The 60,120-nt window shown below is 33.9% G+C and overlaps 3 protein-coding genes across 4 annotated transcripts; all 3 read right to left on the bottom strand.

Moving 5' to 3' along the window:
- LOC109337686 (1-phosphatidylinositol-3-phosphate 5-kinase FAB1B-like) lies at positions 16,010-20,231 on the bottom strand. The gene is made up of 5 exons (XM_019574714.1): positions 19,934-20,231; positions 19,692-19,862; positions 17,926-19,464; positions 17,131-17,397; positions 16,010-16,582 (listed from the first exon to the last, which is right to left on the bottom strand). Exons 1-5 carry the CDS (start codon positions 20,045-20,047, stop codon positions 16,253-16,255), a joined length of 2,421 nt encoding a protein of 806 aa, XP_019430259.1. The 5' UTR covers positions 20,048-20,231; the 3' UTR covers positions 16,010-16,252.
- LOC109337677 (1-phosphatidylinositol-3-phosphate 5-kinase FAB1B-like) lies at positions 23,409-34,774 on the bottom strand. The gene is made up of 11 exons (XM_019574702.1): positions 32,938-34,774; positions 31,837-32,526; positions 29,908-30,061; positions 29,453-29,797; positions 28,295-29,164; positions 27,876-28,207; positions 27,333-27,456; positions 27,091-27,261; positions 25,325-26,863; positions 24,530-24,796; positions 23,409-23,981 (listed from the first exon to the last, which is right to left on the bottom strand). Exons 1-11 carry the CDS (start codon positions 33,549-33,551, stop codon positions 23,652-23,654), a joined length of 5,436 nt encoding a protein of 1,811 aa, XP_019430247.1. The 5' UTR covers positions 33,552-34,774; the 3' UTR covers positions 23,409-23,651.
- Positions 36,329-48,974, bottom strand: LOC109337663 (AT-rich interactive domain-containing protein 4-like). Of its 2 annotated transcripts, XM_019574694.1 has the most exons (16): positions 48,674-48,974; positions 48,361-48,546; positions 47,432-47,620; positions 46,721-46,774; positions 46,505-46,593; positions 45,804-46,077; positions 42,560-42,616; positions 41,786-41,817; positions 41,477-41,612; positions 40,898-41,071; positions 39,393-40,031; positions 38,309-38,446; positions 38,125-38,223; positions 37,085-37,185; positions 36,777-36,867; positions 36,329-36,647 (listed from the first exon to the last, which is right to left on the bottom strand). In XM_019574694.1, exons 2-16 carry the CDS (start codon positions 48,505-48,507, stop codon positions 36,528-36,530), a joined length of 2,340 nt encoding a protein of 779 aa, XP_019430239.1. In that variant the 5' UTR covers positions 48,508-48,546; positions 48,674-48,974; the 3' UTR covers positions 36,329-36,527. The 2 variants fall into 2 exon arrangements, with proteins under 2 accessions (XP_019430239.1, XP_019430232.1); XM_019574687.1 differs by lacking the exons at positions 45,804-46,077; positions 46,505-46,593; positions 46,721-46,774; ... (1 more) ...; positions 48,361-48,546; positions 48,674-48,974 and adding exons at positions 42,831-43,104; positions 43,532-43,620; positions 43,748-43,801; positions 44,459-44,647; positions 45,388-45,582.

Here is a 60,120-nt window from a genome sequence, read left to right as displayed (position 1 = left end):
GGAGCTCACATTTTTCTTCAATTTGTAGCTTGATAAACATGTATAATGAAACTTGTGTAGTCCTTCTCAAAATTATAAATAATGGATCAAGTTCTCTTAAACGTATAGATATAGATGTTAATTATAATACTATGACTTCATTTGAGTTTACATTGATTTTACACATAATGGTAGAGATTATGGGGATCACAGATTGCCTTTGTTAAGCCTTGCAACTAAAGTCCCAAGATATAGTTAATGCCATGCAGCTAGTTCGTGCTACAAAAGAACTGATTCAGAAGTTGAGAGATGGTGGGTGGCAAAATTTATTGAAAACTGTTACATTATTTTGTGAGCAATGTGACATTTATATTCCTGATTAATAACGCTTATATAGCACGTGAAGAGTGTGCTCTTCATCAAAAGGATCACATCACATTTGAGCATCATTATAGAGTGAACATATTTCTAACTACAATTGACAAGCAATTACAAGAGTTGAATCGCATGTTCAGTGAGCAAACAATGGAGCTTTTAACTCTGAGCACTAGTTTGGATCTTAAGGATATTTATAAAACATTTAATGTTGATAATATATATCCTATGGATTTCAGTGAACAGGAAAAGATTAACATGAGATATCAACTTCAACATTTTATTCTTGATGTTGTTAGTCATTTAGATTTGAAGAACCTTTCAACCATCTCTAAATTAAGTGTAACTATGACAAAAACAGGGAATGTGAATGCATATTACTTACTTGATCAAGTTATCCGTCTTATTTTAACTCTTCTAGTTTCTATAGCTACTACAGAAAGATCATTTTCGTCAATGAAAATAATCAAAACAAGATTATGTAGTAAGGTGAAAGATGAATTTCTTGAGGACAACATGGTATACATTGAAAAAAATAGTTGAAACATTTACCTCTAATTCAATCATTGATGAGTTTAAGACTTTAAAAGAATGAAGAGCAGCACTTTAAATGAATGTATATCTTTCTTTAACATTTTTAGTTGTTATTTAATGTTATAGATAATTAATATGTTATTTTGAAACTTCAAAATAATTATATATGTTTTTCATATTTTATTATTATTACTAAATTAATTTTAATCGTAAATTATAATTAAATATTATTGTCCCCTCTAAATTTTTAATCAAGATTCGCCACTAAGTATATCATCACCTATTATTTGTTCGTTTGCACAACTTTTGTTTAAGAGTAAATTATATTTAATATAAAAAATAGTAAATGATATATTGACATTGTAAAAACACATACATTATTAGTGCATCCATATTAATTTCATTAAATAAATACATTATTGAATTATATTTGAAATAAAAAATAATACTTTCTTATACAAAACACAGTCTTCTATGGGTGATCATGATTTACTTGGATGGGATAAGGCTTGTTTATTGTCCAATCCTAAACAATCCAATTATTTTTTAACTTGAACCATAGATCTAAATAAATATAATATAGTTTTTTTATTTTTAAATATTTTTCTCAAAATTACTTATTCTTATGGGTATATTACTTAACATGTAAAATATATACATAGAGATATTTTGTGAATTATTTACATAAGTATATATATGGTGAAATGAGTGGGGAACGATTATAAGATGATATACGTATTATAAAACTAAATCATTTGTAAAAGAATGTTACGAATAACTACAAAAATAATTTAAAAATACTCTAAAAAATGGAATTATACCTATGGATATTATCTACTCTTAATCAAAGAAATGTAATTATTATACAACATTTGAACAAAAACATATAAACATAGTTGCATAAAAGAGAAGTCATCAAATACATTTGAAAAAACATGTATGAGCAGAAGTTGAGAGTGCGTATGAGTCTAAATGGTCTAGGGAAGAGTTGTCGGTTAACTTAACTATTGGTTGTAGTTAACGTTTTTAATCCGAACATAATTGCATAATCAATAAATATTGACCATGTACAAATTCAATTAAGATCGAGTGAAACTAGAGAAGCAAATAAAGCCACGTGTCATGTTGGCACTCCCTCCTATCTCTTAGGGGTGGATTTCATGGGAAAATGACTAAAGAGTTCATTAATGGTTTGTTTGATTAGTGAGAAGAAAATGAGAATATATATATATATATATAACCATGTAATATATATATATATATATATATATATATATATGTATGTGTGTGTGAGCAAGAGACTGAAACAACAAGAGATGTGAGAATTAATTAGAGTAAAATTTGATTTTGTTTGGTATAACAAAAAAAAATGAAGATAAATAAAAGATAAATAATGATTTTCTTTTGACCGTAATTTGTTTGGTTAAACAGAAAGTGAAAAATAAAACATATTATGTATAAAATAACAAAAATGTCTAAAATATAAAAATATATCTAATTATTAAATAATAACTTTAAATTTATTATATACTATATATTATTAATAAACTTAAGTTTTAATTTATAGTTAACTCTTTATACACCTTTTTAATAATTCTAACTTTTTATCATATACTAAATCAAGTGTACGTCACATGGAGTAATCCAATTAATATAATTTTACGTAAGTTTTTACAGATTATAAATTTCTGAAGGTCGGGTGATATGTACACTTCTTTTTAGCCGCTGACATGGGATTTCATGTGAATCAATATATTAATTTTTTCCTATCTGCTCTAATTTTCTCCTTAACTAAAAGAGATAAAGCAAGAATCTCATTCCAATTTCTCTCTTCTTTCTTTCTTCTCAAACTCATGTATACCGAAGGCTGTGTAAAAGAAGAGGGAGCTTTGGACCTGCATAGGAAATGAGTTAAGAAAGATCCTCAAAATGCATGAGTGGCTCTCATAGACTAATAGCCCTAACACTCACACTAACTGTGGCTAAGGACATTAAAAATGAAAGGAGAAAATTAGGAATTAGGAATAAGATACACTCTTGTATTTCTAAAACTTTTGTTGTTTTTGATTTCTTTTCTTGATATTTTAGAAATTTAATATATATTTATACTTTACTTTCAGATATAACCTTATTAATTACTTTTATTGTTGACCTATAGTGTTTCTTTATTTTTTTCAATTCACTTTACAATATATATGAGATTATTTTAGTCAAATTATATTCAACTTTACATCATTTGTTGATTTTTAAACTGTTGTGTAACATTTACCATCAAAAAATTTCAAATGAGTAACTATTTTAGTTTTACACTGGATGCTGTTTTAGAGTATTATTATTTGTACTCAACTGTGATCATATTTAACCTAATATATACCTGTCTTTTTTGATTTTCTTTAATATAACTAGTTTTTGTACTTGTTCATCCTCTATCCCCTACATCTTTCTCTTCTCTTTTTTTTCTAAAGTTGAAGAAGGCTTAACTTATTGAGCAAAAATTTCTCGTGATGGCCTTCTGTATCCCATTTATTTTTGTTTGACGATAATCTTTGCGGAGGAGAACATGATTATTCTATCAATTATTGATAAGGATTTAATATGTATATATCAATATTGTAAGTGTTTTTTTTATATTATCAGTATAGTATCCATTGTTCATATATTAATTGATGGTAAGCCTCTGGATGGCTTATTAATTTGGATAAGTCTTCAATCATGTTCAGTCTTAATTGAGTTGATTTTTTGGAAAGTAATATATGCTACAAAAAGATTTAAGAGTCATACACATACTCCATGAAAGTGTATTTTTAGCCTTTTCTTCTCTCTCTTTCTCTCGAAATAAACTCACAAACAAACCATGGTGAATCCTATTTGTGCTTGCCTACCCTTATAGGACAAAAAAGCCATGCTTACCACTAAATCAGTGATAGTGATAGTATTTTAGAAATGGAAGTTATAGTAGTGAAAATAGAAGTGGAGAAGCTTTGGAGCTACACAACTTAGAATAATTTGCTTCTTATTTGGATGCTTTACAAATGAAGGGTGAGTGCCTATTTATAGGCTTTCTACAACACTTATGAATTTCTAGATGGTTCCATAAGTATCTAGTATACATTTTTCTCAAGATTTCTAGATACTTCTTTAATTATAATACTAAATGCCTATAATAGAATATACTAGAAGCTTAGGATAATTCTAGATATTATGGTACAATCATCACTACTTGTTTCTACACAAGTGTGGAAGCTTCTAGAAAGTGTGCATCAATATTTTATCACTCCTCCTTGATGCACATCTTTGTAACTCCTAGCATCGATCGTAGTTGCTCGAACTTTGGCCTTGGTAATGCCTTAGTGAATATGTCAGCAATTTGATCTTCGGTCTTGCAATACTCGAGCTTTATTTCTTTATTCTCACTTGCTTCTCTGACAACATGATATTTAATTGCGATATGTTTTGTCCTGTTGTGATGGACTGGATTCTTTGCTATCGCTATCGCCGATTTGTTGTCACAATAGATTGTCATAGGCTCCATCTCTTGATCTCCCATATCATTGAGTATTCGTCTAAGCCATATAGCTTGGTTAGTCGTCTCTGCAGCTGCTACGTACTCAGCTTCTGCTGTTGATTGTGCAATGATTGCTTGCTTCTTTGACGCCCAAGAGAACACTCCTGATCCAAGTGAGAAGGCATAACCAGATGTGCTCTTCATGTCATCCATCGAACCTGCCCAATCACTGTCAGTGTAGCCGTGTAATGTTGAGTTGGTGTTGGTCTGATACCATATACCGAACTCTTTTGTTCCTTGTAAGTATCTAAGAATTCTTTTTCCAACTCCAAAGTGGATTTGACTCGGGCTTTGCATGAATCTTGATAGAAGACTTGTAGCATACATGATATCTGGTCGAGTGGCAGTGAGATATAGAAGACTCCCGATCAAACTCCTGTAGAGAGATGCATCTGCCTGTGGAGATCCATCGTCCTTCTGTAGCTTCTCATTAGTCACGAGCGGAGTAGCAACTGGTTTGCACTCACACATCTTGAACTTCTTTAGTAGTTCTTCTATGTATTTCTTCTGTGAGATGAATATACCTTCTTTTCTTTGATTTACCTCAATTCCAAGGAAGTAGTGCATTAAGCCTAGGTCTGTCATCTCGAATGTCTTCATCATGTCTTCTTTGAACTCTGTTATCATCTTTATATTGTTTCCAGTGTATATAAGATCATCTACGTACAAGGAAACTATTAAAGTATCATACTGACCTTGGGACTTAATGTATAGTGTAGGCTCACTCTTACTCCTCCTAAATCCTTTATCGACGAAGTACTGGTCAATTCTACTATACCATGCTCGAGGAGCTTGCTTCAAGCCATATAGAGCCTTCTTCAATCGTAGCACTTTGTTTTCGTTGCCCTTGCTCATGAACCCTTCTGGCTGCTCCACATAGATCTCTTCTTGAAGTACTCCATTGAGGAATGCAGACTTGACATCTAGCTGGTAAATGCTCCATCCTCTTTTTGCTGCAAGAGCTATTAGAGCTCTTATAGTATCTAGACGAGCAACTGGAGCAAATGTCTCATTATAGTCGATTCCTGGTTGTTGGGAGTAGCCCTTGGCTACTAATCTCGCCTTGTGCTTATGTATAGTGCCATCAGGATTGAGCTTTATTTTATACACCCATTTTACTCCGATGATGTCTTTATCTTTTGGACAATCTACTAGCTCCCACGTGTTGTTTTTCTCGATCATCTTTATCTCTTCTTCCATTGCCTTGACCCATACTTCTTGCCTTGATGCTTCTTCAAAGCTTCCAGGTTCAACTATGGCCAAGTTGCATGTCTCATATATATCTACTAAGGATCTTACTCGTCTCGGAGAAGATTCCGGTGAAGATTGTTCATGTGGGAGTGTAGTTGGCGTACCTGGATCTTCTGTTGCTTCTTCTACTTCCCCAGTTACTTGTGGTTGTTGTGTTGGTATGGAGATGTTGTGTCTCTCAATCTTGCCTTCATTCCAGTTCCAAGCGGCACTTTCATCAACTTCAACATCTCGACTGATGATAAGTTTCTTCGTTTCTAGATTGTATATGCGATAGCCTTTTGACTGTGTGCTATATCCCAAGAAGATGCCTCTTATCGTCTTGTCTTCTAGTTTGTGTCTCTTTTCTTTTGGGACATGTATATAACAGATAGATCCAAAAACTCTTAGATGTTTAGCTGATGGCTTCCTACCGCTCCAAGCTTCTATAGGAGTTTTACCTTCGACTGCCTTTGTTGGACATCTATTCATTATGTAGACAGCTGTGTAAACTGCTTCGGCCCAAAAGGTGTTTGGCAAACCTTTCTCCTTGAGCATCGATCTAGCCATCTCCATGACCGTGCGATTTTTCCTTTCAGACACCCCATTTTGTTGTGGAGTGTAAGCAACTGTGAGTTGACGCTCTATGCCTTCATCCTCACAAAATTTATCAAATTCGTGAGAGTTGTACTCTTTGCCACGATCGCTTCTGAGTACTTTTATATGTTTCCCGCTTTGCTTCTCGACAAAGGCCTTGAACTTCTTGAATATTCCAAAGACTTCTGATTTTTCTTTTATAAAATAGACCCATGTCATTCTAGAAAAGTCATCAATGAAGAGGATGAAATACCTGTTATTAGTGAGGGATGGCGTCCTCATTGGTCCACATACGTCAGTATGGATGAGCTCCAACAAGCGTTTTGCTCTCCAAGATTTCCCACTTGAAAAAGGTAGTCTATGTTGCTTCCCAAGTAGACATCCTTCACAAGCTCCTTCATTCTCTTGGATGCATGGAAGATCCTTCATCATTCTTTTATGATATAATAGCTTTAAGGCTTGGTTATTAAGATGACCAAATCTTCGATGCCATAGCCATGATTCATCAACTTGAACCTTCATAGCGATGTTAGTAGCATATTTCCAAGTTATTGGAAAACTTCTATTTCTTTTCTCCATTTTAACTTGGGCTATTTCAAACTTTCTATTATTGTCATATATATTGCATGTATCTCCCTCAAAGTGGAGAGAGTAACCTTTTTCCATCATTTGGCCAATACTCAAGAGATTTTCTTTAAGGTTAGGAACTAGTAAGACATCTTTGATAAGTCGCGTACCTGATTGTGTCTCCACCATGACAGTGCCTTTGCCTTTAGACTCAACCATGGTGCCATTACCTAATCGAACTTGCACTCTGACAGACTCATCAATATCTTTGAAAATGCTCCCGTCCTTAGCCATGTGGTTACTACAACCACTATCCAAGTACCAGTTTTCTTCTTTATCACGACTACAGACTTGGTTGGCATAGAATAGTTGTTGGTCATGTTTGCATTCTTCAGTGAAATTGGCCTGATGATTATTTTTGTTGCGACAATTTTGCTCTGAGTGCCCAAATCTTTTGCAATATTGGCATTGTATCTTTCCTCGATATCGACAATATTTTTCTGAATGGCCTGACTTCTGGCATATGCCGCAAGGAAGATATTTTGCTTGATTGTTTCTAGAGAAATCTTTAGAAATCTCTTTGTTTCTAGAATGTTCCGCACCAATATTATTTCTTCTTTGATATTCTTTATTCTGAGACCTTAGTCTGAGCTTTGATTGAAAGGCATTTTCTAGTGAACCTTCATCATGCCTACTCAATCTTTGCTCATAAGCTTCTAGAGAGCCCATTAGTTCTGTTACTGATAGAGTAGACAAATCTTTGGTTTGCTCAATCGTAGTAACTATTGAGTCATATTTTTGGGGAATTGAAATCAGAATTTTCTCAACAATTCTTTTGTCAAGAATATTTTCCCCATAGGCTTTCATTTGATTGACTATTTCTTTTATTTTAGAATAATAGTCTTTTATGGTCTCAGACTCTTTCATCTTAAGTAATTCAAACTCACGCCTAAGAGTTTGAAGTTTAATGGTGCGTACCTTATCACTGCCATGAAACTCCTCCTTTAGTGTATCCCATGCTTCTTTGGCACTTGTAGCTCCCATTATTCTTGGAAAGATAGTCTCCGCCAAGGCTTGTTGTAGAATAAATAACGCTTTTGCATCCTTTTGCACATTCTCTTTCAACTCCTTTTTCTGAGCCACGGTAAGAGTTGAAGTATTCTCTGGAGTAGTGAATCCTTCTTCTACAATATCCCACAAATCTTGGGACCGGAAGAAAGTAGTCATTTTTGTATTCCAAAAATCATAGTTTTCTCCAGTGAAAATTGGGATAGGAATTGATGATGATTGAATAGTGCTAGCCATAGCTCAAAGTGTATAAATATGGTTTAGTTTGGATGTGAGATTCTTGGAGATAGTTGGAAATGGATAGAGTAATATTCTACGCCCAGTGTATGACCAAACGTAGCTCTGATGCCACTGATAGTATTTTAGAAATGGAAGTTATAATAGTGAAAATAGAAGTGGAGAAGCTTTGGAGCTACACAACTTAGAATAATTTGCTTCTTATTTGGATGCTTTACAAATGAAGGGTGAGTGCCTATTTATAGGCTTTCTACAACACTTATGAATTTCTAGATGGTTCCATAAGTATCTAGTATACATTTTTCTCAAGATTTCTAGATACTTCTTTAATTATAATACTAAATGCCTATAATAGAATATACTAGAAGCTTAGGATAATTCTAGATATTATGGTACAATCATCACTACTTGTTTCTACACAAGTGTGGAAGCTTCTAGAAAGTGTGCATCAATATTTTATCACTCCGAGTCAGGAAGCATATTCAGGTTGGAAAGAAAAGTTGAGCAAGGAGGTATTAATAAAAGCTGCTCCGGATATTCTAGCTTATGCTATGACACTCTTTAAGTTGAATCAAGATCTCATGTCTCAAACTATCATACACTAATGACAATAAAAAAAAATATAAAAAATAATAAATCTTTAATTTTTCTAATTGACATGATATGTTTTAATTGGTGTAGGACAGACTTTGAGACAACATGATTTAGGACAACAAATCATTTTCTTATCTCAACACTCATTGCTTGTTTATATTCACATTAGTTATTCTCTCCATTAGAATTATCTTTAGCTGAATCATGAATGATTGCTTTTACATGTGGATTATCGAATGATATCATGTGATATATGGAATTCGATGTGATTTCTCCAATGATTCTTATGTTGCAAGAAGGTAGTGAATTGTATATTGATTATCATGAATTTATAGTGCATAATGTATTGAGCACACATTTGGCATATTGGGCATGCATTGACATGTAACTATGTGATGAAAGTTTTGTATTGCTGAGTAATGGGATAGCAATAATAAGAAAGTAAGACATATTTTCTGTTACCATATAATACTTTATCTTGTTGAAAGAGTATTGAGAATTTGTTTAATTTTTCTGATAAGCAAATCTATTAAAAAGGGATATAAGGGGTGCCAACCCACTTACAACTTATAAGTGTTGGACTTATTCAAGTGTGAAGTCTCACATTGGATATATGGGGAGAAGTGAAAGAGTTTATAAGAAGAAAATGCACATGGAATTAATGCCTTAAGATTTTGGTTCAATACGTGATGTGTTACTCGTGACTCTTCACTTTTCCCATACTCATGTAACAATAGAACTCCCCAGTGGTTGGAGGCACCCCAATCGCAATCTGGTCCAACAAGCATTATTAGAGCCGATGGTTCAGCTGAGACATGGTAGACTCAAGGGGGAGCGGACCGGAAAGTGTGTGGTACCCACACTTGAGGGGGATATTCTTGGGTTTATTCAAGTGTGAAGTCTCACATTTAATATGCGGGGAGGAGTGAAAGAGTTTATAAGAAGGAAAGACCCATGAAACTAATGTCTTAAGGGTTTGGTTCAAGACGTGATGTCTCACTTGTGACTCTTCACTCTTCTCATACCCATGTAACAATGGAACTCTCCGGTGGTTGGAGGCTCCCCGATCGCAGTCTGGTCCAACAATAAGAAGTTCAATACAAGTATAAGGATTAGTACACCATTGAGCATAAGTGTAAGAATATGATCCCAAATTTTTGGAGAACCAAACCCAAAATCTAATTTGAATCAAGTCCGTGATAAGGATAAAACTAGCCTTGTCCCCTCTAAAAATAATATCATTCGTCATACTCCAAATGGACCATATAACAGCAAACCACAACATTCTCCATGTTAATTTTCCTTTATTAATCTTACAAAGGGAATCAAGCTGAAGCGCTTCGACAATCAAAATTAACACACTATACTGAAGTTGAAGCCAAGAATAAAAACTTTTCCACACATTGGTGACAAAGGGACAAGATAAGAACAAATGGTCAATATGTTTATCATGCACAAGACACAACACACACTTCACATCATCCGCCCCAATAATATTTCTCTTATGAAGCTCAGTTTTGGTTGTTATCCTTCCTCTAATAATTTTCCACATTAAATAGTAAACCTTTGAAGAAGCACAATTAATTCAACATAAATGAAGAATATTACCCGGGTTCATCATAATTGAATTCAATTGCACCAGGTAAACAGTTTTCACCAACACCCATAGTGCAATAATGATTTTGAACAAAATCATAAAGGCATCTCACAATATCTTACTCCTAATGAAATAAATTCCTTATCCACTGAATTTTCCAAGACCACTCCCCATTTGTCCAAGTCCCACAATCAGCAACCATAGCCTCATTCTCCAACGAAAGCATGTGCAATCTCGGGAAAGATTCTTTAAGCTTTTGATGGTCAAACCAAGTATCTTGCCATAATCTAGTATGTAAACCCATCATCAATTTCTTTCCAAAGATGAACCAATTATAACCAACTCCCTCCACCATCTCGAAGCAGATGTAGTGGCATTGAAAATCCCATGATTTCCATACTTAGAGTTGATCACTCTTACCCATAAAGCCTCAAGTTCCACAAGCCTTCTCCACATTCACTTTCCTAAAAGAGCATCATTAAACCTAGAAAGATCCTTAACTCGTAAACCACCAAACTTTTTAGGCTTACACACATCAGACCAAGCAACCCAAGTAATATCTTTTGCACCACTCTTGTTACTCCAAAGAAACTTTCTCTGAATAGAAACCAGTTTTGAGATAACCTTCTTCGGGGCCCTAAATAAAGATAACATGTAGATAGGAATTTTATTAAGCATTGAATTAATTAACATCACTCTACCACCAAATGAAATATATTTGCTCTTCCACCCTACCAATCTATTAGACACCTTCTCAATAACATTCTGACATGTCAAGTATCTACGTGGATTAGCTCCCACCAGAATTCCAAGATAGAGAAAGGGGATGGAACCAATTTTATAAGACAAAAAGGTAGGTGCAGCGGAAAGAAGACAATCTACTACTCTTATACCAATCAAAGAACTTTTGTTGAAATTAACCTTCAACCCATAGACCATCTCAAAATCATCTGAGAATATTTTTCACTGACCAAATGTTGTTCTCATTTGGAGTGCAAACCAAAATAGTTTCATCAGCTAACTGAAGGTCAGTAATCTTCACAACAATTCTTCCCACTTTGTACCCTTCAAATAAGCCGGTAGATTTGACTTTCCTAACCAAACCAGAAAAACCTTCCACCACCAAAAGGAAAAGGAAAGGAGCCATAGGGTCACTCTGACAAATCCCTTTAGACACAGAAAATTGCTCAGAAGGATAACCATTAACTAAAACAGACATCAATGTTGAAACCAAACAAACATTAATCCACATCCTCCATCTACTAGAGAAACCAAACCGACCAGGCATATAATCAAGGAAATCTCAACTAACAGAATCATAAGCTTCTTCAAAATCCACTTCGAAAAGGATACAACCACCCATATCCTTCTTCGCTGAGTGAATCACCTCATTAATCATAATTGTTGCATCAAGAATATTATGATCCTAGAAAAAAGCAGACTAAGAAGAGGAAATTAACGAACCCACCACTTCCTTCAATCTCTCCACCAAGATTTTAGCAATGATCTTGTAAAGCGAACATACTAGAGAGATAAGTCTAAAGTCTTGAATCTTGCTAGGATTCTTGATCTTAGGAATCAAAGCAATAGAAGAAGAGTTCAACCCCTTCGGGATCTTGCCATTCTCGTGAAAATCATTCACAAAATGGCCCAAATCAGTTTTGAGAAGATCCCAAAATTCATGATAAAAATTAAAGTTGAAACCATCATGGCCGGGACTCTTGTCACCAACGCAACACACACTGCTTCTTTTAACTCCTCCTCCGATACAACCCTATATAAATCAAGGACTTGGGATTCCGAAAATGTAGGAAAATCAACTCCATCAGTCATAGGATTAGATCTTTGATCACAAAGAAACAAATATTTAGAATTATTTGTCACCCCATCATAAATATCCTTCTCTTCAACACACCATACCCTATCAATCCAAACCCCTAAAATTTGATTCCTTCTACGCCTATTGTTAATACAAGCATGAAAATATCTAGTATTAGCATCTCCCTCCCTCAACCACTTGTTTCTAGATTTTTGATGCAAAAGACTCTCCTTCATATTAGCAGTGCTCCACCATTCCGCAAGAAGATTCTTTCTCAACAAAATTTGCTCCATCTCCAGATCAACCAATTCACCCTCACAATGTTAAAGTGGAGAATAAAATGATAATTTTTTTGGTACTACTCTTCTGATTAGATTTTTAGTTGGAAGGTAGACTCTGCAACTTAGAAAGAGAAGAACTCGATTTCTACCTCTCTCAATTGATTTGGTGTCGTCACTATGTTTTTTGTAGTTAAAACATAGAAAATTCTCTTTATGCCCGAATTGGATAAGAATAGTCTTTAAAGAAAGATTCTGAGCTTGAGAGTCGATTACGGATAGGTGAAGGTATTAACACTCTGTCCACCCATATTAAAACGATACCCTCGCTAATCACATGGATTTTTATACCCTTAAAATTATTTGTTAAAAATACAATTACTAAAACAAAAATATTTTATTTTTTATATTTGTGTCCGACAAGAGTTTATAATACTCCTACGTATTCCTAGGTGTAATAAAGAAACTAAGACTATGTAGTTCTGGTTTAAAATTGGTTAATTAATTTGTTTGATTTTTTGTCGATTTGAAAGTGGTGATAGATATGGTGGAGTTAATTTTTATCGATTTAAAAATATTTATATATGTTTGTTTTAATTCAATGGAACTAATAGTTTATATACAATGTTGGTCGTAAACTTTCGTCCCATTTTTAGAGAAGTTATAGACAACTCGAACCATGACCTTACTATAAAATTCCATATTTAATTGTGTGATACAATAGTTTTTAATTATTTTGTATATAGAGTTAATAGCATGATATTGGTAGTAAACCTTCTTCCCATTTCTAGAGAAGTTAGAGGCGACTCGGACTATGATCTTACTATAAAAATTTCATTCATTTATGTGATAAAATAGTTTTTAATTATTTTTATATGAAATTAATAACTTAAAAACGGTGTTGGTCGTAAACTTTCTTCCTATTTTTAGAGAAGTTAAATATGATTCAAACCATGACACTACTATAAAAATTCTATTAAATTAAATAGGTGATATGATAATTAAACATTAAGAAAAAGATTTTGTAAATAAAAATAAACAACAAATAGTAATTATTAATAATAGTATATGTACTGCTACTTTTTGCAATTATAATATTTACAATTTGTATTATTGAAAAGCTATTAAAAAGGAACAATAAAAAATAGACTAGAAGAGAGTGGAAAATTTACCTAGGGTGCAGCTTCAACGTCCCCTCCACTTAGTGTAGCACCAAGGGAACCAAACCTACATGCACCATGTCTACTCCGTGCTTTCATAATTTGGGTAATATGTTGCCAGAGACTTGGTTGGACGTGGCTTTTTGTTTAGAGTACTTATGCTACATTTGGAACAATAAAAATATGAGAGAAAAAGAAGGAAGGGATAGAAGTTAAAGAGAAATGATTTCTTTCTCTTCTTTGGTTTAGGGGAGAAAATGAGATGAGAGAAGAAAAAGTGAAATGAGACCCATCTATTTTGTTTATCTTCTCATGTGAAGAGAAAATGAAATAAAGATCAGTTGTCTTAAATTATATCTCATACCAATGACAATGAATCAAAAACAAATAATAATAATAAATATTTAATTTTTTAATTAACATTGCATGTTTTCACTAGTGTGTGACATTGTAATATTGTTTAGAATAATATTTCTATTCGAGAGGTTTTAGAGAAATTTTTCTCTTCTATTTTTCTTCTTTTTATCTAAAGTCAAACAATACAAAAATCTACCATATTTCTCTACTTTCAATTTCTTCCTTACATATTTCTTTTTTTATTTTGTCTTTAGGACCAAATGGAGCCTTAAAGGTTAGATAGGTGGTTGATCTAAAAGCATTACCTTCTCCATCTATATGTGCTAAGTATAAGAAGCTCCATACTTGAAATGGTTTGAACTTCAAATACAATCTAGGATTCACCCATCTATATGTAACTAAAGTTGTTGACTTGTTCATTTTGCATGGCTTCTCTTTTTCACCATCTATCTCTACATTCTCCCAATGACCCCTCTCTTGATAACACCTTAGAGACATATGAAGATAATGCCTTTCTCTCCATCTCTCATTTTTTTCTATACGTTTCCTTTTTTCTTTGTACCAAAGTCACTCTTTTTTGTGTACTTTCTTTATTTCCTCACGGTCCTGGCAGTGTGTTTCAGTCTGGAATTTGAAGTTACACCATCGTGGTGACAGAGGGAGCTTCCATGGTGTTGAGGAAGTGCGCATGCTTCTCCTCTCTTGTGTTCGTAGGTCTTGGGAATAACTCCTTGTCTTTTGGCCATTTGAGCAAGATTACTTTCTTTCAATGTTGCAATACTAGGATAACCTTTGGGGGCAATATTGGAACCATCACTCAACCGAAATTTGATCTCAAACTGATCTTGGCTCACCGCCATACCCAAGAGAAATTCAGAAATGGTATTGCTTCAGTTGAACCTCAGACTTATGTTAAGATAATGAAATAGTCACTTCAATTATCTTCTGTTCAAGAATAAAATGAATACAATCAAAGCATCACTCAAGTACCATTTTTCATAAGTTGGATGAGTGAGTGATGTAGATGAAAATTATGCTTGTGAATCAGAGAAGTTGTTTGCAAGAAGGAGGTGGATAGATCAGAAGAAAAAAGTGATGATGATGATGATGATGTTTTGTATAACAATATTGAAATGAAATAAAAGTGAGAGAGGAAATTAAGAGGAGGTGGGTGTTTAGGAGTTTAGATCTGAGAAATGTGGACATATTTGTGTGTTCTCCTTATTACAACACACTGTCGCATGATCCATTTTCAAACAAGTTTATGAACCTGCTTCAGTGTGTGGGGAGTGGAAGAATAATAATACCGATGAATTGTGATTAGTATTTCTACACTACCTTCCAAAGACTCCTCTACGAAAATCACCTTCAAAAACTTGCTGATCCCCGTTTCTAGAACAAATATCCCCCATTACTTTTACCATTGACACCCTTTTTCAAAAATGCATGGAGTGTAACAAAGGAAGTCAAGTTCCCATTTCTTCCCACAAAAGACAACGTTGGACCTTCATAGTATAGGTTTAAGGTTTGGTGGGTTGCTCAATAAACATACAGCAAGATGTCATAGTGTAGCTAATGTGACTCTTTTCTCTCTAAACTCCATCTTAATGAGTCTAATAGATACTCACCTTTATAGAATTTACTTATTCTCATTATCATAAGTCACAATTTATATTCTAATTTTTATCAAGAAAAAAGAGAAAAGATAAACTCAACCAATTAAAACAAAATGTTGGTAACAAATTTTTATTAATGTTAATTCAACACCAAAGCAGTTAAAAAGGATAAATTGGTTCCCATACATAAAAAATGCACTTCTCAATTTTACTACTTTTTTTTTGTTTTGAATTTTTTTATATTTTTTATAAAGGTAAGACAAAATTGAGTGTTCACAACTATCAAAGATATCTCTCCACCCTTTCAGATAAGAAGCTAATCCTTTTCGAGGTGTATGACTAACTGTCCATGCCAACAAGTGTAATTCTTAGGAATCGAATCCTTAAGGAAGAAAATGGTGATTGGAATGAAATTTGATATAATCGAGAGCACCTCTAAGAATTTTAATGGTATACATGTATACAGCTTGATGCTAGAAACGTTACTACAAGTTTTTGTACAAAGATTTCATCAAGAGGTAATCTTATCTTTTCACCTCAGACAAACATCATGTGCTTTCTATCACTCCCTTTCTTTGTATCTTCTAACAAATACTTGACATAATTACAAACAAACCACACAAACTCCTATACAATTTAAGATAGAAAAACAAAAAGTAAAATATACAGAGACACAGAATCATTCAGCTAAAGTCTTCAATTGTGTGTTTTTGTGTTCACATAAATCAGGTTTGGAATGACTGTGAATGATATTTGGTGGAGACCATTGATCTGGAAGCATAAGAAAGTAAGTTGTCATTGCTTTTCGGAACCTTTTCTTGTATTGTTTGGGTGATATAACTGTTGGTGGTGTGTTCTTTGGTCCTCCAAGGATGCCAGAAGCTTTGACCCATGTTTCAAGATGTTTGTCCCATGTATACTGTCTCATGAAGTCAATGATTCCAATTACTAACTCATGCTTCTCTTCATCCACCCCAACAAGTAAAGAATAGTCCATTACATCAACTGACTGCACAAGAGGAAGACACATGTAAGCGCACGACATATATAAGTAAACAACGGTGTTTGGTTGCCACATGATTTTGAGTACATTTTTGGGAATGTGATGCTCAAGAATATGGATGCCTAGGAATGTAAAAACACCCCCACCTAAAACGGCGTGAATCCAAATTTTCTCCTTGCATCACATTTCACAAGTGAGATGCCGAAGCATGTTTTTATATTCCCATTTGCCTGGACAATTTTTTTCCTAATACTCTATTGAAAATGAAGATCAATGTTTTGTCAAATGACATGATTTATGATAGAAAATTATCGCATTGTTTCATCTATTTAGCTGATCCCACCCAGTGGGACTAAGGCTTGGTTATTATCCTCTTATGAAGATGGACAAGTTACATTCTCGAGTGAGAAGCCTGAGAGTGAAAAATATCATGTGCACCAAACATTATGTGCAATTTACAAGAAAGAAAGCCTTTTCAAACCGCTTTTTAGCATGATACAAGAGGAGACAGTTAAGAGAAGGAAGAATATCACAGAAAAGGTTTTGAAACTTACTGCAAGAAAACCAGTATCATTCCAGACACCTCTCTCTAACAATCTTTTTGCTTTGTTTCCCACAAAAATAGGAGAAGTTGGCATTGCTTCAATTAAGTTCTGGTCAAGCAGAACTTTGTTTTTCCCACTACTATCTGGATTATATCGAGACCTGGAAGATCCTTTAAGATCATAAAGTCGTGTCACTGTCCTCCTAAATAGAACATTCTCCATAACCAAAACATCCATCTTTGATTCTTTCCCTCCTTTAAGATGCTTTGATGTAACCTTTTGAATAGAAAGCCATGAAAAACTAAGTGGCTTAGATGATATGTAGTTTCAATACAATGTAAAGAATTATGTAGTTTCAATACAATGACCAATAAACTCGCCTTCTGTCTTTTCTTCTTAGCATTAAACAGCACATGGATGGTCAAGATTAAAAATTAGTTAATGGTCACATTATGTTCCAATCTTGACCATTTATTTAAGATTTAATGATAAAGATTTGCTCTTCTCTCTCTATACATGGATATATTGTGTTCACGAGAGATGCATTCGCAAAAGATTAATTGATGTTCCGGTATTCTATCATATCATAATTATTAGAGATCCCTTTCAAAAGATAAATGATCAGTTAAACTTCTTTGGAAAATCTAATTAGAAAATTGGCTGCTTAATTCCTAATAAAATTTTCATCTCATAACTAGACTCAGCAGGTTTTCAACTTGACCAATGAAATATGATAAATTAGCAGCTTCAAGCCTTCAATATTTGAGGTTCTACAAGAACATGCAAGTCTAAAAGGACAAGTACCTGGTATATGCCAAGGATCTTTGCCAGGCATGTTGGACTTCCTGTGCCTATGGATTCAGAAAGGTACTTGAAGTATTCAGGACCAAACTTAATGAATGATTCCAACTCTGTTTTGGTTACTTGCTTGATGATAAATCGATCATCCAAGGTTTTTGCGAAGAATACATTACTCTTACCACCTTGAGCTCTCCATTTCTTACAGCGACTCAGAGACCTTATATAATCAAGCTCTGAAGGACAACATACCCTTCTTAAGGCTTCAAATCGCTTGGCGTAGTAACAAGTCACAGAATATTTTGCCTTACCAAGGGGACCATCTTCTCCGAAGGAAATTCTGGCATGCATAGCCTTTGTATATGACATGGGGTCCAGCATTGATGAGGTACAAGACCCAGAAATGGACAATAACATATCCTCTATCGACCCAAAACTTTTCTGAGAATCAAAAGCTGTTTCATCAGCAAATGTGAATGAGTGAAAGGTGCTTGAGTCAGAAAAATATGATGAAGCCAATTCAAACCCATCTTTTGGTCTCTCTCCTTCATCAGTCACTTGGAAATGATATTCTGGTGACGTTAAAGCATAAGCTATAATACTTGAAGGCTCATCATCGTATACCGGAATTACAGTGTCATTAACACCAATTGGCAGAAGCAGCCTTGCCCTACCTTGCAGTTCCAGCTTTCGGAAGGATGATAGATAAACAGGATTGTAATCAACTATTGTATCAAAGTTCTGTGTACTAGCGAAAAAATTCTTATTAAATTGGCGATAGAAGTTTAAGAAGGGCATTCCTAACCAGCTTAAAGAGTCTTCCATATTATCATGACTTTTAGAAGTTAGATAGATACTCTTGGGGCCATTCTGATCATATGCAAGATCCCCTATATTGTTTGCTTCTTTATGTACAGTGGTTACTAAATAGTCTGCCATAAACGTATCGGGATTTGCGGAAGTGTTGTCCTTTTGAATTCCAAATCCTAAGTGGTCTTCACCTATCCATTTGGCATCAAGTGTATCAGACAAACTAGGCATGGCAGGAAATTGCCCATCAGAGACAGTTCTGCGGACACCCAATTCAGGTTTGAAGAGTTCAGATTGATAACTTATACTTTGGTTGATTGAAAGAGTAGGTTGGTCTTCTTTCACATGATTTGTATATTTGACAATGTCAATTTCTTCATGCAATGCATCAGAATGGAAAATTTCCCCATCAACTCCTCCTTGTCCTCCTCCAAGGTTAGGGCTTTTGTTAACCTTTGCATCACTGTCAGTGGGGTTAACACTACTAAAGCTCCTTTCTTCTACACAGGCCACACTTGTCTGATTTTCATCTTTAGGTCTCTCATGATCATCTGCAACTGAACTGCTTAAACCAGTTTCATTGCTGGAATTGGGTAAGTTGGCTGCACAAATAAGGCGGTGATCCCACATATAGGATTGGAAAAGTAACTGCCTCCGCAATCGATTAATTTCTAGAATGTCAATCCCATGTTGGCCCTTTCTCTTTTCTTGGTTCAAAATATTGTGAACGGATTCCTAGGAAAACAGAAGAGAATGACTAAACCGTAAGCCTTTCAAGATATTTATATAAAAATTCTTGACCAATAAGACTAACATGACAAGACTCCTAAATTCTAATATTCTAACACACATGAATTGGCATACTAACAGTTTCTACTAAACAAATTAAACAGGACCACTACAATACAAGGAACTTGACTAAAACAAGCTACAAAATTCAAGTAAACTACTGAAGACCTCACCTCAAATTCTACTTTCTCCTTTTGCAGTATCCCCTCCAGTTCAGCAACTTGGCATCTTAACTCAGGTGTTTTAAGGCCACTTCCGACCGGGACTGAACTAGATCTTTTATCACTGATTTGACTAAGACCAGTAAGTACATCAGAGAATAAAGACTCCCCCCGGTTAACCACCTGTAACAACCAGAAATTAGGTCCACTATCATACAACCAAATTTTAAGAACCAGGGCTGCAAATATCAAACCTCGTATGCTTCTTTTTGTATCCAGCCCTGATTATCATAATCAAATACCAGTTTGTGTGGGGGAAGGTAGACTGAGTGAACATCAATTGTTGCATACCGAAAACAAGCAACCATTTCCCCAAATCTGAAAGAGATACATGAGTGAGGTATATTAATGAATCTCCAAAAAATGCTACGAAGATGTCATTTAGAAATAATCTACATTCTCAAATGGGATAATAAAACAAGCAAGTTTACATGGTTTTTATAATGAGACTCAAACCCGTATGTCTTCCAAAAGTAGGTTATAAGAATCATTTCCTTGCATAATCAGGATGATGCTGATGATGATGATAATAATAATAATAGTAATAATAGTAGAACGTTCATTTTTTAAATCCAACCAGTCATATCCCAATCCAAGAAGTTCGTTATAATTATAAATAATTTGGAGATGAAGACCACAAGCATGATAGTTTTGTTAGAAATGGGCAACAACATCTTTAAAAATTGAACTGGATGCTTTCTTAGTTCAACCAAAAGAATAGGGGGGGGTGTAGTGTGGGTGTCCCCCCTCCTACAAATGAAGCGTTGGCAATCTCCAGTGCTTGGAAGGATGTTCTAATAGCTTCCTATGCTGCTTCAACGTACGGAGTGTCAAGAGATCTTGATACCAACATATCTTCCTCTCCCATAATAGTAAGGAGTTTTCCATCCACTATAAACTTAACTCGTTGGTGCAATGTAGACGGTACAGCCCCTGAAGCATGGATCCACGGTCTTCCCAACAAACAGTTGTAACTGGGATTAATGTCCATGATATGGAATACTATCTGGAAAATGCAGGGTCCTATTTTTATAGGCAACTCCATTTCCCCCATGACATCTACTATAAAAATTCTATTAAATTAAATAGGTGATATGATAATTAAACATTAAGAAAAAGATTTTGTAAATAAAAATAAACAACAAATAGTAATTATTAATAATAGTATATGTACTGCTACTTTTTGCAATTATAATATTTACAATTTGTATTATTGAAAAGCTATTAAAAAGGAACAATAAAAAATAGACTAGAAGAGAGTGGAAAATTTACCTAGGGTGCAGCTTCAACGTCCCCTCCACTTAGTGTAGCACCAAGGGAACCAAACCTACATGCACCATGTCTACTCCGTGCTTTCATAATTTGGGTAATATGTTGCCAGAGACTTGGTTGGACGTGGCTTTTTGTTTAGAGTACTTATGCTACATTTGGAACAATAAAAATATGAGAGAAAAAGAAGGAAGGGATAGAAGTTAAAGAGAAATGATTTCTTTCTCTTCTTTGGTTTAGGGGAGAAAATGAGATGAGAGAAGAAAAAGTGAAATGAGACCCATCTATTTTGTTTATCTTCTCATGTGAAGAGAAAATGAAATAAAGATCAGTTGTCTTAAATTATATCTCATACCAATGACAATGAATCAAAAACAAATAATAATAATAAATATTTAATTTTTTAATTAACATTGCATGTTTTCACTAGTGTGTGACATTGTAATATTGTTTAGAATAATATTTCTATTCGAGAGGTTTTAGAGAAATTTTTCTCTTCTATTTTTCTTCTTTTTATCTAAAGTCAAACAATACAAAAATCTACCATATTTCTCTACTTTCAATTTCTTCCTTACATATTTCTTTTTTTATTTTGTCTTTAGGACCAAATGGAGCCTTAAAGGTTAGATAGGTGGTTGATCTAAAAGCATTACCTTCTCCATCTATATGTGCTAAGTATAAGAAGCTCCATACTTGAAATGGTTTGAACTTCAAATACAATCTAGGATTCACCCATCTATATGTAACTAAAGTTGTTGACTTGTTCATTTTGCATGGCTTCTCTTTTTCACCATCTATCTCTACATTCTCCCAATGACCCCTCTCTTGATAACACCTTAGAGACATATGAAGATAATGCCTTTCTCTCCATCTCTCATTTTTTTCTATACGTTTCCTTTTTTCTTTGTACCAAAGTCACTCTTTTTTGTGTACTTTCTTTATTTCCTCACGGTCCTGGCAGTGTGTTTCAGTCTGGAATTTGAAGTTACACCATCGTGGTGACAGAGGGAGCTTCCATGGTGTTGAGGAAGTGCGCATGCTTCTCCTCTCTTGTGTTCGTAGGTCTTGGGAATAACTCCTTGTCTTTTGGCCATTTGAGCAAGATTACTTTCTTTCAATGTTGCAATACTAGGATAACCTTTGGGGGCAATATTGGAACCATCACTCAACCGAAATTTGATCTCAAACTGATCTTGGCTCACCGCCATACCCAAGAGAAATTCAGAAATGGTATTGCTTCAGTTGAACCTCAGACTTATGTTAAGATAATGAAATAGTCACTTCAATTATCTTCTGTTCAAGAATAAAATGAATACAATCAAAGCATCACTCAAGTACCATTTTTCATAAGTTGGATGAGTGAGTGATGTAGATGAAAATTATGCTTGTGAATCAGAGAAGTTGTTTGCAAGAAGGAGGTGGATAGATCAGAAGAAAAAAGTGATGATGATGATGATGATGTTTTGTATAACAATATTGAAATGAAATAAAAGTGAGAGAGGAAATTAAGAGGAGGTGGGTGTTTAGGAGTTTAGATCTGAGAAATGTGGACATATTTGTGTGTTCTCCTTATTACAACACACTGTCGCATGATCCATTTTCAAACAAGTTTATGAACCTGCTTCAGTGTGTGGGGAGTGGAAGAATAATAATACCGATGAATTGTGATTAGTATTTCTACACTACCTTCCAAAGACTCCTCTACGAAAATCACCTTCAAAAACTTGCTGATCCCCGTTTCTAGAACAAATATCCCCCATTACTTTTACCATTGACACCCTTTTTCAAAAATGCATGGAGTGTAACAAAGGAAGTCAAGTTCCCATTTCTTCCCACAAAAGACAACGTTGGACCTTCATAGTATAGGTTTAAGGTTTGGTGGGTTGCTCAATAAACATACAGCAAGATGTCATAGTGTAGCTAATGTGACTCTTTTCTCTCTAAACTCCATCTTAATGAGTCTAATAGATACTCACCTTTATAGAATTTACTTATTCTCATTATCATAAGTCACAATTTATATTCTAATTTTTATCAAGAAAAAAGAGAAAAGATAAACTCAACCAATTAAAACAAAATGTTGGTAACAAATTTTTATTAATGTTAATTCAACACCAAAGCAGTTAAAAAGGATAAATTGGTTCCCATACATAAAAAATGCACTTCTCAATTTTACTACTTTTTTTTTGTTTTGAATTTTTTTATATTTTTTATAAAGGTAAGACAAAATTGAGTGTTCACAACTATCAAAGATATCTCTCCACCCTTTCAGATAAGAAGCTAATCCTTTTCGAGGTGTATGACTAACTGTCCATGCCAACAAGTGTAATTCTTAGGAATCGAATCCTTAAGGAAGAAAATGGTGATTGGAATGAAATTTGATATAATCGAGAGCACCTCTAAGAATTTTAATGGTATACATGTATACAGCTTGATGCTAGAAACGTTACTACAAGTTTTTGTACAAAGATTTCATCAAGAGGTAATCTTATCTTTTCACCTCAGACAAACATCATGTGCTTTCTATCACTCCCTTTCTTTGTATCTTCTAACAAATACTTGACATAATTACAAACAAACCACACAAACTCCTATACAATTTAAGATAGAAAAACAAAAAGTAAAATATACAGAGACACAGAATCATTCAGCTAAAGTCTTCAATTGTGTGTTTTTGTGTTCACATAAATCAGGTTTGGAATGACTGTGAATGATATTTGGTGGAGACCATTGATCTGGAAGCATAAGAAAGTAAGTTGTCATTGCTTTTCGGAACCTTTTCTTGTATTGTTTGGGTGATATAACTGTTGGTGGTGTGTTCTTTGGTCCTCCAAGGATGCCAGAAGCTTTGACCCATGTTTCAAGATGTTTGTCCCATGTATACTGTCTCATGAAGTCAATGATTCCAATTACTAACTCATGCTTCTCTTCATCCACCCCAACAAGTAAAGAATAGTCCATTACATCAACTGACTGCACAAGAGGAAGACACATGTAAGCGCACGACATATATAAGTAAACAACGGTGTTTGGTTGCCACATGATTTTGAGTACATTTTTGGGAATGTGATGCTCAAGAATATGGATGCCTAGGAATGTAAAAACACCCCCACCTAAAACGGCGTGAATCCAAATTTTCTCCTTGCATCACATTTCACAAGTGAGATGCCGAAGCATGTTTTTATATTCCCATTTGCCTGGACAATTTTTTTCCTAATACTCTATTGAAAATGAAGATCAATGTTTTGTCAAATGACATGATTTATGATAGAAAATTATCGCATTGTTTCATCTATTTAGCTGATCCCACCCAGTGGGACTAAGGCTTGGTTATTATCCTCTTATGAAGATGGACAAGTTACATTCTCGAGTGAGAAGCCTGAGAGTGAAAAATATCATGTGCACCAAACATTATGTGCAATTTACAAGAAAGAAAGCCTTTTCAAACCGCTTTTTAGCATGATACAAGAGGAGACAGTTAAGAGAAGGAAGAATATCACAGAAAAGGTTTTGAAACTTACTGCAAGAAAACCAGTATCATTCCAGACACCTCTCTCTAACAATCTTTTTGCTTTGTTTCCCACAAAAATAGGAGAAGTTGGCATTGCTTCAATTAAGTTCTGGTCAAGCAGAACTTTGTTTTTCCCACTACTATCTGGATTATATCGAGACCTGGAAGATCCTTTAAGATCATAAAGTCGTGTCACTGTCCTCCTAAATAGAACATTCTCCATAACCAAAACATCCATCTTTGATTCTTTCCCTCCTTTAAGATGCTTTGATGTAACCTTTTGAATAGAAAGCCATGAAAAACTAAGTGGCTTAGATGATATGTAGTTTCAATACAATGTAAAGAATTATGTAGTTTCAATACAATGACCAATAAACTCGCCTTCTGTCTTTTCTTCTTAGCATTAAACAGCACATGGATGGTCAAGATTAAAAATTAGTTAATGGTCACATTATGTTCCAATCTTGACCATTTATTTAAGATTTAATGATAAAGATTTGCTCTTCTCTCTCTATACATGGATATATTGTGTTCACGAGAGATGCATTCGCAAAAGATTAATTGATGTTCCGGTATTCTATCATATCATAATTATTAGAGATCCCTTTCAAAAGATAAATGATCAGTTAAACTTCTTTGGAAAATCTAATTAGAAAATTGGCTGCTTAATTCCTAATAAAATTTTCATCTCATAACTAGACTCAGCAGGTTTTCAACTTGACCAATGAAATATGATAAATTAGCAGCTTCAAGCCTTCAATATTTGAGGTTCTACAAGAACATGCAAGTCTAAAAGGACAAGTACCTGGTATATGCCAAGGATCTTTGCCAGGCATGTTGGACTTCCTGTGCCTATGGATTCAGAAAGGTACTTGAAGTATTCAGGACCAAACTTAATGAATGATTCCAACTCTGTTTTGGTTACTTGCTTGATGATAAATCGATCATCCAAGGTTTTTGCGAAGAATACATTACTCTTACCACCTTGAGCTCTCCATTTCTTACAGCGACTCAGAGACCTTATATAATCAAGCTCTGAAGGACAACATACCCTTCTTAAGGCTTCAAATCGCTTGGCGTAGTAACAAGTCACAGAATATTTTGCCTTACCAAGGGGACCATCTTCTCCGAAGGAAATTCTGGCATGCATAGCCTTTGTATATGACATGGGGTCCAGCATTGATGAGGTACAAGACCCAGAAATGGACAATAACATATCCTCTATCGACCCAAAACTTTTCTGAGAATCAAAAGCTGTTTCATCAGCAAATGTGAATGAGTGAAAGGTGCTTGAGTCAGAAAAATATGATGAAGCCAATTCAAACCCATCTTTTGGTCTCTCTCCTTCATCAGTCACTTGGAAATGATATTCTGGTGACGTTAAAGCATAAGCTATAATACTTGAAGGCTCATCATCGTATACCGGAATTACAGTGTCATTAACACCAATTGGCAGAAGCAGCCTTGCCCTACCTTGCAGTTCCAGCTTTCGGAAGGATGATAGATAAACAGGATTGTAATCAACTATTGTATCAAAGTTCTGTGTACTAGCGAAAAAATTCTTATTAAATTGGCGATAGAAGTTTAAGAAGGGCATTCCTAACCAGCTTAAAGAGTCTTCCATATTATCATGACTTTTAGAAGTTAGATAGATACTCTTGGGGCCATTCTGATCATATGCAAGATCCCCTATATTGTTTGCTTCTTTATGTACAGTGGTTACTAAATAGTCTGCCATAAACGTATCGGGATTTGCGGAAGTGTTGTCCTTTTGAATTCCAAATCCTAAGTGGTCTTCACCTATCCATTTGGCATCAAGTGTATCAGACAAACTAGGCATGGCAGGAAATTGCCCATCAGAGACAGTTCTGCGGACACCCAATTCAGGTTTGAAGAGTTCAGATTGATAACTTATACTTTGGTTGATTGAAAGAGTAGGTTGGTCTTCTTTCACATGATTTGTATATTTGACAATGTCAATTTCTTCATGCAATGCATCAGAATGGAAAATTTCCCCATCAACTCCTCCTTGTCCTCCTCCAAGGTTAGGGCTTTTGTTAACCTTTGCATCACTGTCAGTGGGGTTAACACTACTAAAGCTCCTTTCTTCTACACAGGCCACACTTGTCTGATTTTCATCTTTAGGTCTCTCATGATCATCTGCAACTGAACTGCTTAAACCAGTTTCATTGCTGGAATTGGGTAAGTTGGCTGCACAAATAAGGCGGTGATCCCACATATAGGATTGGAAAAGTAACTGCCTCCGCAATCGATTAATTTCTAGAATGTCAATCCCATGTTGGCCCTTTCTCTTTTCTTGGTTCAAAATATTGTGAACGGATTCCTAGGAAAACAGAAGAGAATGACTAAACCGTAAGCCTTTCAAGATATTTATATAAAAATTCTTGACCAATAAGACTAACATGACAAGACTCCTAAATTCTAATATTCTAACACACATGAATTGGCATACTAACAGTTTCTACTAAACAAATTAAACAGGACCACTACAATACAAGGAACTTGACTAAAACAAGCTACAAAATTCAAGTAAACTACTGAAGACCTCACCTCAAATTCTACTTTCTCCTTTTGCAGTATCCCCTCCAGTTCAGCAACTTGGCATCTTAACTCAGGTGTTTTAAGGCCACTTCCGACCGGGACTGAACTAGATCTTTTATCACTGATTTGACTAAGACCAGTAAGTACATCAGAGAATAAAGACTCCCCCCGGTTAACCACCTGTAACAACCAGAAATTAGGTCCACTATCATACAACCAAATTTTAAGAACCAGGGCTGCAAATATCAAACCTCGTATGCTTCTTTTTGTATCCAGCCCTGATTATCATAATCAAATACCAGTTTGTGTGGGGGAAGGTAGACTGAGTGAACATCAATTGTTGCATACCGAAAACAAGCAACCATTTCCCCAAATCTGAAAGAGATACATGAGTGAGGTATATTAATGAATCTCCAAAAAATGCTACGAAGATGTCATTTAGAAATAATCTACATTCTCAAATGGGATAATAAAACAAGCAAGTTTACATGGTTTTTATAATGAGACTCAAACCCGTATGTCTTCCAAAAGTAGGTTATAAGAATCATTTCCTTGCATAATCAGGATGATGCTGATGATGATGATAATAATAATAATAGTAATAATAGTAGAACGTTCATTTTTTAAATCCAACCAGTCATATCCCAATCCAAGAAGTTCGTTATAATTATAAATAATTTGGAGATGAAGACCACAAGCATGATAGTTTTGTTAGAAATGGGCAACAACATCTTTAAAAATTGAACTGGATGCTTTCTTAGTTCAACCAAAAGAATAGGGAAGACAATAATCACCCATAAAAACGAAGACAATCTCTATGTAAGGAATGGCCACAGCTTGCCACCCTGCTGGCTGCAGCATGGTTCGAGAAACTAAGCTCCAAAAATTTCCCAAAGGATAAACCCCACGCAGCATCAGACATCACTATTCTCCGTGTAGCAGGAGGAAAACCATTGATTCTTGGACACCGCAAGCACCTATGCCACATCCAAATCTTGCCATCCCTTTCACCAGGTAGAAGAATTTCCATTATTTTCATGACGGATATGGTGAGTGTTCCCTGTTGATGAGTATAACATTGTACATGTGCTTCGGATGGCATTTCACACGAATGGCACCGATAACTCTGAAAAATAATGATAATTAATAATTGTCAAAAATTACTGTCATAGTTATAATAACAGAAATATTTATTCCCAGAACAGACAATTACCTGATCAAATAAATGGTCCCTCAGAAAGCGACCCAATGGTTTGTCAAAGCTGCCATAATATTTAATCCGAAAAAGGTGGGACCTCTCACACATAGTTCCCTTCCAAACGCATCGGGAGGACAAAGACACCAAAATGCTTTGATGGTCAGAGGGTGATGGAGGAAACTCTTCCTTTAGAGGAACTGGATCTTCATTTATTATGTCTGGCTTCGCGGAATATTTCTGGACATCTTCTGGAGATAGCATCTCAGAGTGACTAAATTGATCTACTTTTCTATTACCATTTTGAGGAGTACCCGCTACAATGTTTAGATCTATTTTTCCATTTAGAGTAGGACCATCCGTGACTGTCAGAGTGTTGCCCACTACAGAAGTTTCTTCCACTAGAGTTTGTTTGGATTCCATTTCATTTCTGTATTTACTGCTAATTGGAAGAATCTTCTTATGGTACGAATCTGAAATTGAATGTCCCGAAGAAACAACAGAGTTGGTAAAGGCAGTTGAATGGTTGACTCTTGATCCAGGTGGCATAGATTGAGAAGAAAGCACACAAGGTCCTGTAGTGCTGGCTGGTGAGGCTAGATCAGCAACTGTGACAATTTTGGTTCTCCATGGTTCAGTGTCAGGTTCAAGCCCCTGAGACTTGTCATTGCCCGGAGAACTGAAACCAGGAACTGTTGAGATGGACCTCTGAATGGATGATGATTTATTTGGAAGGGCTAGACTGTTTAATGGAAGTTCTGGCAAGGAGACTCCTTCATCGGCAAGAAAAGATGTCTCCAGAGCCAAATGGTAAGCTGCAAAAACTCCATACTGAACCACATGCTTTACTTTCTTCAGTTCATCCACATCAGCACCTCTAAGTAAAATCTGTTCAAAAGAAACAAATGAGATAAATGAATACTTATTACAAGTCTTCAGAGGACTACCAAGTTACAGTAAGAACACATCAAAGCAATCACAAGACATTGGTTGGAATTTTAATGAATAAAATATGTCAAGGATGAAGGACCAACTATTTCATAAACTTAAGATATAAGGAGAAATCCTTTATCATATCTCTAACATGCCACCTCACAAGTTAGAGTCTCCAGAAAATTTCTTTTCTTATCATATAAAAAATATATTACAATGCATCAAAATAAATTTAAGACTTACTGTGCAACCCAATGGTTTTGGGCAGCCTTCAAAACACATCAATGTTTTCACTGTTTTTTTCCCACCCTGACCAGTACTACTTAGGTCTTCAATAAACTTTTCAACATGAAATGTTTCACAGCAACCCAACTTTTGCGATGACAAATGATCAATTGAAGGCACTATTTGAGTGCCTGTGCAACGTGCTATGCGCTCCAAAAGTGGTCTCTTGAGATTAAGAACTAGAGATATGTCTTTCGCAAGAAGATATTCTTGTGCATATCGAGAAACTGACTTTTCTACCAAAAGGATATTTGGATGGTGTGATGCTATCTTTGCCACTGCCATCTTCAAATGGTCCGTTTCCTAGGAAAAATGATATAAACACATTAACACAAACTCATGCCACGAGCATTTGCACCAGCAACCAAGCAAGTGAAAAACTAAATTTTTACAAATATCACTCAATTATAAACCTGCTGCAATAGGGTATCTACACTACACAAGAGGTTGGTAACACGCTGATATTCAAGAGCCCCTCCAAGGATCAAAATGCGAGCTTTATCAACTTTTGACATCATTCGCCGATGGGCCACATTTTTCTTACAAACAACTCCTTTAACCACCATACTGTAAGAATGTATATCCAAGAAGAATAGGTAAGGTAAAAGAAGTACAGGGCTGTAACATATGAAAAGTACTCTTTGACCATGCTAGAGTTTAATAATATGTTAGAGGATATAACTGGAGATAAGAGCTAGTGATCAATATAAAATCATAATTGAAATTAAGTTCCATTTTAGCCTATGATGTAGATTTTGTGAAATCAATAAAATAAGTGCTTTAGTGGAGGTTCTTATTATTTATGTATTTCTATGTTACAGAATACAGAAAGATAAAAAATACATAAGTAATATGATTATAAGAGATATTAAATACTTTCTAGATTTCATGTTAGTTGCTGTTCGATCTCCGCAGATTTCCTCCATAATTAAAGTCCATTCTCTTGTGATGTTACGTGCATATTAACCTCAGAATATATAAATAATACAATCACAAGCTTATTACTTCACTGTTTTTTCATATTACTAGAACTACTTTTCTGACTCTTCAGAAAGATTTGTTTGTCTTCAATGATTTCTTTTAGGTTTAGTACTATATTCTACTTCCTTTTCAGTTTTTGGAACCAAAAATAAAATATCAGAAGTAAAGAAGGGTCCGTTTAGAGCATGGAAATAATACTGTAGTTCGGAATTGTAATTAATGGAATTGGTTCAATCATAATTCTATGTTTGGTTGCACATAGAATTAGAACACAGAATTATAATTGCAAGTTCAATTCCATTTTTTCTTTTGCTAGGGTGTAATACCTAGAATTTGGCCATCTCTGTCCTTTCCTTAAGAAACACTGTCTGATTTGATTTGTAAATCTAGTTCTTTTGAAAGAAAAAAGGATTAAAAAACACCTATGAGCTTCTTCAATAGTGTAACACTTCAGTGTAATGGCAAAAAAATCAGAAATTGAAATAAGCTTCTATTATTCTCCAAAAAGTGAGTTAGATGTTATGGTCCTAAATTGCTGAACATATAAGATTTTTTATGCATACTTTTTGGCATGAGATTCTCCATCTGAGAATTTTATGCAGAATAGCATTAACTAGTGTGTTTCACTATGGTGGGATAAGCAGGACACATAACCGTCGGGAGAGGGGGTATTAGAGTTGAGGTTGTTCGTCCGCCATCGCTAGAGGTTGGGGTAGGTTTTGTCGCTAGATGAAAAAAGGAGGTTTTATGGGTGGAGAAGAGAAGATTTCTTCAAAAGTATAGGAGAATTGTTTAGGGAGTAACCAACAATTTGTACGATGTCCATGCATGGAGCAGAGGAAACACTCACACTGGAGAAGAGTGGAAGGTGGAGAGGCTGAAAGGGTTACTGTTAGGAAGAATCAGGACACGAAAAATAATGTGTAATTGTGAAACTTGGAATTGCAATTCAGAGGGATGGAGTTAGGACTTGGGAAAAGTTAGATTTAGTTGTTTTATAATTCCATGGAATTGGAGCCAGAATCATGATTCCAATTCCATATAGACATCCAAACGCCATAACTGAAATTCTGAGGCTCAATTCTGTTTCCAAGCTCCAATTCCATGCGTCAAACGACACAATTATTTTTATTTAGTAGATCAAAAGAAGGTGCGTTATTACATTGAGCCACACATACACATTTAAGCGCTTTCATGTATTTATGCAAGAGAAATGGCATCATGAGGCTTAAAATCCAGTGCTAAAGGCATCCAGATTGATAATTTGTATTAGGTATCAACTGATCAAGAAGAACACGAACCAACGTGAGATAGAGCATATAAACTATGCATGGAAATTCATATAAAATTATATCATTCACCTTTCAATGCGGCTCCCGCATGCTATGCATTTGATTTTCACATAACCAGCTAGGTCCATCCCTCCACCTTTGCTCATATCTGGCTTCAATAAAGTAGCAGCTTCCCATGACAGAGACGTGATTATCTCCAACCAACTGTTTTTGTCATTGTCTTCGACAGGTAGGTTCTCGACCTGTAACAGCTGAGTTATCAATGCCCTAAAGTGCCCGTCAACTACATTCTTCATTACCTTCTTGTGCTCCTCTCTATACGTTTCTCTGAGGTGATGCTCTCCAACAGCACTCACATCATTATCATCCTCATCAAACAAAGTAGCTTCCCTCTCATCTTCCTCGTCTTCTGGTTCAGGAGGGAGCCAGAGAAGTCCATTATTTCTGAAATCAACAGGTTCAAGATCGACATCCTCTGAAACATATAATGAGGAAGGTGCTTCATTTTCATCACATATATTAGGTCCATCTTCATTTTTTTCAACAATTGCGTCTCCTTCCAAACCCTGGGCACCAAAACTGGGTTTTGAAGAGAACTTTGGATTGATGTTTTCTCCATCAGGATGCACTTGATGTGAGCCATCAGTGTTCCTTATGCCAGCAAACTCAGCCTGTCCATAGTAGCTAGTCTCTAGAGCATAATGCCTCGTATCAGAATCTGACTGATATACACCACACTCATCCTCATCATTGTCAGTCCTGAAGAAAGATAAAAGAATATGATCCACGGCAAACTATCATAAAAAGCATAGCACTCATGGACTTGATTTAAATACAAAAAGTGTTGGTTGATAGAGAATGAAAGCTCTAGTTAAATACATGACTGATCAATGAGTAAATAACATTCACATACTTGTGGACTCTGAATCCATTGAAAGCAAATGCTTGTGTTATCACTTATCACTTATCAGACTCCCCAGCTTGATGTTGGTTATAGTTGATTATAATGTACAATTATAACACTTCTTTACAATTTTCCATGAACACAGTGAGAAATAAAATCTATCTGAATACAAAACTATATGAAGAATGTCTGAGTAATGAAATATCAATACAAACAATCAAGCAAAGTTCTCTCTATTGATTAACCTAAGAGAACTGTAACAGTACCTGTTAATTGAGTAATCATATTGCTTAGGTAATGGATTTCCAAGTTCTGCTACAAGATTATCTGTCCCTCCTAATGCTGATAAATCTTCTCCTTCACTTCCTATTCCACTCATAGGTGATTGGTACAAGTCCAGAGAGGAATCTTGTTGCATCTGTTGAAAAGACCCAACTGAATATGGCAGGGAGCAAAGAGTCATGTTACTACTATTAGCAGATCCACTGGTTTTACTGCTAGCCACGCTTGAAGTTGAAGTACTACGATCAAGATTGGAAGGCTGAATATCGTCATCAAGAGCAACTTTGCCCTGCTCCCATTGCTTGTAACAATAATTGCATGCACGAATCTTCTCCAACTCATCCTGAGAGTTTCTTCGGCTGCTAAATGGGGCAGGAATTGAGTTTGTTGTACAGTTGGCACAGAAAATTCGTCCACAAAGACGGCAGTGGTGCCTGCGATTAAATAAGGTGAAATGGGAATCACACTCATAGCATACTCTACAACTGCGGTCAGGCATCCAAAAATCCCTGGACACATTTGTTGGCTTGGGTCGCCAGGGAATCCATGATTTGATGGTGCCAACAAGATCGGAAAAAGCTTTGTCTAGTGCATCCATTGACAAACAATTTTGTTTTCTGGCTCATTATGATGTTCCCATTTGCCACCCCTAACAAACAATTTCAGAATAGGAAACAAATCCAAGTACTGGGAATCCCAACAGGACTAAAATCAATTCCGGGGATTCAAAACTATTGTACTTATAAGTTACAAGACAGGTGCAAATGGTTAGAATCTGATATTCAATTCTTCTAAATCCATAAACAACCCCGAAGCTTGTTGAGGCAGTTTATGGTTCTCCATTGCAGTCTAGCAAGCAGATTCATCAACCAAACAACACTTCAAAACATACCAATCTCGACCTCTATTAAACCTTGCATTCAAAATTCATAAAAGGAACCCTTCTCCTCCCACAGTTCAGCCAATTCAACACTCACGAAACATCACTCCTCATTACGAAACAAAAGCTTCACTGAATTCATAATCAAAAGAGACAAACAGCTCACACAATGCTGAAAATCTTTCTGCACCATCAACACAAGAAAAGAACTACGGAAAATTATAACTGAAGATCAAACCCATCTCTCCTCAACCATTCTACTTCTCCCTATTGCAAAATGGAAGAAACTTTAACCCAAAGGAACCTAAATTTATGAACCAATCAAACAAAGCAAAGAAGCCCAGATGACCAAAAAGGAAACTCAAGCAGAGAATTGCAAATGCTGATCAAAATACAAAATCACAATCAAATCCTCCTCAGAATGGGAACAAATGGGGGTGCAAACCAGATTACCGCTGCTTAGTTAACAGACCATGTTGCACCAAAAGTTCAAATTCAGAGAGAGAGAGAGAATTGGAAATGTATCAAATTTGAAGATATCCAGGGAAACAAACATCGACCCAGAAACAATACGAAGCAGAAGGGGTTATCAACTACTTCAAATTTGGATCTTGATCATCCATGCAACAACACCAACATCATCGTTATCCACGAAATTGACGAATAATTAATGAGAGTATGGGATTCAAAGGAAAAAGTAATAATAATATGTGTTAAGAATTTTATTATCCCTCTATAAGTTTGAGGCAAACAAGGATGGTTTGGTTATGGAAATTCAGTGATGGCATTTCCATTTCGTTGCATGTTTGTTGAATCAATTTCTCATTACAAACTGTAATAGTTTTGCTGTTTTGGTATGGTTAACATTTTCCCATGTGATGCATGGCAAATTCAAAATTAGTTATTCTTTAACTAATGTTCTGTTAGTTAGGTTAGACTTATTTATATATATATAAACTTATATATATTAGTCATCCATTTATTTTTAATATATCCAAAATAATTTTTATATTCAAATTCTCTCTAAAAAAGTAATATTTATACTATCTACTAAGGAGAAATATGATGAAGTATGGAGTAATTTTTATTTTCCTATTTTACCTTTACTATAAAAATATTCTAATTCTCTAAAATGAAATATATAACAGTAGTGGAGAATAATAATATTTTATAAGTATTACTAAACAAATTAGGTTATAGTAGACTAGAGCAAATAATAATTTGACAATATTATATAAATAAGAATATTTAAAAATCAATTTGAATTTTATTAAACAAAAATATGATAATATTTCTAATTAATTCTCAAACTAAGTTTAAAGTAATTTTCAACCGATTAAATTTTAAAAATGTCATACATCATAAATATACTTGAGAAAAATTTGGAGTCTCAAATATAATTTTAACAGTTCCTAAGTAAAATATTGTTTTCAAATGAGAAATATTTGATTTAAATTTTATTTTATTTAAAATTATTATTTTTATTCTCAAAAGTTATGATTTAGAATAATAGTTGTAGAAAAATAATATACATTATTCACAATAGTGAACAAAACATAGATAATAGAATAGATTTGATATATTTTAAGGATATCATATAAGTGGTAGGATTTAAAAACTAAATTAATATTTGTTAATAAAAATCATTGAAATTTTTATTTCTTTATGTTGATATCAAACACGCTGAATAAAATATATTTTTTTATCAAGTCTCAAAATAAATTTTTACGTTTCATAAGTATAATACCATTTTTAATAGGGAAAATTGGTCAAAAGATTGCGTTGCATGAAGATGGTTGCAAATATTTAATCACCCAGGAGGTGGTATAATACTTGTATTACTATTTGAATAGGAGTGAAATTCTTTTAGTTGGTGCTGGAGACAAAGCTGGCTTCAGTGGGTGCTGAAGGGAACAAGTTAAGTGAACCAAGATAAGTTATTTGTGTTAAACATCTTATCCTACACCACCAAGATATCGGTTTAATGTATAAAACTTCATTCCCCAAAGTTGATGGCTCAATTCAGAGCGATATTTGTTAGAAGGGACAACCATGAACCCCAAAAAGTATTAGTTTTTTACTCAAAAAAAGTGAAGAGATAACATTGGTAGTACAAAAAAACATTTTATCCTCCATCTCTTGACTGCTTTAATTAATACTAACAAAAAGGATTTGAACATGAGGACGTTAATGTTTCAAACAAAATTTGTTTGTTCTTTGGAAAAAAAACATTTTTATCAAAATGTTTTAATATATCATCATATTACTTGTGTAGGAAAGTTTTTTTATTTAAAAGTGAAGGTGACAAAGGAGAATGAGTGAAGAGAGGAAAAATGAGAAGGGAGAAGAAGCTCCTACTTGTGAATCATGTAAAAGTCTTCAGTTTTACATCTTCATTAAAATAAGCTCCTTGCTTTATGTAGAGCTTTTTTTAGTGGGTTATGTTTGGCCTTTGATGGGCTCTGAAAATGGCAGAAGTTCCATAATCAGAATATGGAACTTTTATCCCTCCTAATCAACAACAAACGTAGAAGGGGTTATGAAAGAGCCTACTCCTAAGTGTTGTTTAAACCTAATTCTCATTTTTCTATCCTATATCTCACTAATCTATCTAACACATAAAGTTTACAGATAATTCCAACAGAAGGAACTAATTGTACAAACCACTTTATAGGAAATGAGATGGGGTAACTATCAAAGGGGTTGTGATGACATTGACCTTTGAGAGTACACATTAGCAACACTTTGTTTCTTGAAATTTGTAACACTACAATGAAGACATATATAATCTAGCCCATCTGTTTTTGCATAATCCTGCAGAAGTTGTGAATGAAAAAAGAAGAATCCTTAACAAAACCAAAAGCAGAGACATAGATTGTTTTGCTGTAAATAACATCAAAAACTCTTCATTTATATAACAGCAATATGAAATGTATTTATTACCTTGAATGCGCCAAGACCATGCCTTCTATCACAGCCAAAGTGGGCCCACTCACCACATATGCCACAATTCACCCAATCCCCACCTGCACTACTGTTGAACAATGAAAGGTTGTAAGGAAAACGTTTACAGATAAAAGAGAGAAAGATAAGATGCTGCTACTTGAATGCATCACAATGCATATCTCCGAATGCCATGTTTGCCAAAGTTGAATGATAAATTACAAGTTCCTGACAGTTCCACAAGAAGGGAGAGTATGCCCACAACTAATGTAACTACTACATTCTTGACCAGAAAAAAAGGTACAAACCTGTGACACAACAAGCAGCACTCTCCATCCACATCATCATGTGCAAATTCATATTCTAAAAGGTAGGTTTCATAATGTCTTTTGAGCGTATTTCCGACACCCTGTAGAAGAATACACATTATGGAAAAAACCTTCCTTCCAATTAACAAATGCAATACAAACATTCAGTCAGCATATAATTCTCAATTAGTGTCAGTGAGCTTGTTGCTGGTGCAATTTTAACTTTTCAAGATCTATAAAACAATGCTGCTTCTACACCACATATGTTTTGAAGAATCAACAGAGCTACATGTTTATCAGTAATCAGAGCAATGCCATCACTCAAAACCCTAACCCAGAAGAAAAAAACTAATTGCACCGCTTTGGAAGGAGAAATAGAATAATTATTGTGGAACAAGGAAAGTGATTAAGTTGATGAAGGTTTCCATCGTAGGGAGCAAGTAATGGTCAAGTTTGGGGACCAAATAAGATCTGGCTATAAGAATACCTTTATGATTTATTCTATTTTACCCATATAAAAAGATAGTACATACTACATACCACATGAAATTTGTCAACTGTGCACAGATTCATATGGCATCACAACTATATACTTAGAATCATTGAAAATATTACACAGGAGTACTACGTTACCATTGAAAATGCTTGTATTGCATATCTAGCTAAACATGGGGAAGCGATAAACTGTCTCTCTCTAAGAACAACTGATACCTTTTTGGCTATTCCATATAAGTCGAATATTCAGACTCTGGAGAACCCAAAAGAAGCCAATTAGTGTTAATTAAATTAATAATGTTCTCAATCCTAGAGATGGTAATCTTTTGTTAGGGTTCTAAAGTCTCAATAGTCATGACTTTGTGGTGACTTCAGTTTTGTGGGCTTCTGATCAAGGAGTTACCGCTAATATGGTTCTTATTTATGTTAAATAAAATTGGTTCTTCACATTAAGACAGGAAAATCCATGTCATATCCTGTATTTTCAGATTTTGAAAATGAAGAACGGAATTCCAGAGTAAATACTAAGAAAGCATAAAACATACAGTCATTCTATTGGTGGATGTGTAATTGCACATCTTTGAGAAGATTTGTCCCTTCCAGTTGATGCCATTGCCAACATGGAATCCTCCTCTGGTAACCACCTAAAAAGAACAACAAATTCAGCAACAAAATATACAAAATTTACTTATCCATAATCATAATCAAAGAACACAGTTAACTATTCACCTCTTTATACAAGTTGTAGAGATCAAGGCGTTTTCCGTTGAGTATGGCATCAGGGAACTCAGTTATCCCTCCCCGAGGAATCAATCGACTATATCCACGAAGAATCAAAAACTCCATAACATCTTTAAGAAATTCCTCCTAACAGAAATATAAATTACTTAATTTTTTTGGAATAAATTATCATTGAAATTTTGCATAATAATGGGGTTGACTAACACAGCATGATTCAGCAATATTTAGCATAACATTTTTTCTATGGAATATGAATTAAAAGTCTAATACAGGAAGATAATGAGAAAGTGAAAGAAAGAAGGAAGAAGATACTTTCCTTTTAGAACAGGCAAATACAAATTCTAGTATCAATGTTAAGATAAGTTACAGTGCAATGACTAATGGACTATTTAGATATAAAATCAAGGCTCAATATGTTCTTCACCTTGAAAGTTTAGCAAGTTTGATTTTAGTCCCTAATTTTTTTTCCCTTTGGTTGTTCCACAAATTTGGTTTTAGTCCCTGTCGATAATGTGTCAATGTGGATGTTAGCCACTTCATCTAGACTGAAACCAAATTTTTGGAACATACAAGGACCAAAACCAAAGAAAAATATTACAGGGACTAAAACCAAAATTCTCAGGGATCAAAAACATATTTAAGCCTAAAATTAACCTAGTTCATCTTATTATAATAGTGCATGAACAAAGATGACAATTGATTTGAGTTAAATGCGCCATTGCATGACAGCATCATTTGGTATTTAATAGGTCAATGTAATTAAGCCAAACCTCAGGGGAGGTCAAAGTAATTTCCTCTAATTATAATTGTGAATAAAGTCACATTAGTTGGTCATTTAGAATAGTACTAAATCACAACTCTCTTTTGCTCAATGACAACAACCATTTCATAAACTCATGTAGCATTTAGGGGTTTCTATCTTATGAACATGATGCTACAATTAAGATCAAGAGACTCTGAGTGTAGTACTCATGGAATTTTCAGCACAAGCAAAACTTTTGAGATTACCCTATCAACCAAGTCAGCTGAACAATGCGGAGAGTCATATTTAATACAAGGAAGAAAAACTAACCTCAGAGCAAATCTGCACTGGGCCTCTGCCACAGCCATGTTTTCTCAAGGGCAATGGGTTTAATGAAATAAGCTGCTTAGACTGAGCTGAGGATGCAAATGATTTTCTCTGTGTTGCAGATGTTGGTCCAATACTGGTCCGCTTTGTAGGGATAGCAAGAGGCAAATTAGCCTCAACTTGGGCCCTATCAAAACCACTTGTCTCAGAAGGCCCACAAAAAGGTGTCGGTCTATGGCGATGTGAATGAGGAATAGGCCTCATGGCAGATACTTTTAATCTTTGCCTAGCTGGACTTAAGGGTGTGCTAGTCGTTCCATTCACCATTTTTCTATCCTTTTCCTCCTCATCTACTTTTTGAACAACACCTTTCCCTGCAAAGAAACCATCATGGGGCCCAGATTTAGCTCCTTGGCTTGGTTCACACCTCTTTCTAGTAGGAGGGGGTGGTTTCAACCAACCAGGAGGATTGCTAAAAATTATATTGCTTGTATGGCTATCTTTCTCACTGCTTTGATAGAAGAAAAGTAAGCGCTCAGCATCATCTGTCTTGAAAGAAGCTACAGGCAGACCTTGAATACTAGCAATGCCAAGTGCAACTAAACTTCTATAAGAAACATAGGGTGCTAGCTGTCTCAAAATCTGGAGAACAATAGAGACAATATAATAAGAAAATACAATAAATCACACAGTGATAGAAGAGTCCATATATGCTCAAAACATATGAACTCTAATTCTAATAGGACATAACCTTTAGATGCTATAAGCAACATCCAGGTATTTACAGGCAAAAATATTTTACCATCCTGCTTCAATTCATTTTTAACCACACATGCATAGATCACCGGATTTGAAAATAGGTTAAGCAGGTAGGTCCAAATTGGAAATTTGATTAGCTGGGATAATATATCATCAATGTCAGTGATAATCATATTGACACAGCTCAGTGTTCAAGTCATCAATTATCTTAGAATCACTAATAACAATAAGGCTAATTAACAGCATATTTAAATAATATGGGCCCTCTCATTTGAAAGGGAGAAGATAGGTGATACCATGATAGTAAAAATAACGGGACAGGATGGTCGATAATAAAGGTAGGCATCCAGTGATAATACTACTATCCAATCAGTCCTAGAGATCAGTAGCATTATAAGAAGCAAAGCAGCATAAATTCCTAAGGTCTAAGTCTCATTTCCCAAAGAAGTCCTGCCAAAATTATAGCCCCAACATGTCACATCCGCATCAAGTTTATCTCATGATTTATCATCCAAATAAATTCCGGTTCAACTCTCCAGACTTTGCTTTGTACTAAGCACTACTACATTGCTTTTTTATAAAAATGGTTTTAAAAAATTCCAATTTTTATGGTAAAATATAGAAATTAAAGTCTCAATGAGTGACTTAATAAGAAACTAGCAAGAAGTTATGAACTCGAAAAAACAAACTTTTAACTATCAAATTAACACAGAAAACATCGGAATAAAGGAGTAAAAAATCATGAAGACCTGCAAAGCCCATTGAGGAAGCTTCATGCAAATTTCAAATACTGTTGCTCCACAAGCAATTGAAGAAGATCTGCGAGGTTCAGAGACATTCTGTTTGCTCCCCTCATTGTTGAGTTGTGCATGAACTAGTTGACTCTTCCCAATTATCTCATTTTTTATATGACTCTCCAGGAGCTAAAATGGAAAAATATAGGCCAAAGAATAAGAACCCAAAAGTTTCATCAAGCAAATTACTTGCAGAATTCATATCTTAGACCTTAGCTTGTACAAATGACTTGGTATTAAAAAAGCGTTTATTAGACAATTTAATGGATAAGAAAATGGTCAAAACACAATAGTTTCGTTCAGGAAAAAACCTAAACTAAAAACTGAAGAAAATTTACAATATAATGTTCTTGAGAAAAAACCAGAAATTACTTCAATGTTTAGAAACATGATGTGCATCTATGCCTATAACAAATTGTAATCATGCACAAGAGATGTATGATTGGCATTAATAGAGTAAAACAAAATGTGCAAAAAACATTTATTTATTGTTTCAGCAATAATGCTTAAACTATAGTAAAACTATGAGGATACCTGATCACTAAACAAAGTTTGTGCGCTGCCTGATACCAAAAGTGAGATATATGCGGAACTACAGGTTGATATATCGCATCGCATGGTCACAACTCCACGAGAAAAAGCGGCTGCCTGAAAAGGTGGTGGGGGAGCACTGTACCAGAGCAAAATGAAATATATTACATGGTGGCAGTCCGTATTTATACATCCAATAAAGTCCTAATGACAAATAAATGAGCATAAAAGAATTTCAGAAGAAAGGTTAAGATATGTTTGAAGTCATCAACATTTGAGTACTAATCATCATATACAAGTTTTATAACATACCTAAACTTGCCGTGGAGCTTGCAACCACGTATCTGAAAATTTTAAAATAAGATAATTGAGAAAACCTCCTGAAATATCATATCCAGAGATGAAGAAAGTAGTTCAAGAAAAAGTCTATCCAACAAGAGAATGGATAAAATGCCGCTAAAATAACAACATAGAATTGTAGATTTTGTTATATTGTTTCCATGGAAAGACCACCAGGTTGAATACTGAGGAAGAAGGCAAGCAGTCCAGCTAAAGTAAACAGTAAACTTTTGTTACAGCCCAAGATAATTATAGCCCAAAGAAGCTACTGGTCCATGAGATGTCAACGGGCCCTAAAGTGCGGAGTGTGTACGAAAGGATAAAGAAGAATAGGGCGGGGAAAATAGAATGATCAGTTGGCAATAGGTCAGAGAGACAAAGAGTGGAAGTAAGGTAAGAGGGGAGGATATGCGGTGACATATAGGAGGGTAAGGAAACAGATATTTTTTAAAGTGAATAGCAAGTCAGTAGAGAATGAAGATCTAGTAGTTCCCCAAAGGAGCATTGAGCTCTGTGGCAGAAGGTTTCCACTCTCCTTATCCTTTTTCTAATTTCAATAAAAAATTTCCCTTTTCTAAATTCATATATTTCTGCTGTTATTTTCTTGTTCCTGTCCCTTAGGCCCTAACAACTTTTTACATGAAAAGGGGTTGTACTATCACTTAAGATTTTTCTAAAACCTAAATTGGAGATTTATCCAAGACTTCCAAGTAAGAAAAAATTGATTAAACCATACAGTCAACATACTTCAATAGTTAAGAGAGCTCTGAGTCCGTCCTCCAATGATCTCAGCAATGACTCATCCTGAAAAGAAAAAGTCAAGCCCATAGGTAATTGGAATTTGGCAAGCAATGTCTTCTTTGGATGTGAGTGTTTATTTGAAACTACTATTACACATGCAAGCATGAGCAGGTATGTGATGTGTAACAGTTACACAAACATTTGCATTATGCATAGTCATACTAAAGTGTGATTCTAGTGCACACAAAAAATGAAGTAGAATTCCACAGAAGCATACAACAGTGGAAGGTGCACCGCAGACGAGAAACCTCAAGTTCACTTCATCATCATGTATCGTTATATCAGGAAGACTGCCTGAGGAATTTTCTTCGTCATCTTCACTCATCTCAGGAGGGTCAGCATTAATTTGGAGAAGGTTGCCAAGAAGGTGTGGCCCCATCTCGCAATTAGTATCATGTCTGTCATCAAAAAGTACTTGATGGCTTTCACCACAGTAAAGCTCAAAAGAGGCATGTGCTAGGCGGAAAGCATCCCATGTATGCGTAGATGAACTGCAATAAAATTGTACACAACATTAAATGTTAAGTAATATCTCAAAATTGTTAAGAACACTGACTAGTTTGATATCTTTTGTAATCTTAAAAAAAAGTTTCGAATATTATAATGAGTTTAACGACTCAGAAACAATTCATACTGGACTCAGCAAACTCTGGCAGTTCAATATTCAAAACAAAAGCTTAGTTAAATATTCATTTAACAAATATCACAATATGCAAACAAGACAAGTTCACAGATTTCACACAAAATTATTCCTTCCATAGATGGCCCACTACAAGGACGCATCATTAAATGTATGTACCCACAATCATATGTCCATATGACTTATCAATAGGGCAGTTTGATTTAGGACATAAAAACCCATACAATAGTGAATGCACCAGGTGCTTGAAAATTGCAATCAAATAATTTACAATGTACCTCTTTACCACTGAAAGAAATGCTTGACGAAAATGACATGCAGCATAGCAAGAAAAAACATTCTTCCAATATATCACATATGGGATTCCCTGAAACGTCAAAAAACTGTGAGCCAATTTCCAACCTTAAAATTCTTAGAAAGCAAGGGTTCTTGTATGTCTAACATCCATTCTTTTATCATCACCAGTATTTTCAAAAGTAGCCTGGAGAAAATACCTTCAGCCGAAGAGCCTCTGCAAAACTATCTCCATTTGGGATTTCTAAATAAACCTGCATAAGTTGTCGAAATTATATCAGACAAATACCATACCTATAATGCTGACAGCAATGTTAAAAAATAAAGATGGTGATGATAATGAGTAATGACGACAATCAGACAAACCACATTAGCTTATCAATGCTCAAAACAGATAATTTCAGCTTAAAAAGGTTATGGTTTCCAAAAGGCAAGACTGGACTTTGAATTTGTCAGAAACACAAGTAAATTTCTTGAAAGGGGTGCCAAAATGTCACAATCTCCATCTTGGTAGTATTCCGAAATTTATTGTCTAATGAATCATTCAACCACCAGCGCTTTATTTAATTAATTAGGCATACATATCACATTTACACGGTTCCATATGCACATGACTGCATATTTCGATGTAATGTAACTGATCTAAGGAACAGACCACTGTTTCTAAGTTCTAACATCCTTCATAGTATTCAACCCCACTTACGATTTTCCTTCTTTTTTTCCACAGGGCACTGTAGTTAGTACTTTCCACCATTTTTTTTAAAATATAACATCAATTAACAAGACAGAAATAAGCAATGTTAAATACTCTCCCTTTGATTCACTGATCATAACATGCATATCCTAGACTACGTTGACAAGAACCGGACACCGCCGAGAACATAGAGTAGTGAAAAATCCAGAATACATACAGTGGTCGGCAATGTGGGACCAAAGAGCTCTGTAATAGCTTCAAGGGTGGACAACTCCACACCCTGCCAAACCAGTGAACCAACTTCATCATTCGGTAGATGTTCTCCTTGTAAGTAAACAATATTAGGTTGATATGACTCAAGAATCTTATGAAACTGTTCCTTTTCTGGATTGCTCAGAGTTTGAACCTGCAGAGAAAACATTCATGTCATGCAGTTTCCCATGGCAAAAAAACAACTAAGGTGTGTTTCATAAAACATGTCAAAGGAGGACGAGACGAGACAGAACAAGAACATATGGACTATGTTCTGTATTGGTGTATTATATAAAAGAATAGAATGAGTGAGAAGACTGCGAAGTCCGGTCGAACCAAAATGAACAGGACACATCTTGTTTTATCCACCCACCAGATACCACCTAGGGCTCTATTTGGAAAAACTAGCTTATAGCTGTGAGATTATAGCTTATAGCTATGAAGCTAGCTGAAAACTATAAGATCATAGTTAAAAGTTTATAGTTGTGTAGCTAGCTAATTGAATTAGAACTGTGTGGCAAAACAAATTGTGCAACTAGTTGAAATTTGTTAAAGAATTAAAAGCATGTAATACCTTGAGTTTTGGGGTAAAATTGTCATTCTCTAAAAAAAGTAAAGGGCAAAAATGAAACATGGACTACTGGAAGAGCTCATAGCTTTTGAAAAGCTACTTGAAGTAGCTTTCCATAAGCAAGATTTCCAAAGCTAAAATCACTCTCTATTTTTCGCCAGCAAAACAGCTCTGGTAAATAAACTATAATCTACCAAATAAGCCAGAAGTTTATCATGCCAAACACACCTAAGAGTAACATGATACAGAATACAACCATTTCAAAACCTCAAATATGAATGACGAATCTGCACTATAATACTATAAATTCATTAACTTTATACCTCGAGACGCCCCGCAGAAACTAATTCAGGGAAAGGGTAATTATGTTGATTGTGTGAGGGCTTCTGCTGCTCAAAACTTGAGCCACAAGTGACAGCAAGCAGAGTACAAGTCTGTTTGATAGTTCCTTGCGGATGAAACTGAAACATTGTTCAATCTATAACCACCACCACAGACATACACTAACACTGAAAAATCAAAATCCTGAAAAGAAAAAGTCAAGCCCATAGGTAATTGGAATTTGGCAAGCAATGTCTTCTTTGGATGTGAGTGTTTATTTGAAACTACTATTACACATGCAAGCATGAGCAGGTATGTGATGTGTAACAGTTACACAAACATTTGCATTATGCATAGTCATACTAAAGTGTGATTCTAGTGCACACAAAAAATGAAGTAGAATTCCACAGAAGCATACAACAGTGGAAGGTGCACCGCAGACGAGAAACCTCAAGTTCACTTCATCATCATGTATCGTTATATCAGGAAGACTGCCTGAGGAATTTTCTTCGTCATCTTCACTCATCTCAGGAGGGTCAGCATTAATTTGGAGAAGGTTGCCAAGAAGGTGTGGCCCCATCTCGCAATTAGTATCATGTCTGTCATCAAAAAGTACTTGATGGCTTTCACCACAGTAAAGCTCAAAAGAGGCATGTGCTAGGCGGAAAGCATCCCATGTATGCGTAGATGAACTGCAATAAAATTGTACACAACATTAAATGTTAAGTAATATCTCAAAATTGTTAAGAACACTGACTAGTTTGATATCTTTTGTAATCTTAAAAAAAAGTTTCGAATATTATAATGAGTTTAACGACTCAGAAACAATTCATACTGGACTCAGCAAACTCTGGCAGTTCAATATTCAAAACAAAAGCTTAGTTAAATATTCATTTAACAAATATCACAATATGCAAACAAGACAAGTTCACAGATTTCACACAAAATTATTCCTTCCATAGATGGCCCACTACAAGGACGCATCATTAAATGTATGTACCCACAATCATATGTCCATATGACTTATCAATAGGGCAGTTTGATTTAGGACATAAAAACCCATACAATAGTGAATGCACCAGGTGCTTGAAAATTGCAATCAAATAATTTACAATGTACCTCTTTACCACTGAAAGAAATGCTTGACGAAAATGACATGCAGCATAGCAAGAAAAAACATTCTTCCAATATATCACATATGGGATTCCCTGAAACGTCAAAAAACTGTGAGCCAATTTCCAACCTTAAAATTCTTAGAAAGCAAGGGTTCTTGTATGTCTAACATCCATTCTTTTATCATCACCAGTATTTTCAAAAGTAGCCTGGAGAAAATACCTTCAGCCGAAGAGCCTCTGCAAAACTATCTCCATTTGGGATTTCTAAATAAACCTGCATAAGTTGTCGAAATTATATCAGACAAATACCATACCTATAATGCTGACAGCAATGTTAAAAAATAAAGATGGTGATGATAATGAGTAATGACGACAATCAGACAAACCACATTAGCTTATCAATGCTCAAAACAGATAATTTCAGCTTAAAAAGGTTATGGTTTCCAAAAGGCAAGACTGGACTTTGAATTTGTCAGAAACACAAGTAAATTTCTTGAAAGGGGTGCCAAAATGTCACAATCTCCATCTTGGTAGTATTCCGAAATTTATTGTCTAATGAATCATTCAACCACCAGCGCTTTATTTAATTAATTAGGCATACATATCACATTTACACGGTTCCATATGCACATGACTGCATATTTCGATGTAATGTAACTGATCTAAGGAACAGACCACTGTTTCTAAGTTCTAACATCCTTCATAGTATTCAACCCCACTTACGATTTTCCTTCTTTTTTTCCACAGGGCACTGTAGTTAGTACTTTCCACCATTTTTTTTAAAATATAACATCAATTAACAAGACAGAAATAAGCAATGTTAAATACTCTCCCTTTGATTCACTGATCATAACATGCATATCCTAGACTACGTTGACAAGAACCGGACACCGCCGAGAACATAGAGTAGTGAAAAATCCAGAATACATACAGTGGTCGGCAATGTGGGACCAAAGAGCTCTGTAATAGCTTCAAGGGTGGACAACTCCACACCCTGCCAAACCAGTGAACCAACTTCATCATTCGGTAGATGTTCTCCTTGTAAGTAAACAATATTAGGTTGATATGACTCAAGAATCTTATGAAACTGTTCCTTTTCTGGATTGCTCAGAGTTTGAACCTGCAGAGAAAACATTCATGTCATGCAGTTTCCCATGGCAAAAAAACAACTAAGGTGTGTTTCATAAAACATGTCAAAGGAGGACGAGACGAGACAGAACAAGAACATATGGACTATGTTCTGTATTGGTGTATTATATAAAAGAATAGAATGAGTGAGAAGACTGCGAAGTCCGGTCGAACCAAAATGAACAGGACACATCTTGTTTTATCCACCCACCAGATACCACCTAGGGCTCTATTTGGAAAAACTAGCTTATAGCTGTGAGATTATAGCTTATAGCTATGAAGCTAGCTGAAAACTATAAGATCATAGTTAAAAGTTTATAGTTGTGTAGCTAGCTAATTGAATTAGAACTGTGTGGCAAAACAAATTGTGCAACTAGTTGAAATTTGTTAAAGAATTAAAAGCATGTAATACCTTGAGTTTTGGGGTAAAATTGTCATTCTCTAAAAAAAGTAAAGGGCAAAAATGAAACATGGACTACTGGAAGAGCTCATAGCTTTTGAAAAGCTACTTGAAGTAGCTTTCCATAAGCAAGATTTCCAAAGCTAAAATCACTCTCTATTTTTCGCCAGCAAAACAGCTCTGGTAAATAAACTATAATCTACCAAATAAGCCAGAAGTTTATCATGCCAAACACACCTAAGAGTAACATGATACAGAATACAACCATTTCAAAACCTCAAATATGAATGACGAATCTGCACTATAATACTATAAATTCATTAACTTTATACCTCGAGACGCCCCGCAGAAACTAATTCAGGGAAAGGGTAATTATGTTGATTGTGTGAGGGCTTCTGCTGCTCAAAACTTGAGCCACAAGTGACAGCAAGCAGAGTACAAGTCTGTTTGATAGTTCCTTGCGGATGAAACTGAAACATTGTTCAATCTATAACCACCACCACAGACATACACTAACACTGAAAAATCAAAGTATGAAGATTGAACCAACAAAATCAGCTTCTTCTGCAACGAAATTAACCAATCAAACTGTATACACAGTAGTTAAATATGCTCTCTACCACCAAATAGGACATTAATACGCACCGTTATCGCACGAAATCGTTGTATTCAGCGATGCTACGGATAAATTGGGTGGCTAAGTTGCATCGTTGAATGCAGTGAGTTATCGATGACGCGAGAAGTGAGAGAAACGAAGGAAAAGTGCGAAGTGTGAAAACCCTAACGCGATGAATGGATTGGATTGGAGGATTAAGATTGAACGAAGAAGATGATTGTGGAAAATTCATTTACAGTTGCAGTAGTTCTTCTTCTAAATTCTAAACGCCGTCGTTCCAATTCATGTGCTTTACTTTTTTCTTCTTCTTTTAGATTTTTCTTAAAATTAAATAAACATTGCGCTGAATTCATTAGTGGAAATTGGGCTTCGCTAGTTTGTGGTGTTGGGTTGCAAATAGGGATGATAATGAATACAAAACTTGTAGGTACCCACAATGACCGAGTTCAGGTTAGTGATTTTGGATATACTAAGACCCGATATTTTAAAATTTATTGTTAGATGGGTTTGAGCAATGAGGCCCCTATGTCTATGTGTATCTAGATTATTATTCTTTCCTAATATTATATTAATGATAATTATAATGTTATATTGTTAATTTATAATTGTAATATCATATTAATTTATAAATCTAATTGTTATGTTGTTAAATAGTGATAATATATTGTTAAGTAGTGATGTGATATTACATTGTTAAGTAGACTGATGTTATATTGTCAATTTATATCCTCATATGAGGAGATAATGTATCTCCTCCAGCAAGTAAAATTATGACTTTGTATTATTTTGTATAGTTTTAGAAATATTTTTGTAGAAAATGATTAAATAGAACACATTTCATGATCTTAGTTGCGGGAGGAGATAATTTATCTCCTTGTACCAGGAGATACTTTATTTTCATAATATTATGTTGATTAAGCAATTCTTACTAAATCAATTTTACATCGCAAAGTTGAAGTAGTGACTTGTGTTTTTTTTTGTTTAAGTAAAGAAGTTGGGTTTAATATTCAATTTAAAATGTATTTAAATTTTAAAATTATATTTTATAATTTCTTTTTTTTGTTGATTAATTATATAACATATGAGATTATAGAAAACGAACATACAATTACATAAGTTACTCGCAATTATTTTTAATGTTTTTGAATTTGTGGTTACCTATAGATTAGTTGGGTACCCAAAAACCCATGAATAATGGACTCAATGTATATTCGGGGTAAGTCTTAGTCCAAAATGAAATAATGAGCGGGTCCTGTAATGCACTGCCTAGACTCATTGTGATCCCTATTTCTACACCAAAAAAGGCGAGGCTAAACTACGTGTGATTTCTTACTTTTAATTTTATTTTTCATACCGAATTGACTCACTCAATCTTTTTATATAACTTCATACCGAATTGACTCATAGGACTCATGTGTCATGTGTGTATTAAGCAGGATAGTATAAATTGATAGAACGAATTATGATTTTTTTATATTGTTTTGTATAAAAAAGTAGTATATCCACTAAATTTCCACGTCAAGTTCATCTTATACATCATAATAACACATAAGTATGTGATTGAGTTAGAAAGCTATTGTATGCAATTTTTTATGGAATAATGGAAAAGCCAGTAAAAGCTTTGCATATTTTAATGAGGTTGTTGAAGAAACCAGTAAATATCATTATTTTTTTAATTCAAATTAGATATTTTTATATATGTACACTAAAGTTTGGGTGTGTGCAAGAGTTGAAGAAACCAATAAAGAGAAGAATGGTGGACAGGCAAATAGGCAATATTATAAATTAGCACGGATTTCCATCACGTTGTAAGAATTACCACATCTCCTTTAACTACAAGTTTTGGTTGGTTGCCCGTGTGATGGCAGTAGAGTCTTCAATTTTTTTTGAGGTAGTGGATACAAATTTAGTAATTTAAATATTTATAATTTAGAATGTGGCCGGTCCTAGATCATAATGTTTAAAAGAAAGAAGTAAAAATTAAATAAATTATGATTTAATATGATTTAATGATTCAAACTTTTTTATTAATGTAATTTTTTTTAATATCATATAACATATTAAGATTTTTTAATTCTTAATCTTCAACTTATTTATTTAATTTCTTTTTATTTTGTTTTATTTATTTATTAATTATTTAACATTGCCCATACAGTCTGTAAGCTTATTTGTCTGTTTTAAAATGCCCAATGCATGGAAATTTGCCCAAAAATGGTAAGAGGGAATTTTCGCACCCATTTTTTATCTAGAGGCATTTTGTGGGAACAAGTTAAATGGGTTGGGCAACCCCATTTTGTCATCACTAGTTAAAATCATTTCATTTTTTGTTTTCATTTAACCTTTGCTTACAAGGGGTGTTATTAAACTTGGACTAACATTAATTCAGTGAGTTGTTGAGTCAATAGTCGAACTATTGAGTCATTGGTTAGACTGATTAACTCAGTTTATAGGTTAAAGAATTCTAAAAATAATAATAATATTAAACAATATTATTTAATAACTTTGTGCTTCAGATTTAAAAACATTATCAACACAAAAGTGATCAATTAAACAACCAACAAAGAATTTCTTATACAATAATGTCTCACACACAAGTTAAGAACATCATCAAACAATTAATGTTTTACCTTTTAATCACAACAAAACTAAATAAATAAATTTAAAACCTAATTAAACAACTAATGTTTTGTTCTAACATAAGATAATAAAGAACAAATATAACTACAATAATGACAAAAATAATTATAAATAAGTTAAAAGTGCTTTATTTTTCTCTCTTAAGACAATGTTGTTTTTGATATTTTTTAAAATGATTGAATTCGAATTAATTTTATATTAGTTTTGGTGCATGACTCGTTAGATAAACAATTTAGACTAGGTACGTGGTTCCCAATGGTTGTATTAACATAATATAGAAATATGATGATTGTACCACATGGTCTGACTAAAATTCCACTTATTACTTGTTCTTGTTTTACACTACCTTTCATAAGTAATGACTTTTGTTTAGGATAACTATGGTAGAACATAGTTGTTCTCAAGACACTCACCATGTATCATGTAAAAGAAAGATTGTGTAACGAGAATTTGGATAATCTTTAGATGCTAGAAGTTGTACTTACTATTAGAATAGAGATGATAGTTCTTATAATAAAGTTCCTACTCAGAATAATAATATTGATTAATTTTATATATATATATATATATAGCTATATTTATTATCAAAATGCCTAATTCATACTGTGACTTTTTATAAAGAAAGAAAAAAATAATGTAAGCACTTATATCAATATGTATTATTTTCTATATTGTCAATATATTTTTCATCATTATATGAATGTTGACAAATGATGTATTAACACAATAAAAACTATTACATTGTGATTACATAAAATTTATACTCTAGAAGAAAAACACTATTCATACTTTTTAGGATTTTGCTCCTCAAAATATCATTTAGCCTAAAGATCAAAAGGTCGTAATATTGTGAGTTTAAGAGTCTTTCCAATAATATTACAATTGCAATTGCAACATATGTTATATATTTCCCGATGAATGTTGAAAGATCAATCATAGGATCTTGAATCTCAAGATTTTCATACATAATATAAAACAAGGATACAAAGTCATACATGAATCAATCTTTTCTGATATACTTTTTGAGAGAGGTTTTGGTATGATAGTCTTCCTCAACCAAATCTTTAATTTCTTTTGGGACCTTCGTTTTCTCTCTGATGAGGAAAGATGAAAACTATTTGTGATTTAGTGTCATTGGGACCATAATTGTCCCTTATGTGTTAACTTATTATCTCTTATAGGTCAATCATTTGGGTATCCACTCATTAAGCTCATGTCTGTTATCAATTTTAGAAGTCCTATGAGTTGTTAGAAATTAAATCACGTGTTTTGTAACCCAAAATAAATAGTCAATATAATTGTATTAAATATATAATTTTCACCTTAATTAGAAATTATGAATTTCTAAAATCTCCCATTTGAGCTTCATATTTCTCCTAGAACAATTATATCCCATATTCTTTAGGCGCACATCCGTATTCTATTTATATTTAGACTTCTCCTTAATAGAATCTGGTCCATCGCATATATCAACTATGGAACCACTGTGACATTCATCATATTCAAACGTCACTCGACCATGATGATCACCATATCAATATACTAAATGTCATAAATCAAATATGGATGAGTGAAATGGAAATTTCATGCAATGTGATCTTAAACATGTTTGTTTCCAACTGGTCATTCTTTATTCTTTAGTGAGATTAATCCAAAATCCTTAATTTCAATACAATAGTTACAATATACAAGTTCAAAATAGAACAATAAACCATCAACTTTATTATGCATAAAACTATATATGGCGTCCAAAATAAATCATAAAACATATAGACTTCCACTAAACTAAGGTATCCTAAGGAGCAATACTCATAATAGCAATATACTCATGAAAGACTTTAGATACCAAACCCTTAATCTATGGATCAACTAGCATAAAATTTGTCCTTATATGTTCTACAAAAATTTGTTTATTTTAAACACTTTCTTTAACAACCAGAAACTTAATGTCAATAAAATTTGACTTTGTAGAACTCCTATTATTGATGGAGTAAATAACCATGGACTAGTGTCACAATAAATTCTCAGTCGTCTTTTAATATCATCGTCCACACGTAAGCCAGTGATAAAATTTCTACAATTATATGTCATGGTATGATGTTTCAGAATAAACCATGAATTTCGCAACCATGGTTGAAGGAGCTTTGAGCGTCTGTTTAGCAGACTTCCAAGAGATAGCACCTTCAGTTAAGATAAACATATATCCAAAGGTGGACTTTCTGTTATCTAAACACCAGGGCATCGAATCAGATAACCCAATGATCTCTAAATTCTCGGACAGTCGATAAGTGAACATGTACTCATTTGTTATCTTTAAGTAACGCATAACACATTTGATTGTCTTCTAGTGATGCATTACAAGATTGCTCAGATATCTTCCCAAAACTTCAACGACAAACGCTATGTTAGGATGTGTTTAAACTTGAGTACGCATTAGACTTCCTACTGCAAATGCATAAGGAATCTTTTGCATGTCGTATCTTTCAAGGTCATTTTTGGGGCACTGTTCGAGACCAAACTTGTTCCCTTAGCTATAGGGGTATACCTTGGTTTACTTTCTTTCATATCAAATCTATCTACGACTTTATCTATATAGCTTTCTTGTGACAACCTTAGGATACTTTAAGAGCAATCTCTTGGTATCTGAATACATAATATAAAAGAAGTTTCCCCAAAATCTTTCATTTCGAAATTATTCATTACAAATCTCTTAGTCTAATGCAATAGTGACATATCACTGCTAGCAAGTAGTATATCATCGACATATAATATCGGGAATATAAATTTACTCTCGCTGAATTTGTGGTACACACAATCAACTTTATTTGCCTCAAAACCATATGTGGTAATAACTTGAAGAAACTTGTGATTCCATTGACGATAAGCTTGTTTAAAGCCAAAGATTGATTTCTTTAATTTGCATACCATTGACTTTGAGACAATTGGCACAATGTTTTCTGGTTGCACCATATAGATTGTTTCTTTAATATCACCATTTAGAAACGCAGTCTTAACATCCATCTGATATAGCTTTAAATCAAAATGAGTTACTAGTGCAAATATTATTTAAAAAGAATCATTCGAAAATACTGGAGAAAAGTTTCTTTATAATCAATGTCTTCTTTTTTAGTGTAGCCTTTAGCAACTAGACGAACTTTATATCTGTCAATATTAGCCTTTGAATCTCTCTTGATTTTAAATATCCATTTGCAACCAATAAGTTTCGCACCTAAAGTAATTCGACATGATCCCAAACATCATTATCATGCATAGACTTCATCTCATCCTTTATGGCATCAATCCACTTTTGAGAGTTAGAACTTTTCATGGCTTGACAGAAGTTCAATAGATCATCTTTTGTTAACCCAATGTCATCCTCATGTTCTTGAAGAAATACAATATAATCATCAGCAATTGCACGTATTCTCTCTCTATTGGATCTCCTTAATATCACTTCTACTTCTTGATGTTGTTGAATTTGTTCTATGGGTACTTGGGGGAGAACCTCTTTGTTGTCTGTTCTGGAATACTGTTAGGAACAATATTGTGAATATTATCTTCTATTATCGAAGTTATTTCTTTAATGGTAATAGGCACAAGAACTTGTTCACCATTAGTGATAGGTTCTTCCTCAAAGACAACATTCTTTATGTTCTCTTCCTTTCCAAAATCAACTTCCTCAAGAAGTCTTGCATTTCTCGTCTTAAAAAAAAGTCATGAAGTGGGATCATAAAATTTATAGCTCCGAGAGTGTTCAGCATAGCCAACAAAGTAGCAGCTAACTATTCTTGAGTCCAGTTTTCTTTCATTTGGCCTATAAGGCAGCGCCTCAGCTGGACAACCATAAATGTGCAAGTGTTTTAAGCTTGACCTTTTATTAGTCTAAAACTCATATGGGGTTTTATTAACTGCTTCACTTGGCATCCTATTAAGACTATGGCAAGGAAAAATGACTAATCATACTTCTCTCCATATCCTTAAGAGTTTGGTTTAATCGCTGAACAACACCATCATTCTAGTTTTGCCTGACATAGTGTATCGCCGAAAAATTCCACAATCTCTTAGGAAAAACACAAATAACCCTTTCACAACATCTTTATTGTTCTTTCTTTTCTTATTTTGAAAGGTCATAGTCAAATGAACACTTTCAGTCTTATTTCTCTTTAGTCTATATTTTTCTTGCACACAGTGAGATATAAGCTCATTGAGATATAATTTGTCTTTCTGAGTGTTATAGCTTACTTTGAATAACTCAATGTATGCAAGAAGCAAGATCAAAACCAAGTGCACGAGCAAGTCTTCATCAAGTTCTAACTTAAGTGATTTGAGTTCTGATGTAAGATTAGACATCTTCATAATATGCTACCTTATGTTCACTTTGCATTTATACCTCATGGAGATGAGTTTAGCCAAAAAGCTACTCGTCTTCGACTTTTAATTTTTGGTAAGGTATTTTTATATTTCTTCAAGGAACTTCATTGCATTCTGACCCTCATAAATAGAGCCCCAAAACACTTCTAGAATAGAGTGTTTTATGATCATTGGACACATTCGGTTAGAGTGTTCCAATTTCTCAATTTTAACCTCATCGAGGATTTCCATATTATAGATAGATTTCTCCACCTGAAGTGTCAGATCTAAATCCATATAGCTGAGAATAATTTATGTGGCTTCCTTATAGATCTTAAAGTTTGTCCCACTCAACAATGAAATGTTCTTAATTTAAGCAGAAATATTTGCAGCACTAGTAAAAGAATAGAACAAATTGCAATCATTCTTATAATTAAACTCACATTCAACTTTAATAATTAAATTCAAATGATGATGGGACACATCGCGAGTTACTTAGCACAACATTAATATTCAGTCTTTGGACAAAAAAATTAACTTGTAAGTGGTACACTCAATGTAGTAATCAAACACTAATAACCAGTCTTGTCATACAATAAGTCTTTCTTTGGACCGACTTATTATTCATATAGAAAATCATATGATTATCACATTTATTGCTACTAGTATGTCTATAATTTGGACCAAATAGTAATCTTCCTTTGGGTCGATCACTATTCGCAGAAAATGCAAACATACAATTAGCTTGATATTTTATATTTATCACTAATGATACTCTTATTTGTAATGGTCAAACATTGATCATAATGCATGTCAAATAATAAATCCTTCTTTGGACTGATTTATTATTAACATATGCAACTTTATATTAATCACATGTTTATCATCACATGTGTGTATATAAGTCAGCCAAATAATAATCTTCATTTGGCCCGATTAATACTCGCATGGATACATATACACTTTCACACATTAACATAGTAAAATATATATAATTTTAAGTATTAACCGTAACCATTATATATATATATATTAACTTTAATCAGTAATTCCAGACATCACAACAATCTCAAGCTGGAAACAATTACATATGTATATATGTATATTTTAATTCACAATATATACAAGGTCATGAATTCTAGATTGTATATGTAAAAAATAAAAACACATTTTAACACATATATACTCTATACATATACTTTAACAAATTACAAAATTGTAAAGTGACAAAAGTCAATGTCCAACACTAAGGCATTAGTGCACATATAATATACATATTGCATAACAGAGTCATCAAAGTTAATGCAATATTCATGCAAAGATCTGAATATATACTTCAACACATGTTGCAAGGATTCATAATATAAATTATCCATAATTCAAATAAGCAGAAGCACATGAAAGTTATCATCATTATTCATAAATACCCAGTTTTCATAACCAATAGCGGAAACATAAAAATTCCTAAATTTAAAAATTAGGGTTCATAAAAAATTGAATAGAGAACAACTTTAATGGAGAATCATAAAATTCAGAACCTAAAACTTTGATACCACTTGTTAGATATTTCCTCATGATTGTTAAATATCAATCCTAGGATCTTGAATCTCATGATTCTCACAGAGAATATAAAACAAGGATACAAAATCATACCTGAATCCATCTTCTATGATTTACTTATTTGATATACGTTTTGAGAGAGATTTTGGTATGACGGTCTTCCTCAACCAAATCCTTAATTCATTTTGAGACATTCATTTTTCTTCTCTAGGATGGGGAGAGATGGAAACTATTTGTGATTTGATATCTTAGGGACCATAATCATTCCTTATGTGTTAACTTATAGGTTCTCATTATCCCTTAGAGGTCAATCGTTTGGGTATCCACTCATTACGCTCATATCCGTTATCAATTTTAGAAGTTCTACGAGTTGTCAGAAATTAGATCACATGTTTGTAACCCAAAATAAATAAGCAATATATAATTATATTAAATATATGATGTTTACCTTAATTAAAAATTATGAATTTCTAATAACATTGTGAACTACATTTTCCCACAATTTTTCGGAATTGCAGTAAATATAATTGCAATCATAACTTAAAATACCAAGTGTTACGATGGTAAATATATCAATTACTTCCTTTATTCCTTTTGTTATTTGGTACCCAAATTTTCTTACAAAGGTTATCATGAAATATGAATCCATATGACAAATAATTATAATTGGAAAGTGAAAAAACAGCATTAAGAATAAAAAAGGTGTGCAATATTTTTTTCCTTTCTTTCTTGAATCCACCAAAACATATTCTTTGATACCATTTTAGTTTTTTTCTTTCCTTAACCGATGCATGGTTTATTCCATCTTTTTCCGGAGGAGTTATTCTTTTCTTGGTCACTACTTATTAGGAGATTTTGATTCTATAAATGCTCGACATCTTAATGGGTGCCACTTGGATTCCATCTCTTGAGCATCTTTACTCACCCATATATTATATCACACAGTTAGTATTATGTATTATAATTGTGATTAGTTAGAAAATTGTTTAACAGCTACATTTTTTTACTTATATTAAATATATTTTCATCACTTAATCAGAATCAACTGATATCACATATGGAGTGATATAAATTTTGTGACAATAAATATACTTATATATATTACTTTGCTCTCGGAATGTAGTTCATTCCTATGTTCCTTTGCTCTTGGAATGTTGTTCCTTGGAATGTTGTGATTAAGGAACAAGAAATATCAGCAGCTTTGTTCAGATTCCAGAGGTAGACTAAACTGTGAGAACACAACATCAAAAATGAAATCAATGGTTAATTATTTTATGCCATGCATGCCCACAGCTTCACTCTCCAATCCCCTTCAAAAAAAGAAAAAAATGCATTGTCTATAAGAAAAAACTAGATCTTAAGTTAATCTCCAATGTTATGTGTCAATATTATATGGAAAAAATAATATAAAAACTTAAGATATAATCTTATACATTCTTAAAGTACTCACTATTATTATTGGCAAAAAAACAATTTTATTAAAGATATACTTGAATGTATAAAATATTAGAAAAGACAACCAATGATGAGAGAGTAAGAAAAATGAAAGAAAGAAATATAAGGAAAATATATTAAAGGAGAAGAAGACTGTTAAGACAAAACTCACTATTTAAAGTTTCCATATTTGGAATTGTAGAGAATATTAATAGTATAAAATTTCTATACTATTAATCATGCATTTTTATATCATTAAATTGTTGAACTTTTTTAATGACAACTTAAAAGTCATACTATTTATTTATATTTATGTAAAGAGGATCTCTTTATATTTAGACTTAAATGTATTTTTTTGTCATGTACAAAGTTTGTTTTGGGACCTTTTGTGAGAGTGTTTAAATCTAAAAATTGTGTGGTTATATAACATTACTCCATATGTCAGGTTTTATCCAAATATTAAGTATAGTAACATGGCTATGTTGATCATTAATCATGCTGAGAACATTTATTGTCTGACAATTATTTGTTACTAGCTTATATCTAATCACACTGATTGGTAAAAAATAGAATCTGAATGATACTTAATTTAACTTTTCTGTAACTTTATTTCTTATCCAATCATATATATGGGACATTTAGCGGTACACATTGTGTGCATTTTCCATTAATTCTTGGATAAAAGCTTGCCCGATGAAGAACATTACACAATCGAAAAATGTTTTAGGGCTAAAAAGATCCTGAAAAAAGTTGAGACTTGAGAGATGAATTTTATCCATAAACAATACTTGAAGAAGAACGCAAAATATATTTAAGCCTTATCTTTATTCTTATATAAAGCTTTGATCCAGAAAAGAGAATAAAATATTAAATATCAATACTAAGAGACAACTTATCTTCTTAAAATTATTCATTGTTTGACATGTATTTTATTTTACTTTTCTTTTTATAATATATTTTGAAATGAAAACTTATAGAATGAAGATAAATAAAACATATGTCAAATAATGAGTGAATTGAAATAGATAAGTTATCTTCTAATGTGATAAGATTTTTTATTTTCCATGGAAAATATGGGCTAATCATCATAACCATGCAATGAGACCGATTAAGAATAAAACTATAACTTTACATTATAAAGTAAACACTGCATTTAAAATAACAAATTATAGAAGGAAAAGAAATAAGACACATATCAAATAATGAGTGAATCGAAAGAAATAAATTATTTTATAGTGTTAAGCTATGAAGCACGGATTCGCCAAATACCCTCGCGTGTCGGTGTCCGACACGTATCCGACACAGATACGCTCAGATTCGCGAAGGATACGTGTCCATAGAGTATCCAAAAATAAAAAAATAAAAATAAATATCAAGAAACGTATCGGATTCGTTTTCAATAAAATATAGGATATATAGATTCGTGTTCAATGAAATATAGGATATATAGATTCGTTTTTATGATAAGATAGATTTGTTTTCAATAAACACTCAC

This window comes from Lupinus angustifolius, chromosome LG02, assembly GCF_001865875.1.
Source record: "Lupinus angustifolius cultivar Tanjil chromosome LG02, LupAngTanjil_v1.0, whole genome shotgun sequence".
Taxonomy (NCBI): domain Eukaryota; kingdom Viridiplantae; phylum Streptophyta; class Magnoliopsida; order Fabales; family Fabaceae; genus Lupinus; species Lupinus angustifolius.
This window is presented reverse-complemented; position numbering and strand designations above follow the sequence as displayed.

Bases quoted from the DNA above. Each gene is read 5' to 3' on its own strand.
- LOC109337677 (XM_019574702.1), bottom strand. From the start codon at position 33,551: ATGGATGCACTAGACAAAGCTTTTTCCGATCTTGTTGGCACCATCAAA. The intron at 27,262-27,332 runs GTTTGATATTTG...TGGTTGTTACAG, and splicing joins TACAAAAAGAAGCATACGAG to GTGGTTAACCGGGGGGAGTC. The intron at 23,982-24,529 runs GTAAGTTTCAAA...CCTCTTGTGCAG, and splicing joins ATGATACTGGTTTTCTTGCA to TCAGTTGATGTAATGGACTA.
- LOC109337686 (XM_019574714.1), bottom strand. From the start codon at position 20,047: ATGGTTGCTTGTTTTCGGTATGCAACAATTGATGTTCACTCAGTCTAC. The intron at 19,465-19,691 runs GTGAGGTCTTCA...CTGTTTTCCTAG, and splicing joins AGGAGAAAGTAGAATTTGAG to GAATCCGTTCACAATATTTT. The intron at 16,583-17,130 runs GTAAGTTTCAAA...CCTCTTGTGCAG, and splicing joins ATGATACTGGTTTTCTTGCA to TCAGTTGATGTAATGGACTA.
- LOC109337663 (XM_019574694.1), bottom strand. From the start codon at position 48,507: ATGTTTCAGTTTCATCCGCAAGGAACTATCAAACAGACTTGTACTCTG. The intron at 46,594-46,720 runs GTATTTTCTCCA...TTGACGTTTCAG, and splicing joins CAGAGGCTCTTCGGCTGAAG to GGAATCCCATATGTGATATA. The intron at 42,617-45,803 runs GTATGCTTCTGT...TTTTCTTTTCAG, and splicing joins GCGGTGCACCTTCCACTGTT to GATGAGTCATTGCTGAGATC.